The 60,948-nt window shown below is 47.1% G+C and overlaps 1 protein-coding gene across 1 annotated transcript; it reads left to right on the top strand.

Annotated features, from left to right (window-relative positions):
* Nucleotides 1-265: 265 nt before the first annotated feature.
* On the top strand, nucleotides 266-37,732 carry CNGA3 (cyclic nucleotide gated channel subunit alpha 3). Its single transcript, XM_061156330.1, has 9 exons — nucleotides 266-369; nucleotides 15,189-15,325; nucleotides 23,143-23,256; nucleotides 25,514-25,693; nucleotides 28,886-28,939; nucleotides 31,832-31,897; nucleotides 33,179-33,286; nucleotides 34,452-34,558; nucleotides 36,146-37,732. Exons 2-9 carry the CDS (start codon nucleotides 15,225-15,227, stop codon nucleotides 37,534-37,536), a joined length of 2,121 nt encoding a protein of 706 aa, XP_061012313.1. The 5' UTR covers nucleotides 266-369; nucleotides 15,189-15,224; the 3' UTR covers nucleotides 37,537-37,732.
* The last annotated feature ends 23,216 nt before the right edge of the window (nucleotides 37,733-60,948 follow it).

Raw genomic sequence — 60,948 nt, 5'->3', positions numbered from 1 at the left:
CTACCAGTTTTAAAACAAAAAACAAAATCCCAGGAAAGAGTCCAAGAAGGCTATTCGCGGTTAGGAGCGAGTCCAGATTTGACAGACGGACCTTGCTGCTTGCTTGCTCCTGGCTCGCCCCTCTTGCCTCAGAGGGCACCGCGATACGATCGAGCGGCTTCGGCCTCTTCCGGAACCGCCTTTGAGGCTGCAGAGCCTCACCTGACTTTCGCAGAGAGAGGGAGGCAACCGGCTCCTTCCGCTGCCAGCAGAGGAGGGTCCTGGGGCTGGAGCGTGTGGGAGCGAGCAAGGCGGGAGCTGCTGTCCAGAGCGAAGAAGAGACGCTCCGCCAGGCACAGGCGCGCCGCGGCGAGCTCAAACTTTGGTGGGGTAAGGAATTTAGGGGCTCTTGAGCTGGTGATTCTTGGGGCGCTGGGAGGTGCGCGGGGGACGCAGACTCCAGTATGAAAGTGGATTAAAGATATGCGCTCAAGGGACTAGGGTAGCGGGGCCCTCGGGTGGGCGCGGCGCTGTCCGCAGCCCCCGGTGCTGAAACAGGGGAGAAAGGGGCAGAAGCAAGGGCCAGCTCTGCTCCCACCCCGGGACACACATCCTTCCAGCAGCAATCAAAGGACTAGAAGCCGTCCCTGCTTCCCAAATCTATCGCACCCCCTTCTACTCACGTCCCGCAGCCGCCGCGCTGGGCCAAGTCAGGCTGAGCCGTCGAGGCTGGAGGCAGAAGAACCTGGGCTCCTTCAGCAAAAGGATGTCCACCTGACATCACCCCCAAGACACCTCCCCAAGATCCCGGGTACCCGGACGCCCCGCCTTCACGGCCGTCCGTCCTAGAAGAGGCTCGTGGCCGCCTCTTTCCCCGGGCTCCAGATCCGGGTCCCGCGCAGAGTCTCCCCTAGCGTGCGCGGCTCCTGAGGAAGTTGTGACCACGACTTGGAGGGAGCAGGAGCCAAGGGGAACGCGGACGGGGGTCGGGGGACTGCCTCCGCTGGACCCTACTCAGCCTTGAGGATCCGGAGACAGGTGGGCTGAGGAAGAGGCAAAGAATTAAAATTCTCTGGGGGAGTGAGCAGTCACTTTTGGTTTTTTTTAATGATAAAATCATAATCCGAGATCTTGGCTGCTCCGGCCTTAGGGGCTTAGCGTTTAGGAGCAAGAAGGGGCGGGGTCGGGGGGGGGGGGGTCTTCTGATCCTTAGCAATCCCCTAAGCGGATAATCACACGGGCTCTCTGTCCTCATCCTCAGGCTTTTCTCCCCAGCTCAGCCGCCGCCCCCACTCCCAATCCTCGAGGGGCGCGGCCAGCAACCCATTGCGCTCCAGCCTTCCCGGGCAAGGGCTGGACGACCGGAGGAAGGGCCGATTCATTCTCCTCTCCGTGTAATCCCCCAATTCACAGCTGCCTTATCTTATGCTGTTGCTGAGACTTTAAACGTTGTCATTCTGAAGTGGGTATCCCTAGTTAGACGCGGGATGTGGCCGAGGATGACGAGGGCAGCAGCAAAGAAAACCCCAAGCCCGGGTCTGTGGTCTCCGCGGCGGTGGAGGGCTGCCTGCGAGGAGTTCCGCCGGCACAACTCCTGATCAGGAAACCCGACAGCGTGATAGTGGGCGCGCCTCCCTAAACCTTCCAGAGGGGCGAAGCTGCAGTCGGCACCTTCCCTGCTACCTCCAACACTGGGGCAGTAGCTCCGGACCTGGATTCAGGCTCTCTCCGGGAGAGTTCAGTCTCTCTGGACCTGCCCTCCAGCCTACCAACCTACACACCCACGCACGCACACACACTTTCATTCATAAAAATTCACAACTGATATCGTTGTCTAGGCATGGGGTGACATACTTGAGTGAGAAATCACTGGATGGGGCGCTGGAAAGTCAGGCTGGGAGAAGGGAGGAGACCGCAGTCACAGCCACTAGCTCTAAGCTTGTACGCCCAAGTTTCGGATTCTTGGAAATTCTGCTGGGTCAGGGAAGCGCGTTAGGATTTCACTGAACTAGTGGGAGAATTAGAGGATGTGGCGCCTCTGTTCCATCATAAATGGGGCCCTCGATGGGTGCTGGATGCCAGGAGAGGGTCACTAGATGCTCTTTGGGTGACTAGTTCTGCAAGATCTCAGTCACTTTAGCAGGGACTTTGGCCAGGGCTGCTTGTGCCTCTTGCCTTTGATGCTCCTGTGCTTAATGCGTTTCCTGTCCTCATTCACTGTCTGCCCGCTGTTGCAGCGTCTTGTCAATAATGGGGTTGCCATGACGACCAATTTCCCATCGCCCTGGTACCCAGGAGGTAAACAGTCGGAAGCTGCAGAGGTTCTTGAGTAGTAGCTCCCCCAGATCCTGCACAGGCTGAGGGTTTCCTGCAGTTGTGAAAGAGGGATGGCAATGATCAGGTGCTGCCGGCGCTCACCTCCCCCCCCCCCCCCCCCGCCCCCACACCGCCTAGCTGTCTGTTCACCTGAAACCCTAATCCCTGTGGCCTCCAGGCTGGGATGGGTCCAGCTTTCATTCTCATCCTCCAATTGTTACAATGAGGCTGGGGGGAAATGGTTTTCGCTCTGACCTAACTCCTGTCTGCTGCTCACTGACTACTCCTGAGTACAAATCACGACTAAGCCCTGTGGGAGAGAGAATTAACTAAACAAACACAGCCCCGGTCTCCGCACATGACGGTGCAGAGATGGCCTCCTCTCTGGACTGAAATAGAGGTGATCCGGCCCGCATCGTACAGACGTGGGGATGACAGACCACCGCCACCCCTTTACCCCAGGAGAGGCCATACTGGAGTAGAAACTAAGGAATTTCAACTGAGGAGCAAGAGGGGAAAGGTCTCTCTAGGCAGAGAGACTAGCGGGCGCAAAGACATGAATTGAATCTGCACGGGCTAGCCCTGCGGTAGCAGGGAGACGTATTAATAAGATGGGTGGGGCAGCGCGCAGCCGTTAGCTCACGATAATTCTCGCGAGATCTTGAGCGTGAGGCCCAGAGCCTGTCCGTTAGAGGTCCTGCTGGCTTCCCAACGGTCGCCCTCACAGTGGGCGTCATGGCAGAGGGTGCTGTGGGAAGTGGATGGCAGCCTTCTCCCCACAACCCTCCAGGTCCTCTAGCCTGGGGGCCCTTGGGTGAGCTGGGTGTCCCAGGACAGGCTGAGGGCTGTGTCCTCTGTAGCTCCAGAGCCCCCGGCCCCGCTGCCCTGGGAACCTCTCCCCCATCTCTGCCTCCACGATCTAATGGCAGAGGTGGCCTTCTAATGGCGGAGGTAATCTTCAAAGGTCCGAGTCTGTGGAAGCCTCAGCAACTGGAGTATGTGGACACTGCCATTCAGGTACCAGCTTCAGCCAGCTTCAGTCTCTCCCTTCAGGTTTCAAAACTCGGTCCAGCATAGATCAGCTGTCCATCCCTAGTAAGTGGCCGGAGGTGAGGGTTAAGTTTCAAGAACCTTGCACATGGTTACTTCAGGTCCACCTCTGTGGGTGGGGCTCTTTTCAACCAAGGGCGGTCGTTAGGATCCGGGAACTGACCTGAAGAGTATTTTCTGCAATGGGTATTCCTGTTGATCCGATACAAATGGTTCTCTCCAGGTTAAATGACAAGCCTGGGGGCTGGCTGGGTTCGGGTCACCCAGTGATGATGGCCGAGCAGGGTCTGGGGACCTGGCCCTGAGGGTGCTGGCAGGAGGAACCAAGACTGGGTGCTGGAGGAACACTCCTGGGCAGGGTGAAGGGCACCAGCAGAGACACCCCCCCCCAACACACACACACCCCCTACCCTCCTGCCCCCCTGCCTCCCCACCCCGCCTTAGCCAGGGCCAAGGCATCAGAGGGAGTTGAGTCTTGGGACCTTGCCCTTCCTTTTCAGAACAGAGAATAACATTTGTTGTTCAGTCGCTAAGTCGTGTCCTACTCTTTGTGACTCCGTGGACTGCAGCACGCCAGGCTTCTCTGTGCTTTACTACATTTGTTTGGTGGATTTGGTGGAGGTTTACAGGAGCCTCATGACCTGACCTCTAGAACAAAGGATGTGACTCCATGAAGTGTGCGACAACTCACCACACCCCTCCATCACGTTTCCTAGAAAAAGGCTTTACTGAAAGCTTTCAGGGAGTTTGGGGTTTTTAAGGCAAGAGCCACCTGTCTTCTTGCATGGCCCTGCAATAAACCTTTCTCTGCTCCAAACTGCAACATTTTGGTTTTGATATTACTTGGTCTCACTGTGTTTCTGGCACATAAACTTGCATTCAGTAATAGATTCAGAACATCTCAGCAGCTTAGTGTATTGCCTATGCAATGTCTGAGGTTCCAAGGCTTGGTGGGGCAGGGGGACTTCATCAACAGGGGATTCTGCTGGCCAGAGCCTGCCACTCAGTCCTCAGCTGCTCTGGAAGGGGGACTGAGAAATAAAAGCCAGTGCAGAGTGGGCTTTGGTGAACATTCTATGCTAGTAAGTAGGATGAGAAAACTCTTGCCACCCTTAAGGAAAGGGTGAATGATTTGGTTTAAATGGAGCATCACTTTTAAGGTAATATGATCCAGGTTACAAAAAAATCTTTGTCAGGCTAAGGCTACACGCTGGAGAAAATAGGCCACCTCTAAAAGTTTCTGAATGACGTGATTAGAACTACTGTGTGGGAATTCCCTAGTGGTCCTGTGGTTAGGACTCTGCACTTCCACAGCAAGAGGCATGGGTGGATTTGTTTTGACAATCCTGGAGAGTGGGACAAGAGCCTGGACAAAGGTGGGAGCAGAACTCAAGAGGCCAGGAGCTGCTTCTGGATTGTTCACTGTCACACCCCTACTGCCTGGTACAGTCCTGGCACATGGTTAGGGCTCAACCCATTTCTGAATTAGTGAATGGAAGAATGGAAGGCAACAGAGGGGACAGATAACCTAGAGGACTTGGTGACGGTAGATATAGGAAAGTGAGGGAGAGGGAGGTCTGGAAGCTTATGGCGAGTCTTAGCTGGGTGATTAGTAGGCTCCAATGGGAGGGTGCCATTCAGGACAGTTTGGTATCAACTCTTCCCTGGATATGCTGCATCTTCTCTCACATGGCCCACACCCTGGACCTCATCTCATCCCCAAAGCACTTCTTTTGTCCTGTTTTATTTATTTATTTTTGGCTTCAGCATGCAGATCCTAGTTCCCCTACCAGGGATTTGGAAGCCTGAAGTCTCAACCTCTGGACCACCAGAAGAGTCCCTCTTTTGTTGTTCTATGAGGAATTTCACACATTCCATCTTGTATTAGAATAATCTAGTGTAGGGGTTAAACCCAAACAGACTTTTGTTCCCCAGTGCTGCCGCTGGGTGACTTTAAATAACCATTGTTAACAATAACTGGTGTTAGCCATTCTGAGCCCAAGGTTCTTCCTGTGCAAATTGGTAGCAGGAGTTATACTATCTGCCTCATTGGGTTGTTAGGAGAAGAAATGAAGCAATTGGAGTGAATTTCTCAGCACAGTGCCTGGTATGGCAAGTGCTCAAAGTTGGATACGACCATTTTATAATTTACTATAATGACAGTGTACTATTATAATCATATCCCAAAAGTTAATTAAGGGGAAATAACATACTTTATTTCCTGTGCCTGCCGCTAGTCTTGGAAATGGGTCCTTGGGGAAAGAAGGGAGGTCCTTTGCCTGGCCTTGATGACTGTGAGTAAGTGTATGTGTGTGTGTGGGTTGGGAGGAACAGACATAATTCTGCAGCGAGCATCTATAAGGCTGGCTACAGAGATCTGGGTTCACTGGCTCTAGCAACATCTAGAAAGTAGTTTCATCTTCTTGGAATCTCAGCCTGAGCAGCTGAATCTTATTGCAAAGTAGTCATTTAGAAACTGAGTACACTTAAAGCTGAAACTCCAGTACTTTGGTCACCTCATGCAAAGAGTTGACTCATTGGAAAAGATCCTGATGCTGGGAGGGATTGGGGGCAGGAGGAGAAGGGGACGACAGAGGATGAGATGGCTGGATGGCATCACCGACTCGATGGACATGGGTGTGAGTAAACTCCGGGAGTTGGTGATAGACAGGGAGGCCTGGCGTGCTGGGATTCATGGGGTTGCAAAGAGTCGGACACAACTGAGCGACTGAACGGAGCTGAACTGAAAGCTCAGGAAACCAGAGTCCCATGAATTTTGAATCATCTCTGCAAAAGACCAAGACACTTTCCAGGCATGTGGCAAGCCTCTGTTTGGTGGTTAATAACAGAATTGATAACATTGTTACAATTTCAGTGCATTCTCTTTCACCCTAAATCTCTTCCTGTTTGGGGAACAATGTTAGCTTTTTTTCTCAGTCAGGAATTGAAAATCTACAGCTGGTATGTGCAAGCTGCCCTTTGTTTGGGTTATAGAAATGCATAGAGTTCAGAAGTGGGAGAACTCCACCCTCTGCAGGTTGCAGTTTAACAATTTTCAACACTCCAAAAGGAAATCCTGCACCCATTATCAGACATTTTCTTTTCTCACTCCCCTCCCATCCTTGTCCCTGGCAGCCACTAATCTATTTTCTGTCTCTGTGGGTTTGCCTATTCTGGACATTTCATAGGAATTGAATTATACAATATGTGGCATTTTGTGTCTAGCTTGCTTACTTCTACCCCGTGTAGATGTTAACACACCTTAGTATATAATGTTTTCAAGGTTCATCCATGTTGTAGCAGGTATCAGTATTGTATCCTTTTTAACTGCCAAATGAAATCCCACCTGAATAACACTATGTAGATACACCATATTTTGTTTATCTATCAGTTGATGGACATTTAGTTTGTTTCCACTGGGGGACTATTATGAATAATGCTGCTATGAACACTGAAATACAAGTTGTGTGGACATATATTTTCATTAGGTATCTGCCTATGAGTGGAATTCCTGGGTCTTATGGTGACTATTTTTAGCATTTTGAGGAACTGCCCAGTTGTTTTCCAAAGTGGCTATACCATTTACATTCCTACCAGCAGTGTGTGAAGATTCCAGCTTCTCCACATCCTTACCAACACTTGTTATTCTCTTTTTATTTCTTAATTATGGCCCTTTTAGGCGGTGTGAAATGATATCATGATTCTGACTTACATTTCTCCATAACTAAATATATTAAGCATTTCTTCATGTGCTTGTTGAACATTTGTGTATCTCTTTAGAGAAATATGTATTCAAGTCCTTCGCCCATTATTTAATTGAGTTACTTGTCTTTTTATTATTGAGTTGTAATAGTTCTTTACATATTTTGGGTACAAGGCCCTTACCAATATATGATTTTAAATTATTTTTTCCATTCTGTGGGTTGCCTTTTTATTTCTTGATGGTGTCATTTGATGCACAAAGGTTTTATTTATTTTTTTATGAAGCCCAATCTTTTTTTTTAGTCCATTGTACTTTTGATGTCATATCTAGGGAACCGCTGTCTAACCTAAGGTCCTGAAGATTTACTCCTATGTCTTCCTCTAGAAACTTTATAGTTTTAACCCTTATATTTAAGTCTATGACCTATTTTGAATTAATTTTTATGAATGGTATGTATTGTTTTACATACCAGCAACATTTGATGAAAATACCCTTTATTCTTTCCCTCATTGAGTTATCTTGGCACCATTGTTGAAAATGAGTTGATTGTAGATGCCCTTAATCAGGTTGAGGACATTTCCTTCTAGTTTATTGATAGTTTTATCATGAAGATATGTTGGATTTATCAAATGCTTTTCTTGTGCCCATTGAGATGAACATGTTTTTACCCTAACCTATTCATACAGTGTACTGTGCTATGTTGTGCCTAGTTGCAGTCAACTCTGTGTGACCCCATGGACTGTAGCCCACCAGGCTCCTCTGTCCATGGGGATTCTCTAGGCAAGAATACTGGAGTGGGTAGCCTATCCCTTCTCCAGGGGAACTTCCTGACCCAGGAATTGAACCCAGGTCTCCTGCATTGCAGGTGGATTCTTTACCAGCTGCGCTACGCTGGAAGCCCAATATGGTATACTAGGCTGATTAATTTTGGATGATAAGCCAACTTTGCATGCCTGGAATAAGTATCACTTGATCATGGTATAAGATACTTTTTATGTATTACTAGATTTGGTTTGCTAGTATTTTGTTATTAAAATCTTTGCCTATTAATATAATTTTCACCTTCTCACATTAAGTTCTGATATTTAAGTTGTTTATACTTATGCCATGTCCAGAGAATATTGACATTATATATAGTTGCTTCCCCTTCCTGTTTTTGAATCCCCTCCATATAGGATCACATTCATAGCAAATAGGAGAAAACTATCAGGTACAGTATTTGCACTGTAGGGTTTTGTCCCATCATGGAAATTCTGAAACAGGAGGCCCTTTAATAATCTACAGGGTCTTGGTTTGTAACTCTGTTCCACAGAGTTCCCAAAGGTATTCTACCTGCATTTTAAGGGTTTTTAAAATGTATATTTAAATATTTTAAAACCCCAAATGAATAGAGATAGTATTGGTTGATATGTGTTCCTTACCTAACTTTACTATTTGGATATTATGGTCAAAATTAACTTATATCCCACTGATTGTCTTTATAAAAATTATCAAACATTTAAATAAAACACTACAAGTGAATGTTTTTTGAATTGGGTTTCTGTGGAAGATTTCATCTATGTGCCATAGTCTATGTCCCATTATTAGATGAAGAAACTAAAGTGCTAGGTCACATGCCCGAATTGAAGGCTGAGCTAAAGAGAGACTCCAGCTCTCCTTTCTCTTAGTACAGTACACATGACCACCTATATTGTCTTTCCAATGTCATTTGTCTCAAACAAAAGATATTTTACTCAGGGAACTGCTTGAAAACACAACACCCTTATCATTGAGTTCATGTACTAATATCTGCTCTGGTCACTGTGTTTGTTCTGTGGCCGGCTCACGTCTGAGTGATTCAGTGGTTCAGCATTAGAGATTTTCCCTTCTACCCTGAAGTACTCAGATGAAGCATGAAAGAAGGAAAAGGCAATTACAAGTATGCTTTAGATAAAAGTTCCAAGGTGTGCAAACTTTGTGGGAGTTACTAACTTATCTTTGAAGTTTAATTTGACAAAATGAGCCTGCCCAACCTCACACTTACTAATTGGCTGAGTGCTTTGCCCAGGGTGATGCTAGGTAAGTTGAGTTGTGGAGGCTTGAAATGGCTGAAGCCGAGACAGGTTACTTCTGAGAAGATCAAAGACCCCAAGTGGTAACAATGGTCCATCCCAGCTTGAGAAAACGGAAGCTGGGCCAAGTGTGCCCGTCCAGCACGCCTGCAGGGCTCTCCCCTGATTGGGATTCCCATTTGCTTGGCGTGGCCTTGTGTCCAGACTTACTGCCTCACTGATCGGACCTGCCAGACCCTGATTGAACAGAAGTCAGTACCCAGGACAATGATCATTCACAGAGGCCTCACACCTCTCTATTGGTGCGCTACATCCTGGTTTTGGAAAATGACAATGTGTCAGTTGACACACATGGAACCAGGACTGGTTTTCATGTTTAAGCCAGAATAAAAAAGAGGACAGGACATGGACAATATTTTTTTAGTATGAGAAGTTAGTCATCACAAGTGGGGACCAAGATTTTTTTTCAGAAGCACATTTCAATTTAAAGAATAGGGCTTTGCATGTTTTGACTTCCTTTGTGGCTTACATGCTGTCTCCCTCATAAATTCTCCTCCATTCTTAAATGGGATGTAAATGCTCAGCATGACTCATTCACAGAAGTGTTAGGAGGATCAAATGAGTTTAACACACCTTAAGTTATCGAGAACAGTACCAGGCAAAGAGTAAAGGCTAATAAATATACTGTTGTAATTATCATTGTCATCATTGCAGTTACTCACCTGGATCTTCCTCCATTTATGCCACCTACTTTTTATTACCTACCATGAGTATATGATGGGTGTTTTGGAGATAAAATATTTTAAGTAAAGTTTATTAACTCCTTTAAGTCTTCTGGAGTTAATAAAGGAACGAGAAAAACACAAGAATAGCTGGGCAAGTTGTGTTAGATTTCTGCCTACTTAGCTGTCCAAGCCAAGAACAGTGGAGAGAGTTAGAGCTATGCACAAAAGACAATCAAATCCTTAAAGGTGCACAGCACAGTGGTTCACACGGGGTAGATGTTGAATAATGTTAAATAATCACAGTGATTGCTCTTCACATAAGGAGTCTCCTCAGACCTCAGTGGACCCTAAGACAGAATTAGTCCCCCGCCATCTGCACCACTTCTCATCATGCCTCTGTCTCCATTTCAGCACCTCTCTTTCCTCCCACTGCTGTTTACATGCCTGTTTCCTCATGCAGATTTGTGTCTTCAAAGACAGGGACCTGTTTTCTTCATCTTCATGCTCCTCAGGGCCAGTTGCAATGTTGAGCACACTGGAAGAATCAGTAAGTGTGTCAGTGGGAAGAAAGCACGTTGGATTTAGTGATGCTGTTAAAAAAAGAAAAAATTGTCTGAAACAGTGTGTCCTAAGTTCCCCAGTCAAGCCCTGGAAAACACACATGGATTTGGGAGATGATCACAAACTACTCACACCTGGGGTCTGCTTCAGGGTCACCCTAGTAGTTAGTAGGATGTATCTTCTTCCCATGCTTGAAAATTAAAATTATATTTGTGCACTTCTAATCTCCTGCAGTGCATGTGATACTACAAAACAAACCACAACATGGACTTCACGGGCAGAGAGACCCTGACCTGCATTTCCTCACCTCCACAATCAGCTTCACTATTACCTCTTAAGGTTCCTGAGGATGTACAAATGATGGATATGCAGGTGTCCCACACTCAGGGAACCCTGGCGGGATGGTGGTTTCCATTCTCAACAGAGCCTCAGTATTACTGGTTTTAATTTCATGATCTCATCTGTGAGTTCTAGAGTTTATGGGGCCAAGAGATGTGAAAGCACTTGGGCAGTTGGGGAATCATTTGGGTTATCATGGCTTAAAAGCTGGTATTAATGGAAAAGAATTAAATGTTTATCCTGCCTTTCCTGAGCTTCCCATGTGGCTTCAGTGGTAAAGAAACTGCCTGCCTATGCAGGAGACATAAGAGATGCGGGTTTGATCCCCGGGTCAGGAAGATCCCCTGGAGGAGGGCACGACAACCCATGATGGTGTTCTTGCCTGCAGAATCCCATGGACAGAGGAGCATGGCAGGCTATACAATCCATTGGGTCTCAGAGTCGGACACAACTGAAGTGACTTAGCATGCATGTATCTGCCTTTCCTGTATGAGTCATACTACTGAGCAGCCAAATAGTGTCAAATTTTCTTTTTTGTTTTTAAGAATATTTCAGCTAACTTAGGAAGATGGAATGGTAGAATATCACCAATATGCAACTCCTAATGAATCAATGATCACCAATGGCTGCTAAAATCACCCAAAGGAATATTCTTGCAAAAAAATATGGAACCCAAATTTAACCACATCCTGAGTACAGCTACCAATTTACAGGAAACATTGTAAAATTGGAATTGGCAAAAATCCATACTGTGGGAAATTCAGTAGTACAAGCAGTTTTGTTTTTTTCCATAAAAAGAAAGAAGAGAAATGCATAGAAGCTTTAGATTTAAAAATACCAAAGAGATACATCAAGCAATCAGACTATATAGACCTTGTTTTGACCCTTATTCTTTTAAGTAATTTTAAAAAGACAACCATTATGACATTTATGAAACAACTAGGGGGAAAAGATCTTATGATTTATCTTAAACTAACATTTTCCTTTAATTATATGTACATTTTGCCCTGTCCTACCCAACCTCATTCTCCTGGATAAAGAACACAGAATTAAAAAAGAAAATTAGATTACTTCTAACCCTTGAGAGGTCTGGGTCAAGGGCCACTTACCATATCTAAATAACTAAAAAACATTCTGAGTTGAGGTAATTCACTCCTCTCACCATAAAAACCCACAGAATCTTGGGTAAGGGCATACTTTCCCCAAGTGGTTCCAAGGAAGAGAAGTAAGAGTCTTGGAAGAGAAAACAAGGAAAAAAGGGGAAAACACCCCAAGTGTAGATTATCAAGCTAATCACCACTATGGGCAACTGGTTGGACCCTTCAAGGGCTTCTCCAAAGAGCCCTGTAGAATATAGGTCTGAATTGTCTTCCTGAGGGGACAAAAGAGGGGAATATCTATCCTTGGTTCTGGGTTCTATCAGCCAAGGGTTGCCCAAGGAGGGTTCGCAATCTAGCACTTCTGGGTTTGCACACGTGTCACAGTGGCCTCAGAACAGGGCAGCATGGGGAGATTTGGTCTCTGGTCTCCATCCATGGTTTGCCCCCTTCTTTTCCCTTTGGGTTTATCCCAAGTCACGGGGCGGGGGGACTTTCACACATGCATGTGGGCATTCTGCCCACACCTCCAAGCTCCATTTAACCCTCCCTCACAAACAGCTCCTCCTGAGCCACCTGGAAGTCCAAGGGCATGCACACTGACACACTTCTCAGGAAGACAGACCTGGGAAGAGGCCCCAGCAGGCTCTAGAGCCAGTCCACAGCCTGCTGGGTGGAGAATTTGGGGGTCCAGGGCATCCAGAGCGTCGCCTAGGGCAGGGGGCAGGGTTCTGGGTAGGCATGTCCCCTTGGTCATGGGCTGTGGTTGGAAAGTGGTCAGAGTGGGTCCTTTAAAGAATGGGACCCCCAGGCAGGGGCCCTACTGCTTAGGCCAAAAAACAATGCCAGTTCTTTTCTACCCACAGACTTTACACGATCAGGCGCTGGGATCAGATTTTTGTTAATCTTGGCTCAGGTCGCAAGCAACAACATTAGGGAAGCTGCTCACCTCTTCAGTTTCTTCACTGGAAAAGGGAAGGAAGAGGGAGGCAGCTGGGCGGGTTAAAGGTGCTTTTTTACACAAGCACCTACCCTGTGCCTGGCATGTAGGAGCTCTCGACAGTGGGCAGGTCTGTGAGGGTCCAGAAGTGCTGCCTCCATTCACTGGCATCCGGGTCAGGGTTTGAGCCCAGAGTGGAAAGGGCGGTTCAGGAAAGGGCCAGACTGGGGGCATCGAGATTTTTCTTCGTCTGGTACAATTTTCCTGGAAATGTACAAAGAGCAATTTTGATAGGTTTTCAACAGAGTCCCAGAGTTCTTTAAGAGGCTCTCTAGATCCCACTGTAAGCTCCCTGAGGACAAAGCTGCATATTGTTTTCTAACAAAACCCTAGCTCTTAGCGTGTTGCCTGGCACATAACTGCGTACAGTCAGGGCTCAGCTCAAAACTCACGGGATGGAGGATTTCACATTATAGATGTATTTCTTTAATGGGGGATTCTTGTTTCAGATGTTGGCGTCACAGTTGCTGCAGATATCTCAAACGGGAACGTTCTCTTCCTCTGCCCCCCTCCTTGCCCAGTCCCCGCCTCAGTGGGCAGCACCACCAACCCCATACCCTCGCAGTCGTGGCAGCACGGCTCCCTCATTTATCCTCGATCAACTACCACGGCCCCGTGCTCCTATCCACTCAGTTTTTAAATTTATTATATTTGATTCACTACCACAAACCTAGTTCAGGCAACTATGGTCTCTCTCCCCTGAGATACTGCAGCACTTAGCTGCTCGTGTTCCCTGAATATACCCTCCCCACTGCAGCCAGAATAACCTTTACACATCTGACCACATCCCTGCTGGGCTTAGAGTAGAATCCAAGCTCTTGATACAACCAGCAGGACTCTTTGGTATCTGTCATCTGCCCCACTTTTGAGATCCTTGAGAACTGTCTTTGTCTTATATTTCTTTGTATCTCCTGTGGTCAGCCAGAAACTAAGTTACATAAATGAACATAGTTTTCAAAAATCAAAACCATTTTTTATCTATTGAGAAAATGATAATATTTTAATTAAATCATGGACTTAAGCTATCAAACCTCAGAGATGAACCAGGACTATCTAAGCCAGTATCTTCCCCTCCCTGAGTAACTTGTGATGAGCACGGACCACATCTCTGTTGAGTACTTTGGTACAGTGCTCTGGGCTCCCTGCACCGACCTTCCTTTGGATATGAAATTAATTTAGTTCTGGAGTGAGCCACTGGGCTATTTCTGGAAATCACCATTTTTCTCTGGAGTGGTCTCAACTGACTTCTGACACACTTAAGCCATGCGGCTGCTCAAGAAAGCCTGTGCTCATCTGCCTCAGAGAAACTATCCTCAGGAATTTATTTTCCTCCTGCAGAATTTTGATCAGAAATCATGCAACTGGTCTGTCTGTTTCCCTCATGCTAGCTGTGCACTGACATCAGTTTTCTTTTCTCATCGATCAGAGGAGCACCTTCCACTGTTTGCTGAAGGGAGAGTATTAATGGTCATATTTCTAGCACTGGGATCTCAATTTAGTCATCTTTAAATAAAAACAGAAATTGTATGTGTCTGATGAGGTTATTTTGAGGATTAAACGAGATGAAGTGTGTATCCAGTTGAATATCTTGTTGTAAAGGTTTTTATAAATGTCAAGTATTTAGGCTTTTTATGCTTTGTTTTAAAACAAGATTTGAGGGAGCTATAAAATGTGCAAAAATTAATAAGATAAACATAGGCAAATGACAAAGCCAGACTTTTTTTTTTTTTTACTTTTTAAAAAGTTGTTTATTTATTTTTGTCTCTGCTGGGTCTTCACTGCTGTGAGGCAACGAAGTTTCTCATTGCAGTGGCTGCTCCTGTTACAGAGCACAGGCTTTAGGGTGCGGGCTTCAGTATTTGCAGCATGTGGGTCCTGTTGCAGCTCCTGGGCTCTAGAGTACAGGCTCAGCAGTTGTGGTACCCGGGCTCAGTTGCCCCACAGTATGTGGGAATCTCCCTGCATCAGGGATTGAACCCATGTCTCCTGCGTTGGCAGGTGGATTCTTTACCACCGAGCCACCACAAAGTCAGAGTTAAGAGGGACATTGCATCATTGACGAGAATCATGAGGGTTTAGCTTTCTTACATCGGATACCAAGTTCATTCATTTGTTTGATCAGCATTTAATTTTGAGCAGTTCTTGGCATGCAGCTTATACAAAGGAGTAAAAGACCTTTTTTGTGCTTCTGAATGGGAACAAGAACCCAGAGAGAGCCAACTAAAACACAGTGTGGCAGGAGTTGTGAGAGAGATGGAGGAGGACATATGTGCCAAGGCTTGTCTGGGGAGCAGCCCTCCCAAACGAGCTGGGTGTTCGGTTACTTCCTCGTCCTGACGACGTATCTGGTTCATGTTCATGTTTCAGCAGCCACCTTGGGGCGGAATGTGACACAGCAAGAAGATGGCCAAGATTAGCACCCAATACTCCCACCCCACCAGAACACACCCCTCGGTCAGGACCACGGACAGAGATCTGGATTGCATTGAAACCGGTCTCAGCAGGTAGGATGGGCTTTAACTTCACGCCTGGAACAAGTTGTTCCCATAGCTGCTCTTGACTGGGGAGAAAGAATGCCTTAGCCTGTGGGCAGGACAGGTTGGAGGGGGGAGGCTGTTCACAGCACTCCTTCTAACTGCATGACTCCTCCCAACCCACACTGAAGTAGTTTTTATTCTCATTTTAGAGATGTGGAAAAATGCTCCAAAAATTATGTAACTTTTGGAAGGCATGAAAATGAAGATTAAAACACAGCAGATTCAACATTCCTGTAAAAACATCCCCACAATGCCACACCATCCCTTGTGGACATCAAACATCTATCAGGCTCTGTCTGCACCAGTCACTGTCCTGGGCGCTGGGGTGGAGCACCAATCCAGTGCCTTGTCCCTCATTTCCCGGGGAGGGTCAGGACTCAGTCACGCTCATGGACTTGGGGGAAGGGGCCAGGCCTGCCAGCAAAGCCATCAGCACCATCGATGATGTCCAACAGGCAGTCATTTCCAGGCAGTCACCTGGAAATCTGAGGCCTCTACTTCAAGCCCTGTTTCTAACTTACTGGGAGACCTGGGAAAATGCACTAAACCCTCTATGCCTCAGATTCTTCAACTGTGAAATGGAGCAGCATTGGGAAATGGGAGTATCTATTTGGTACAGATGGACTTACACTTTTTCGATGCTTCTTAAATTGTCAATGAGTTGATTGAGTTAAACCAGAAGAAACTTTATTTTCAATATTAATGTTATTTTTGTCCCATGGATATAGCAGTGAAAACTTCTCCCGCCCATGAAAATTGCACATTATCTAAGGCCCAAAAATGCAACGACAGTCCCTCAGTCCTTGCATCCCTGGCCCTGGCCCTCCTCTATCATTTCTCCTCACTCACCTGTATATGTCTCTTCCTCTCTCAGATGCACATTTCATTTTTTTGTGTCCAGGTTCTTTGTCCCAGGTCCTTAGCAAACTCTGCTTATGAGTGATGGACAATAGTTTCCCTATCACTGCAAATTCATGCAGTCTTTGGATCCCCACTTTCTGGGATTCAGGCAAAGGAAGGAAAATCTCAAAGGATGACAACAGATGTTTACTCCCTCCTACACTTGCAAGTTGGTGCTAAGACCCAGGAAATTTTCTATGACTCAGGGGCATCAGAAATTCTCACCCTACTCACATCTCTCCCTGCTAACTGGCTGACAGTCAATATCTGTGTTCCATAACTGAGGGCTCCTTCCTTTAGCTTAAGGCATTGCCCTTATTTAAAAGGAAACAGAACACTGTTAGGACAGTTATCTGCTATTAAAACTTTGGTATGTATTAATAGTTTCTTTCCCACATCAGAGCTAATAAAACCCCCTGAAAGAAGGGGCTGAAGAGGGGCTTCAAAGAGGGTTGCTTCAAAGAGGATTGCTTCAAAGAGGGTTGCAATAAAGGGGTAAAAAGATCCAATGGGGACTTCCCTAGTGGTCCAGTGGCTCCCAATGCAGGGGGCCTGAGTTCCATCCCTGGTCAGGGAAGTAGATCCCACATGCTGCAACTAAACAAACAAACAAACAAACAAACAGGTCCAAGCATGGCACACAGCAAGAAAGTTAGGCTCCCTACAGACATGAGGCTCCTAGGATCTTGGGCCCCAGGAGAAGGACAGAGGCTGTCAGGATCAGGAGCATGTGAAGCAGCGTGGAACTTCTCCCCATTGCTCCCTTTTGCCTCAGGCAGGACATAGCCAGGGCATCTCTGGGATCCAGGCTCCCTGGGGTCTCTCTGGCTTCTCCCAGTGGGAGAGTCAAGAGAAGGCAGGCCCAGCAGGTGGGCTGGGGCTCCTGCCCAGAATGCCTGCTCGGCCCACACCACCACCACACGGGCCAGCTCTGCCCGACTCATCCCGGCTCTGCCTCAACTGGCAAGCCCCGCCTGGTTTGAAGGCTGTTGAAGAGCCTGTGGTTTCCCAGAGCCTCTCTGTGAGCTCAGGTTGGGCCCACTCACACTCAGAGAATGGGTCCGCCACACAGCAGGGGCTCTGAAATGCTGCCCTTGGTCAGTCCTCTCTGCCTTCTCCCCCGGGTGATGCCATGCCCTCCCCTCCCCTGCTCTGCATCCCCAGGCCAGTGTGGTGACCAACAGCACAGGCTCAAGGTCACACTGCCAGGTTTGAAAACTGGCTCCGAAAAGCTGACCAACAGCTCCAAGCCTCAGTTTCCTCATCTGCAGAATATGCTAGTTCTGACCTCAGAGAGCAGTAGTGAGGTTAAAACAGAGGAAAGCTCATGGCACAGCCCCTGCCGTGCAGTAAGCACTTATCACTGCTCCCTGCTGGTCTTGGAGATGCTCACCTCCATGGGCCTTCTCTGTGTCCCAGGCTGAAGCCTTCTCTGACCCCTCTGACCTCCGGTAGCCCCAGCCGCCCTGACACCTGGACGGGCGGTTTCCTGCCTGTGTCCACATAAGGCTGTCTCAGCCTGACCACCAGCCGAGTCTCACTGACCCCCCCTGGGGGCCATGCATGCCCAGCAGCACACGTGATAAGAGCTTGTTGACAGATTAGTATAGAATCCCATGGAAACACTAGCGAGATCTCAAACAGAGAGAGGAAAAAAGCTTCCTTCATGAGAAGCATTATCTCGCAGAAGCAGGAGTGGGTTAACAGAAGTTTCCAGAATGGCTCCTTAGCATCACTGAGGATTGAGAATAGGAGTTCGCACTGGGGATGGTACAGCCTTGGGCCAGAAAGCTGCGTCCAGGCCCCTCCCCTGCTTCTCAGGGCAGCCTAACATCTGTCTATGGACAGACCAGTTTTCCCTGTAAGATATATTTGAGCAAAGGACTTTAATACAGTCACAAAATTTTTTTAAAGTTTTGAATCACTATTTTGAGGGAGGAAATGGAATCTGAACGAATCATAGATCTTTGCCTTGAAATTCCAATCCTTTTAGAAAGCCTTTGGAGAAATAATTACAACTGTGTGTCCTTGAATATGAGTCATTCTTCATCCTCAGTGATGTCACTCAGCTGTGCTGGGAACCTGTGTGTTGCTTGGCCCTTTGCTGAGGGCCCCCCAAAGAGGGAGGATATCATCTTCCTGTCCCATGAGACATCTCTCTTCCCAGCTCTTTCACCGAATTAGAGACCAGTTTCCATTTCTCTTTTAAATCACTGGGATCATTTTGCTAGTGAAGAGCCATAAGGAAGGATCAACATGTTTCCTTTGAACAACAACAACAAAAAAATTAAATTTATACCTTGAAAAGACCAGAAATAAAAATACCTTGCATTTTGCTCTTTCTATTTAGATCTGTTTCATTGACTCAATTATTTAAGAGCTCTCTGGCATGTTTTTGCAGATAATGCAATAAAGACTTCAGAACCTGCCGCAGAGAATCACAGCTAGCACAAGGACACCTCAACCCCCAGAGCAATCTCCTGGTGTCGCTATTTTAGATGAGCTGTTGGGCAGAGGGGGTCGTGTCCTACAGAAGAGGAGACTTCTTCTTGCTGCCTCTTGAGCAGAGCCCAAAGCAATTATCACAAAAGAAAACCATTTGCCACCTGCTTCCCCAGGACTGAAGGCAAAAATGCAGTGACCTCAGTTCCCTGGTCACATGCGGCTGGGGCAGCACCTGCCCGTCACTTTAGTTCCTCAGGGCTTGGGAGGAGAAGAAAAATAATGTGTCCTACTCTCCACCCTTGTTCTAAAGGTCACTTCTGTTCACTCGCATGTCCCCCAAGTCACTAGAGGAAGACACCAGATCCACAGAGCACAAAGTTAATTACCAGTTTCCATTCTGATGAGAACCTCTGCTTCCTCCAGTGACAAAAGAGCCTCACCTCATGGACATGAATTCCTCTGTATAAATAAACACAGAAGATGAGCTTTACACATTGAAAATGGCCTTGTCTTTCAAAACAGTCAGTTTCTTGTGTTTCACCAGTTGTCCTTGTTCTTGCTAATTACCAACTTCAGAGGGCTTCTTCCTGTGGAGGTAGCATCACCACCGAGAACTAGTCAGGTTGTCCTGGCCTGATCTGCTCGTTCTATAGAGCCTGAGGCCTGTCAAGTCCTCATCTAGCTCCTGGCAGGGCGGGGCCTGGCTCCCAGTCTCCACCCTCTGTATTTCCTTTCGAGGTTCTGAATCTCTGATCTAGCAGTGATTGCCAGAAGGGTCTCCCTTTCAGCAGTAGCTGTGTGTCCTTGGGTACTCAACATGTCGCCTCAGACATTTGTTTTCTCTCCTCCTACCCCATCTCCCCTTCTGTCTACCTTGTGAAATCAGTTTCTCTGAGGAGTAACTCATTGGATTTGCTATTATTTAGATATCTCCCAAGCGTTTAAAAAGGGTAGAGATTCTGGAGCTAGAAGAAAGATATCAGGGTAGAACTTTGGGCATCAAGAAACAATTAGGGAGATGCATCCAGAAAAAAAGGCCCCTTGGGTCCCTTGAATTTACATCATATAAGACCCTTCCTGTTCCTCACAACTAAATGTGCCTTTTGGGATTTGGGTGTTTGAACAAGTCATTATGGAATCAATTTTTCCTTTGTTTCCTTTTTGAAGACCAAGAAAATTAAACTCAGGAGGGTAAGCGACAAGCCCCCAGTACCCCTAGCTAATAGTGGCACACGGGCTTAGTTGCTCTGCAGCATGTGGAATCTTCCTGGACCACGGACTGAACCCATGTGCCCTGTATTGGCAGATGGATTCTTATCCACTGTCAGGGGAAGTCCTGACAGGGTCTTTTATATGTTTAAGGTTGAGGTGTGAGTAGTCTCTTATGAGTTTAGAGAGAGAATTCTAATAGGTGTTGGGGTAGGGACTCAAACCCAGGCCTCCGGGTCCCACATTCTGCTGCGGCCCCTTCCAGGGGATGTCATGGGTCCAGGCCACATGTAGTGGCTCTCACTGCTGCCAGCTGCAGGCCTGCTTTGAAATCTGGGGTGAGTTCTGCCCCTCTCACTCACCCACAAGCTCTGATGTCATGGGCATGGAGTCCTTTGCTGCGGATGCAAGTAAATCTGCTCTCAGGATGTGCTCCTGCACAGTTAGCAGAAACCAGACTAGGCAGAAATGCTGGGCTGACTGCCTGGTGCCTGGAACTCCCTGAGGAGCTGGTGGGGACAGAACACCTTATTCCTGGGGACCACCTCCAGACCTCCAGGCACACAGGCTGTGCAGAGCTCCAACCCAGCTGCCTGTTGCTGCCCCCACCTCCAGCTCCCCACCCCCAGACGTGCCAGCTGCTCGGAACCAGGGATTGGAGAGATGGATTCACTTGTCTCCCTGCCTCCTCCTCCTGCAACTGACCCGGTGCCTTGGAACATGCATTCCCAGCTTTGTGGTACACAATATTAGAAGGGCAAAGGAATTGTAGCTTCCTAATTGTAGCAGGGCCTCTGATAGGGCCTCTCTCTTTAAATTAATTAATATTTTATTTTTGGTTGCACTGGATCTTCATTTTGGCATGCAGGCTTTCTCTAGTTGCAGCAAGTGGGGCTACTCTTTGTTGCGGTGCCCAGGCTTCTCATTGCCGTTGCTCTAGGTGCACGGGCTTAACTAGTTGCAGCATGCAGGCTCAGCAGCTGTGGCACACGGGCTTAGTTGCTCTGCAGCATGTGGAATCTTCCTGGACCACGGACTGAACCCATGTGCCCTGTATTGGCAGATGGATTCTTATCCACTGTCAGGGGAAGTCCTGACAGGGTCTCTTATATGTTTAAGGTTGAGGTGTGAGTAGTCTCTTATGAGTTTAGAGAGAGAATTCGATTAGGTGCTTTGGTAATAACAAAAACATGCCCACATAGTGCAGCTAGGGGAGTCAGAGTCACGTCTCTAGTGGCATGCTACAGAACTCCGTCCTCAGTCCAGCTCAGTCCTCAGTCGTGTCCAACTCTTTGCAACCCCATGGACTGCAACACGCCAGGCCTCCCTGTCCATCGCCAACTCCTGGAGCTTGCTTAAACTCATGTGCATCAAGTCGGTGATGCCATTCAACCATCTCATCCTCTGTCGTCCCCTTCTCCTGACTTCAATCTTTCCCAGCGTCACGGTCTTTTCCAATGAGTCAATTTTTCACATCAAGTCGTGAAAGTATTGGAGTTTCAGCTTCAGCATCAGTCCTTCCAATGAATATTCAGGACTGATTTCCTTTAGGATGGACTGGTTTGATCTCCTTGCAGTCTAAGGGACTCTGAAGAGTCTTCTCCAACACCACATTTCAAAAGCATCAGCTCTTCGGTGCTCAGCTTTCTTTATAGTCCAACTCTCACATCCATACATGACTACTGGAAAAACCCTAGCTTTGACTAGATGGACCTTTGTTGGCAAAGGTCTCTGCTTTTTAATATGCTGTCTAGGTTGGTCATAGCTTTTCCTCCAAGGAGCAAGCGTCTTTTAATTTCATAGCTGCAGTCACCATCTGCCTCAGCCATGTCCTATTCAACTTTTGCTTTAATTAGAAAATACAGAAGGCAGATTCATGAGAGGGTGACAGCAGGCTTTGAAATGGGATGGAATGGCATTCAAATCTCAGTTTTGCCATTTGGCTATGTGACCTTGGGAAAGTTATTTAATCTCCCTGAACCTCAGTTTCGTCTCTTATAATGTTGTTATATGATTTAAGTGATAAAATGCATGTGGCTGACGTACAGTAAGCAGTCAATAAATGGCAGATACTTTATGTATCACTCTGTGTGTTTTCAGCAAAAAAAAAAAAATGCATCCTTGATATGGGGAAGCTGAGGGAGAGAAGAACCTGCTGGCTGTCAGGGCTGAGCAGAGACTGCCTGGAGGAGCCACGGTGTGGTAGTGAGCTCCCCCTGTGCTGGAGACAGCAGGGCTGCTGCAGAAAGGAAGAGGCAGCAGCTTGGCAGCTGGGCTGTGGGATTCTGACTTCTGATCACTCACTGGGGAGACCCAGAGCCTGTACCCTGACAGTAATTCTTGCTTACTTCTTCAACCGTGCTGCCACCTTGTTAAGAAGGCTGATTAGGTTGGAATAGGTCATGTGATCGAATTAATTTGTCTTTCCTGGGCTCTTTAAGACTCGAAGGATGAAGTGCAAATCCTTAGAGGCCACTGCCTGGATGGCTTTTAATCAGGCTGATCAGACTTCAGCCCCAGGAAGTTTTAAAGGGAAAGAAAGGAAAACAGGCCCCAACAGAGAGATCTTATTCCAGGAAATTCGACAAACACCAGACTCTGCTGATGCTCAGACTTTTTGCCCTGAATTGCACAAGGGAAGGTCCTCCGCCCCTACCTTGGCAAAAGGGCACAGCAGAAGTGGACTTTCATTGAAAGCACTATACAAATATGAAGCCAATTCATTACAATATTTCAGGACCCTCCTCTTAACCAGTGGTTTCCTGCAGCACATACACACAGGGACAGAGGGCAAGGGAAGACCTCTTGAAGGAGGCGGCCCTTGATCTGGCTTTAGAAGATAGGGTTTCAGCATGCAGAGATGTATGTGAATGAAAATCCTTGTCCTGGAATCCTCATGTGGAAACAACTGCTCTGGCTCCAGAGGCAGGCATGGTACCTCCCCCACCCCAAAGCCCTGCCCTCGGTGCTCTAATAAGGACCATTTACTGCTGGCTTGCCCCTTTCACCTAAGCTATGGGCAGTGGCCTCCTTGCCATAAAGGAAAGGTCACATTATCCTAAAAGTCAGAATTTGCTGGAGTGTAAACTGAAGTGTAGAGCCCTGGGGTGAGCATCTCTGACAGCAGCGTTCCTCTTTAAGCAGAGCATCTGGCCATCTCAGTCCTCATCATGTCCAAGAGGTGGATGAGCTGGAAATCAGTTTCGCTTGCTGCATATTTGATTTCCTAGGACCCACTTGCCATGCGAGGAGACATCATCAGAACTGCAGGAAGGCATTGCCATGGAGACTAGAGGACTGGCTGAATCCAGGCAAAGCTCCTTCACCAGCCAGGGTCCCACCAGGTAACTGACCAGTCTCGGCCCTCAGCTTGGGAAAGGGGAGACAGAGGCAGAAAGAAAATAAGTCTTAGGAGGAAATGGTGGATGAGGGTGGGGTTGCAGATTTGGAGAAGAAAGGGGCAGGAGAGGCAGAGTCAGAAATCTATCAGGGAGTAATTTCCTCTTGGGTCAGGTGTTCTGAGCTCAGAAAAATCTAAGAAAAACTGCCTTTATCTGAAATTGCTCTCATAAAAAGTGATATCAAGGTACTTGTTCAATTCTGAAAGAATTCAGAAAAAAAAAAAAAAAAGACACCAACCAGAGACGTTTCAGAAAAGAATTCAGAAAAGAGACCAGCCAGCTAGGGGAGGCTATAGGGTGGACCACAGTGGCAGGCAGACGGCAATGGCGGCTCTGTCTGAAATAGCCCCTGGCAGGTCCTCAGTCCTAAGTGTCTAGACTTCATAGCTCACATCCTTGCAAAAGCATTTGAAAGATTAACTCGGCTCTGAGCTCTGTCTCCATTCTGATGACATCTGTTCTCCAGCTTCAGTAGCTGTACCACCTGGAGGACGTCATTTCACCTTTCAAATCTTGTCTGAAGATGCATCTAGTAACATGAGGGCTGCAGCAGAGCCCACACTGGACAGTCAGCAAATGTTGGGCTCATGATTTCCTTCCACTGAGTTTTTTTTTTTTCATCCAAAGCCAGAGTTTCATACAGTAGTGTGTTCTACAGTTTCTGCTTAAAAGTATTTCAAAAAAATTAATTTATCTAGTTATTCTTCATGTTTTTCATGGTGGAGGATTATTTATTTCACTAGCTCCTTGTAGCTGGGCACTTAAGTGATTTGCAGTGGTTTTTTTTCATCTTATTAATAAAATGCTCTCTTGAGGCCTGTTGATTATAAGGAAGGGAACACCTTCAACCAGCTCAAATGGAAAGGGGAAGGCTAGAGCAACGCTGGTATAACCTAAGACCTAGGCCACCTCGTGGAAATGGAGACCGTGGGGTTGATGAGGGGCCCTGGGGAGGCAGCCGCCTTCCCTGTCTCGTTTCTCTAGCAGCATTTCATGATCCGTGTGCTGCCTGCCTCTTCCACTTCTGGCTTTCTCTGCCCTCACCTCAATGGGTACAGGCTGAAAACGCCATACGATCCTGAGTTGTAACACCCAACCCCATCTTGAAGTGGTTTTTAGTTCAGAGGCTTGAGTGACTGAGTCTCTGTGGGTCAGTCATCCATTGCCCATCCCTGAGCCTGTTGGCCAAGGCTGGAGCTCCAGGGAGCATGGCCTCTGTTCCACCCCTCAGCAGAGGGAAGACCTGAGTGGGCGGAGTGTCAGAGCAGAGAGGTTGGGCCAGGCAGGCACCTTGACATTCATCTGCAGCAGCAGCTATAAGCCTCTCTGTTCTGTTTGTGGGATATTCCTTTGCTGCATCTATTTTTAGGCCATGGTCACAAGTGTGTGATGGGGATCAAGATATGTGACAATTCATGACTCCATACCAGGTTGCTCAGAACAGATTTGGGGTACCGTGGGTGCCAAGTCAGGGAAGCCAGACACCAAGAGACAGAGTTGAGTCTCTCGGCCCAAACTCCCCCCACCCCCCACACCTCCTCCATATGCCCCCCGCCACTGCTGAGACTCAGGAGGTGGGGCTGAGGGAAGGTTTTACAGGAAAGCTGGAGCTGAGATGAGCTCTAGGCACGTGGGCGGCCTGGGTTCAGGTGCTTGAGGCCTGGACCGGGTCTGCTCCAAGACAGAGGTCAGTGCACATTGCAAAGGGACTTCTCCACAGGCCAGGAGAGAAAATAAGAGTTTGTATGAAAAGCAATTCATAGGACAAGGGTTGGGGAAAGAACTTAGGTTGTATCTGGGTGCTTGCTCCATTAAACTTGTTCTGAATTTTATTCCTATTTGGAAATTGTATTTTTTACTGTTCCTCTACTTACCAGTCATAACAAAGAGCTCTACATGGGGCAAAAGGAAAAATGAGCCAAAAAACTTGCTAAGGCCCCACTGGAAGGATCATGCCTTTGATGGAGTCTAGGCGTTAAAGTGACAAAGCCAAAATGAAAATAGTGTCCCTTCCGGAGGAAGCTCCATCCCAGGTGGCAGAGGAGGGAGAAAGAAGCAGTTCTGGGGAATGGGGGCGGGGGCGGGGGCGGGGTCAAACCTGAGCCTGCCGCCTGCCGGGATCACTTCCCCTGCCCTCACCCTCTGGGAGGGGGCTTCCGCGTCCTTCCACTCCGCCCTGGTTGCCCATCTGTCCTTCCAGGTTGTCACGCCTCATCATCTTGCTCCGTGCCTGGACCCCCAGGCACTTACACCAGGAGGACCAGAGGCCCAACTCCTTCCTGGAGCGTTTCCGCGGAGCCGAGCTCAAAGAGGTGTTCAGCCGAGAAAGCCATGTCCAGTTCAACGTGGGCAGCCAGGAGCCTCCAGACAGAGGGAGAAGGTAAGGGAGACGGGGCCACCTGTACCAGATGGGACTGGAAGCACTTGCTGCTCGTTTGGTCCAGTGTGGATTCACCCAGCATATGGCCTGGAACATCGGTACCCAGGTATTCCCCAAGAAAGGGTCTGTTCTGGGGTACACTGCATGCTCTAAACGTCTCCGTCAGACTTCAAGAAGCCCTGCAGGAGATGAAACCCTTTAACCTGAGGCCCCAGCCTCAACTGAGCTCTGACCCTGCCCTCCGCAGAGCCCCCCAGCACCCCCCGGTGATGGTGCTTTCAGAATCATACCTCCAGGACGTTGGCCTCACCAATCTCTCCATCAAAGGACCCTCATCCTACACTGCAGTGTGACCTGTCTTGCTAGAAAACTGAGGCTTTTGTACCACGAGCCTCGGGGAGTACCTATGTGGTACCCACAATTTTATGGATGGGTATAGGTGCATTCTTCTGGGAAGAAAGATCTGAAGGTTGGTTAGAACTTTCAAGGGGAACCTTCCAACCCCAGGTTAGGTTGAGAACAATGAGGGGACAATAGGTGGGTCTGGGGGGGATGGGGAGAGTGTTTGCTTTTCATTAGGAGAAGGGTCTGCAGAACAAGGGCTCTGTGCACCTTGCCTGGCCCCCTACCCAGCGGGGAGCTGTGGCTGGTGCTGTGGGGTGCAGGCATGCAGAGAAATTTGCAGGGGCTAGACTGATATGCCCTGCTGCCCCTCCCCACACAGAGCTGCTGTCTCCCCTCCCCCTCCCCTCTAGTGCTCTTGAGAAGCACCCAGCTTCTGGTCAGTGGGAGACCACTGAGCCACCACGGGTTGAATCAGTTGTCGCTCAACAGCAGAAGGTCTCTTTAGGACCCCATGGCAGCAGGAGAGGTGAGCCCTCGGGGGAAGCAGACCTCCTCTCAGCCTCACAAACAGGAGGACACTTGCTCAAAACCCGCTTTAAGGGGAAGGGGGGCTTGAACAAGATCTTTATTCTGAATTCTCTAGGTCATGCCAAGAGTTAAAAGACATAAAAAGAAGGGTGAAAAAGAAGCATGGTTGTTGCAGAACCGACAGTCCCTATGTAATTCGATTGAGAAAATGCTGTTTTTGCGTCAAAGGAACAGAAGGGCTCAGATGTGGCACCTCAAACAGGCAGAGAAAGCCCCTGGGGAGTGAAGGCTCTGAAGCTTTAGGGAAAACAAGATGGATCTTCTCGGAGCTTCAGTTTTATTTCCAGATTTGAGGGGGGAGGGATATTTTTATTATAGGTTATGCATTACATTGTGAAGTGTGCAAGATGTACAAGCTTGCTTAAGATAAAATATGAGAGTTCAAAGAAATGTCTTTCTAGTGACATTAGGAGGCCTGTGTTAGTCTTCCCTGCTGAGGAAAGGCATGAGAGTTGCTGGCTGAGAGGCAGAGGTCCAGTGGAGCAGCATTTTTGGGCTGCTGTTTCACACGAGTTTGGACAACAAACCCTTGGTCTCCTGGGCTGTGAGAAGGGTGCTGTGGAGGGTCTGAGCACTGGACATGTGCAGGGCCATTCCAGGTTCCCAGAGCTGAGCATCCCTGTGAGGGAGCTCTAGGACCACAAGGCGCACGTGCTGGTCACTGCTGGGCCAGAGGGACAGGAGGGATGGAGGCTCAGGAAGAAGGGAACGCGGGAAAGCGGGGTAGGGCGGGGGTGGGGTGTGGCGGGGGTGGGGTGCAGGAAGCAGAGAAGGGCTAGGGAGGGAAGGAGGTCTGTTAGCAAGTCCACAAACTGCTTCAGTTCCTTTTGGGCAAGCAAAGACTTCCTTGGCTTAACTGATCAAGCTGTCTTCTCTGCAACTTGAGATTCATGGAGACGAACTCTAGACTGTCCATTTCCCTGTGTGACCAGATAAGTGGAGGGTTGACCTAGGACCCCATCGGGGCCAGGCCCCAACTTGCCACCAATGCATGGTTAACTCACTGGAAGGTTCAGGGTGAGTGGGTGAATGCGATGGTGCAGGATGGGAGCAGAGTAATCAGGGAGGCTTCCTGGTGGAAGAAGACCTTGAATTTTCAAGGCCAAATCCCATTAGCAAACCAAAATGTATGCAGAAATGGGTCTTAGTTCTCCTATGGGTTTGGCCCAGTGAGATTATGGGCACAGGGGTGTGGCAATCACATACCACTGCACCCCAGAAACCGAAACTTTCCTTTGTAATAGCACAGTTTTGATTCCTCAGGGGATTTTCAGATGATCTAAATTAATCCTGAAAAAAGCGATTAGAGCCACATTCTGAATGGAAGGAGGGAGGCATGGGCAGGGCATGCAGAAGTACCAAAAAGGTATTTGACTAGATGTTCGACATCAGAGGAGAGGTGCTTTGAGAGTCAGTCTGGAGTGTCTCAGCCACTGGCTTTGGCCCCCAGACCTCCTGTCCTGCGACTGGTCTGCAGTGACCACAGACAGGCAAGCCTCCCCCCCAGCCCTGTGATTCAGGCTGGCTTTCTTAAACCAGCTGTCACACATGTGAACTGGCAGTTGAGCTCATGAGAATCACGCCTTTTCCTAAAGAACATCATCAAGCACTGCCCAGTCCAGCTTCAAATAAACATCGCTGGGTGCAAACCACCTTCTACAAGATTCTCACATAGATCCGGGTAGTGGGCCCTGAAGTTTTAGGGCGAATGCTGGGGACCAGGCTGGGGAGGATGGGCTGAGCCCCGGGGTAGCTCTGCCCTGTCTATTCTTTGCCCTAAGAATGGGAAGCAACGCCTGTGATGGGGCGTCTGAGGGCGGGGCCCTGTGAGAACCTCGTCCCTGCCGCTAACTCTGTCCACCTTGGTCCACGGCACTCAGCCTGTTCACCCAGAAGCATCCTAGGCGGGCACCATGCTGGGCCATCTCTGTGCCCTCCATAGCGTCTGGTGTACTGCCTGGCGCGTCTGAAACGTCAGAGGAATTGAGGCCAGGGTGCTGGATGGGACTCAAAGAGGTACCCCCCATTTATTCAGAATCCTCACATTACCCTTGTGTTCATCCTCTGCTCTACTCCAAGGCGTTCACCAGCACAAACTGGTCACACCCACAAAGTTTGTCCCCAACAGTAACAACTCCCTGTGTTCAAACTGCGCGGAAAGGCCCAGGAGACAGGGGATGGGAGTCCCAGAATAACTGACTGAGGGCAAGGGGTCCCCGGCAAGTGGGCCAAGTTCAGATTCTCTTTGCCTCCCCGCAGTGACTGGCCCCTGGCCAGGAACAACACCAACACCTGCAACAACTCAGAGAAGGAGTGAGTACCTCTGCCGCTTCCCCTCCCCACCTCCTGCAGACACCCAGCCTCCTGCAGACACCCAGCCGTGTCTCCCTCCTTAGTCCCGCTACTTCTGCCACACCCGCCAGACCGTGCTAGAACCCTGCTCCTGGCACTGGAAGCCCATCCCTGTGGACACACGTGGGGAGGGACCTATTCTGTGTGACTTCCTTGGGCAGGTCCTCTTTTCTCTGTGTGTCTTGCATTGTTCTATTTATAAAGCGAAGGAGCTGGATGGGTAAACATTTTCAGCGCCAGCACCCTCTGTTGCTATGTATCTGAAGGTGCAAAGCTGGGGTCCATTTACTGAGCAGTGGATCTTCTCCTTCATGATAAGAATGTGCTTTTCATTCTACGTCCTCAAGCTCCTGTGTGCCAGGGGAATGCTCTTGTCTTAAGGCTAATTTGGGCCTCTTTGGAGGACATGATCAGGATTTAATCAGTGGAAAAAGGAAATTTAAATATTTCCAGAGAACAACCTCTTGAAACACTGGCCCACTGCGATTGCTTCCTATCACCTGATGCTGAGCTGGCAGAGAAGTTTGATGAGTGATTCTGGCAATGCCATCCAAAAACCTTTGGGCTTTTGGGAGCGTGTATGTGTGTGTGACTGTTTACATGTGTGAACACATGTGCATGTGTGCCCCGTTCTCCAACCCTCCTTTATGGAACACCACGGGGATAGGTAGGGAAAGGGGGGGTGCGTTTCAGTTGGAGCCTAGGAGGACCATATCAGCAAGAAATGCCACTTTCTTGACCTCCAGTTGACAGAGAGCTATGCCAAGGCTTTTTCTTGTTATTTCCCTTTGTTCTGATAGAATTTTTGTTTCTGTTTCCCTCTGTGAACATTAGTTGCACTGGGGGTTTTTTTTTTTGTTGTTGTTGTCTTTTAAATTTATTTTTTTAATTGAAATAAGTTTACAATGTTGTTTTAATTCTGGTATACAGCAAAGTGATTCAGTTTTATATATTTATATATTCTTTTTCAGACTCCTTTCCATTGTGGTTTATCACAGAATATTGAGTATAGGTTCCTGTTCTATGCAGTAGAACCTTGTTCTTTATCCATGCTATATATATTATAGTTTGCATCTGTTAATCCCAAACTCTTAATCCATTTCTTCCCTGAAGTGAAAAAGAGAAGGGCTTCCCAGGTGGCTCAGACAGTAGTAATGCCTACAGTGCAAGAAATCCAGGTTCAGTCCCTGGGTCGGGAAGATCCCCTGGAGAAGGGAATGGTAACCCACTTCAGCATCCTTGCCTGGAGAATTCCATGGATGGAGGAGCCTGGTGGGCTGCAGTCTATGGGGTCACAAAGAGTTGACCTAATCTCAAACTCCTAATCCATTCCTCACCCTCAGTTGCGTTTTGTTTACATAAAGTGGGACATCAAATCCAGAGACCCAAATGTCAGAAAAGTGAAATGATTTAATCTGCAAAATGATAGCTGTTTCGAAATGTGCTTGATGTCAAGGCAAACCTGACATCAAACACCCTTGAAAGTCCTGCAGTTGAGTAAAGACTCAGGACACCCGACTGGGCGGAGGTCCTGTGGGTGGGTCTCCAGGCTTCTCTGACCTGGGGCTAGGATGTGGGCAAGGATGGGGACGGATGCTGTTGGCTGCAGCAGGCACTGATAAATCTTTTCAGATGGGCTCACACCATGGGTCCAAGGACCAAAGGACAAAACTGAGAACTGTTCCCAAATGGGGCCACCTGGGCACAAAGATGCAGAAGCAATTCTTATGGGCACCTTCCCCGACTCTTCCACCACATTTATGGCATTTTCGCTTAGTCCATGTGTTCTGAAAATTTCTTTCTCCTGATCAAATTGTTCTCAAAGCCACCATCTATTCATAGCTCTGTGCAGGTCCCCTGGGTCAGTGCTGGGTGCATTCCGGGACACAGCTGGATGGCACCGGGTCTTCCCTAGACCTCAGCAGGTTGGCAGCCAGAGGAAAGGCCAAAGCTTGTAACCCAGGCCGCGAATCCTGAACAAGGGTGGCAGAGCCTGGTGTAATTAAACTCCCAGCAGGGCTGTGTGCCCCATGAGCTTGTGGGCAGCTCCCTCTGCTGGTGTCTTGGCATTAAGCCTTCAGCTGCTGAAAGACCAGTGGATTCAAGAGACCAGAGGATGGGGTGACTGTCCTTGCGCTTCTCATTTACCAATTATAACTTTTTGCTTCTACTCAACTTATTAATATGCTCATTGTCAAAAACTTGGGAAACAGAAAAGCACCCACGAGCACACACCCACAAAAGTATACTCTACGTTAATAATCGAACCCCATTATCAGAGAAACCCCTCTTCACATATCAGCAAATATACCTCCAAGTTTTCTCCAGGTCTATGTATTGAGAATATAGATGGGTAGATAAATAGATACATACATACGTACATACATACAGACATGCTAAGTCGCTTCAGTCATGTCTGACTCTTTGTGACCCCATGGACTGGCTCTCTGATTCCCCAGGCAAGAATATTGGCGTGAATTGCCTTTTCCTTCCCCAGGAGATCTTCCTGAACCAGGGATCAAACCCACGTCTTTTATAAATCCTGCATTGGCAGGCAGTTTCTTTACCGCTAGCACCACATACATGCAATATGTTTAAGATATGTACTGGTTAAGAGCATTTGTATCCCAGCTCAGCTACCTGAGAGCTTTGTGACCTTGGGCAAGTTACCTGAGCTCTCTGTGCACCAGCTTCCTGACATTATTATTATTATTATTGAAATGAGCAACCTCGCTTCACCCCAGTGTGCTGGAAAGATGAGTTTCCTGCACCACACCCCCTCCTTTGGTCACTGTGGCCTGCCCGCTCCCCGTGGTATACGAAAATTGCTAAGTGTCACCCTGTGTCATCCAGTGAGAAGGCAAACAAGGAGGAGAAAGAGAAAAAGGAAGAGAAAAAGGAAAATCCCAAGAAAGAGGAGTAAGTACTAAGAGAAACTGCCCCCAAAGAGGGGAAGTTCTGGGGTCACAGCACGCCTGGTCCCTCTCCGGGGAAGAGGGAAAGGCTGACCCGTGGGGCCTTGGGGTCAGCCCTGGAGAGGGGGCTGCTTAGGGCTATGGAAAAGGACTTGGTCTCAGGCAGGGATCAGGCCTGCTGAGCTCATGTGAGGGTCTCATTCTGCAGGGAAAGTCGGGGACCTCAGAGTGGGGCTTGTAGGTAGGCGGGGTGGTCTGCAGCCCCAGGTGAGCAGTTGGGGGCTTCCCTGGGAGCCTGCCCTCTCCCGGGGTGTTCTGTTTGCCCACCAGGCGTCATCTTCATGCTTGGGGTGTGTGGAGCCCCTCTCCCGGGCACTAGAAAATACCATGTCCACAAACTGTAGTTCGAACCCAGTGATGATGAGTGTTGGTGGTTGGGAACGCCCACAGCCCTGTCAGTGAGAAACTGATCTTGCATTTGCTCAGTTGAGGTGAAAGCAGAAAGGCAACCCAGGGTGTCCTCTGGGGCGCAGGGGCAGCTCCGCGGGCCCAGTGGGCATGGTGGGGAGTTGGCGTCGGGGAGGAGGCAGGTGGACCCAAAGGAAAGGTCTCCAGTACCACCTGTAAATTCTAACCCTCCTAAAATCCCGAAAATGAAAGCAGAAAGCACCCTAAGCTATTTCTTCCTCTCAGTCTTGGGCTGACGTAACTGCAGTGATTCCCAGGCTGGTGGTTTTCGGTGGGAGGCAGGACCCCAGTGCTCAGAAGTGAGGCTTTAGAACATCTGCACAAATGCAGTTAGTGAGGTGGACAGAGCACCTTCCTAAAGGGGAGCCCCAGGATCCCAAGGTCAGTCCAGAGAGGAGCTGCCTCAGAACTGCCTGGGGCGATGGTCAAATGCACATTTCCAGACCCCAGCCCTGGAGGGGTCTGGGCGGGCCTGGGAAGCTCCATTTTCCCAAAGCTTCCCTGAGGTGGTTCCAACATCACGGTGCTCCACCTTGCTCCCTGGCACCCTGGAGGGCCTGGATGATACCACAGGGCACGTGGGAATGTCATCACCATGGTTTTAGAGTTACCGTGGCTTCCTGGGGCTGGCAGAGAAGGCCCTCTACAGGGACACCCACATGACCCCCGCTGAGATTGACAGCACCCTATCTGGGACGTCATCTCTTCTGCTGCAGCCCACAGCTGCCCTGGGGTCTGTAAGCTAGACCAGGTCTCTAAACCCCGCCAGAGCTTCCAGACTTCAAACACGCTGTGCTGTTTGTGTGGGCGTTTCCAGGAAGAAGAAGGACCGCGTTGTGGTGGATCCCTCCAGCAACATGTACTACCACTGGCTGACCGCCATCGCCGCGCCTGTCTTCTACAACTGGTGTCTGCTCGTGTGCAGGTAGCGGGGCCGGGCAGCTCGGGACAGAGCTCTGCGGCCCCGGGCGCTACCCTCCAGCTGCATGTGCCTCAGCTTCTCTGCCCACAGTCGCTCAGTGTCCAACTCCCTGCGACCCCCACGGACTATGGTCCACCAGACTCATCTGTCCGTGGAATTCTCCACGCAAGATTACTGGAGTGGGTGGCCATGCCCTCCTCCAGGGCTCTGTCCATAAGGAAGGGCTAACAGAGCGAGCACCCATGGGGACCTGTGTTTGAGATCAAAGCAAAGGTCCTGGCACCCTGGAGCCTTCCTAATTGAGTGGCAGGAGGAAGCTGCAAGAGCGAGATATTGCTCTCCTGAGGGGAAGTGGGAGGGCTGGGTCACTCCTGCGCTGACCTGCAGGGCAGGGGTGTAGGTAACAGGCGGTGTTCTCTGCTGGCTATGGGCTTTGGGCTCTCTTTTTTGTTTTCGATTAATTCTTATTGGCATATAGTATATTTACAATGTTGTATTAGTTTCAGGTATTCAGCAAAGTGAGCCTGTTATATACATACATATATCTACTGATTTTTAGTTTCTTTTCCTATGTAAGTCATACAGAGAGTTGCCTGAGCTATACTATAGGTCCTTATTAGTTGTCTTATTAGTTATTTTATATATAATAGTGTGTATATGTCAATCCCAGTCTGGACCAACCTCCCCCACCGGGGGGCAGACACCAGAGCGGGGCTTTGAGCTTTCTGAGCTGTTTGGGGTGCATGGTGAGCTCCTGTTTTGTAGGGGGCAGATGTGACTTGTTCCATTGTTAATCTCCAGAAGTGGTAGTATCTTTGTTGGCATTTGGCCCCAGAAAGGGCAAGCTCTCAGCCCCTTCATCTGACTCTACCACTGAGGCCTGGAAAAACTGCCCTCCCTCCAGTGTGGGGAAGGGGCCATCATATCACTTACTGTCAAGAGGCAACAGGGCCCACTCTTTGGGGTCAGTCTCAGCTCTTCTTAGGAGCTCTGTGACCTCGAGGCAGAAAAGCTTCTAAGAGCCCGGGTCCCTCATCGAGGCCGGGGTGAGGTGCTGGGGTACAGCCCAGCAGGCCGGGCTGTTGGGATGAACTGAGCCCCAGTTTGTAGCGCAGTGCTGCTGACCACCCCGGCCCTCCCCCACACTGCCCTTCTTGCACTTTTTTAGGGCCTGTTTCGATGAGCTTCAGTCCGAGCACCTGATGCTTTGGCTGGTCCTGGACTACTCGGCAGACATCCTCTATGGCCTGGATGTGCTGGTCCGAGCCCGGACAGGTGAGTGGGCCAGGGCCCAGGGTCGTAGATCCCACAGCATGCAGCAGTGGGGGGGCCTGGGGCCTGTGGGCAGGTTCAGGGAGATCCAGAACAGTAGCCCTTGGGGTTCCTCTTCTTGGAGAGTCTGAAGAGCCAGGGCATGTTACCCATGGCTTTTAGAGTAGGTGTAATGTACAGAAAACCAAAATCTGAAACAGGGCCTAGGAGGGTGTGACTTCCTTCAGATTAAGACAGCCTGTGACCTGGGACCCTCTGCCAGAGTGCTTGTGCAGCAACAGAATACAAAGTATCTATAAGGAATGAAAAATAACTATCCCCATATGCAGACCACCTAAGCCACACCTCCAGCCCAACCCACAGATCCACCCCCACCCCCACCCCACTTAAGAAAGCAGCCCACCTGCAGGGAGCGAGCAAGGACACCTGTTACTCGTTTCACGGCCTAGGGCTGCTGCTGCGCGTCCCAGTAAAGCCTGGCTCAGATTCCTGGTCTGGTCTCTCACCAGTTTCTGTTGGTTAAAGAGCCCAAGGACCCCAGTCAGTAACAAGACCACCTCTAGCCGTGAGCCAGGCCTAAAGCCGCACCCATGCCTCAGTCTCCAAGCTGTGCATCCTTGAGGATCCTCTTTCTGATTTGCACAAAGACATCAGATAAGCTGGCAGAGGCCCTGCTCGTCACTTCCAAGGTTTTGAAACTAAAAACTGTGCCGTGGTTGTGGATACAAACACCACCAGATCACAGCACAACCTTGGGCAGCTTTATAATACACAAAGCATTCCAAGCACGTCTTGTTTTCTTGTGAGAACTGCTGCAGGAGACCAGAAGCGCGGGCGGGATTGTCTCCATCTCACTGCTTGAGAAACCAGGGCCCAGAAGCGCTGAGTGACCGGCCTGTGGGGTCCTAACTCCCCAACCAGGGGTGGAACCCACATCGCCTGCGTTGGAAGGTGAAGTCTTAACCACCAGGGAAGTCCCATGGGCAAGGTTTTAAAAAGACAGGTCATGCCCCATTAGTAACTGGCAAAGTCATTTTACGAGGCCATGACCAGTGTTTTTAAAGTTTTTATTGTTATTATTTTCAAACATATACAAAACTGAGAGAGCACTATTATGAATCCCCATGTACCCTCATCCAGCTCCAACTATTATCAACACTTTGCTAATTTTGGTTCATTTATCCTCCCACACTCTGTTCTTGGACGGAGGTTTTTTAAAGTGAATCTCAGACAGTAACCATGTTAGCATGTAGCTTTAACAAGGACCCATTTTTAAAAATATAACTTCCATTTATCTCTTAAAATTTAATAATCTTTCTTCACTACTATCAAATACCCAATCCACATTCAAATTTACCTAACTGATCTGTATTTTTAATTGAATAAGAGATTAGATGATCTGATAGAAAATACCAGAGCATGTTTCCTGTAATAATAGTGAATATGGTTTTTGGAAATTTTTTTCTATTATATATATATATATATATAATACCACATCTTGTGCAGTCACAAGGTAAAATATCTTTCTGTGGGCCATGATCATACACAGGCAGCCTCTTTGATGCCCATGTGATCGGTCTTCTTCCTCAGGCTTCCTGGAGCAAGGCCTGATGGTCACGGACACCAACCGGCTGTGGAAGCACTACACGAAGACCTTGCACTTCAAGCTGGACATGTTGTCCCTGGTCCCCACAGACCTGGCTTATTTCAAGCTGGGCATGAACTACCCAGAACTGAGGTTCAACCGCCTACTGAAGTTGCCCCGGCTGTTTGAATTCTTTGACCGCACAGAGACGAGGACCAACTACCCCAACGTGTTCAGGATTGGGAACCTGGTCTTGTACATCCTCATCATCATCCACTGGAACGCCTGCGTCTACTTTGCCATTTCCAAGCTCATTGGTTTCGGGACCGACTCCTGGGTCTACCCGAACATCTCAAACCCAGAGTACGGGCGCCTCTCCAGAAAATACATTTACAGTCTCTACTGGTCCACCTTGACCCTGACCACCATTGGGGAGACCCCACCCCCCGTAAAAGATGAGGAGTATCTCTTTGTGGTCATCGACTTCCTGGTGGGAGTCCTGATTTTTGCCACCATCGTGGGCAACGTGGGCTCCATGATCTCAAACATGAACGCTTCACGGGCTGAGTTCCAGGCCAAGATCGACTCCATCAAGCAGTACATGCAGTTCCGCAAGGTGACCAAGGACTTGGAGACACGGGTCATCCGCTGGTTTGACTACCTGTGGGCCAATAAGAAGACAGTGGATGAGAAGGAGGTGCTCAAGAGCCTCCCCGACAAGCTGAAGGCCGAGATCGCCATCAATGTGCACCTGGACACCCTGAGGAAGGTCCGAATCTTCCAAGACTGCGAGGCAGGGCTGCTGGTGGAGCTGGTGCTGAAGCTGCGTCCGGCGGTGTTCAGCCCTGGGGACTACATCTGTAAGAAGGGGGACATTGGGAGGGAGATGTACATCATCAAGGAGGGCAAGCTGGCCGTGGTGGCTGAGGACGGCATCACCCAGTTCGTGGTCCTCAGCGACGGGAGCTACTTCGGGGAGATCAGCATCCTGAACATCAAGGGGAGCAAGTCAGGGAACCGCCGGACGGCCAACATCAGGAGCATCGGCTACTCGGACCTGTTCTGCCTCTCCAAGGACGACCTGATGGAGGCACTCACCGAGTACCCCGAGGCCAAGAAGGCACTGGAGGAGAAGGGGCGGCAGATCCTCATGAAGGACAACCTGATTGACGAGGAGCTGGCCAAGGCCGGGGCAGACCCCAAGGACATCGAGGAGAAGGTGGTGCACCTCGAGGCCTCCCTGGACGCCCTGCAGACCAGGTTCGCGCGGCTCCTGGCCGAGTACAACGCCACCCAGATGAAGGTGAAACAGCGGCTCAGCCAGTTGGAAAGCCAGGTGAAGATGGGCCTCCCGACTGACGGGGATGCTCTGCAAACGGAGGCCAGTCAGCAGTGAAGACACAGGTGTCCGTCTCCTGCCTCCCCGGGTTACGGTCGGTGCGAGGCTGCATGGCACAGGGCCTGGCCAGGATTGAATTCCAGCTTTCCCCACCCTCTGTGAGCTGCGTGGCCTTGGGAGAGAGCCCTGATTTTCCTCGTCTAGATAATGGGACTCTTTTTGTCTGTCCCAGTTAACTGACAGGTTGCTGTGAGCTCCACAAGAAATGCTTCATGAGGCAGGATTTTGTGAAGTGTGAGATGTCTCCAGGCCAAGAATATAAAAATGTGAGCACAGAAGTTTTTTTTTTTTTTTTTTTAAATCCATGGAGAATATTTAGACTCCTGAACTTCATTTTTTTGTAAATGGGAGATTATTTCCTTACCCGCCCCTCCTTCCCCTCACTCCACCACTTCTGGATGAGGGAGAGCTAACAGAAGCTGAGAGTACACGTGGTAACTCACATTGGATACACGAGACAGCTTGGGCATATTTCTGACTTGGGTATCTCCTCGTGTGCTCTTTGATGCCGTGACAGGCACAAAGAATGAAGCCAGGTCATCCCAGCTGAGGCCATTTCAAGTCTGAGAAGCAAATCCAGGTGCTCTGCCATCAATTCCTGGGAAACCAGAATCTGTTTCACGGCAAAGAGCATCTCCATTAGGGAAAGGGACATCTCCTAACTCCCCAACAGGCTTCAAAGACAGCCTCTGTCCCAGTCCCTGAGTTAGGGCCCTGGGGCAGCCTGTTCTGGCCTGGAGGGGAGAGTCGTGTTGAGGGGAAAGTTTCCCAGGTTGGAGGTCTGAATGGGGTCCTAAGGCAAACAAGCTGACCACTAGGACTTTCAAGAGGCAAGACCCTTAGGCCATGTCTTTGCAAACTGTCCCTGCACCCTGGAACAGGAAGCCTCACTCTCCCTTGGAATTATATCCTGAGGCAAAGCTCTTAGACAAAAATGTGCAGAGTGTCGACCTGGCTCTTTTTGTTTAATCCGGTATATAATATTACATTAAGATTTTAGAAGGTATGTATAGATTTGGGTTCTATGACTGTGAATGATTACCTTAATGGTCCATCCTCTGCTTCATACACATTGTAAATTACCCAAAGACAAGTCAGTCTCCTGATGCAGAGAAGCCATATATGCAGGTTTTCCTGCTCCTCTCTCCGAACTCGTCTCCCCTTCTTCCTTCCTTCCTTCCTTCCTTCTCTTCCTCCTCTTCCTCTTTCTTCCTGTCCTCTTTTCTTCTCAGACAAGATGCCCCGTGTCCTTGGGAAACCTTGAAGTCTCTGCGGTCTAATTTATAATCCACATGCTACATAACTGGCCCTAAGGTAGTTCATACAGAAGCTGCTGCCTTTTCAAGTATGCATTTTGGATTTAGATGGGTCTGTTCTGGTTTCTACTATGGATCATTTGACCATTTTAACTTTTTAAAAGAAATTTCAAAGAACTATCAGAGAAAGATGTGATCCAAGCTCTTATCCTCAGCACAATGTAACTAGCAACGTGTTACCAAAATGCACGTATTTTAAAAGCCTTAACTATTAATTTTGCCTACATTCATATTTACACAGGAAAAATAGAGACCTGGATTTTAAAAAACACTGAATGACTCCTGCTTCATGTTTCGTCATAAGGGAAAACTCACATGGTCACATACCCCGGGCTATGTTTCTAGGGCAATGAGCCTGGCTTCCCCAAAGGAAGAGGCACTGGTGAGCAGGTTTCAGACAGGCACCATGTGAGGGGATGTGTACAAAAAGCAGGTGAGGAAAGGCAAACAAAGCTGCGACATTTGTCAGAGTAACTCAAAGCGTTCAGTTATATAAAATGAACATCCCAGGCAGGACGCTAAGCCTAGTGGCATCATTTGTCCCGGGTCGCCATGGGGGAGGTGGTCGGGCAGTCTGGGAAGGCATGGATGTTCAGGAAGCCAGGTGAGCATTTCCCCAGATTTGTCCAATGCTTATGCCCAAGAAGTATGGGTAATAAGTTAGAATATGGGCTTCGGTGTGAGGGGGTTGGGACTGCTCTTGTTCAAGTCATGACTCTGTCCCTCAGGCAGGTTATTTGACCTCACTATATCTGGCTTTCCTCACCCGAGAAATGGGAACTACGTTGCCCACCTGGCAGAGCTGCTGGGAATAAACTTTAAAATTGCACAGTGTAATGAGGATGGCCCTTCAACCTCTTGGGTGCAGAAAATGTCACGTTATTGTCCCAGAGGAATAAATGAATACAGTTTCATCTAGTTAGCTCTTGGCTGCCTAGGTTGCTGGGAAGTTGAGTCTCGGGTTGTTTTCAGGACTTCCATTCACTGTCTTGGAACCTGGGAAAGGGCTTCTGGGCTCCCAGCCCAGCCCGTGTGCTGCCCCTGAAGGCAGTCCCTCTCTCTGCACTGGGTCCAGCATGGGGGTCCACGCCAGGAGACAGCTTCTCTTCGTGCCTTCTGCGGGAATCTAAACTCATGGAGGTGTGTTTGTGTGTGTATATCTGTCGGTCTCAGGAAAAACAGTCTCTGAGACAAGAAAGGAAGAAAATGCTGGTGAGCACCCCTCGACGTACAGACTGATTCCAGGCTCCCTGGCAGAACCCTGGGGAGGGGGGAGCGGGCCAGACCTTGGATGAGTGGGCTGGAGCTTCGGGTCTGAGGAACCCAGCCTGGTAAATGTTCCGATACCGCAAACTTGGAAAGTCTCAAAGCTTCTAGGCCTCAAGGAACCACTCTGATCTGGGCACAGGATATCTTGGCAGTAACCAGCATAAAGACCATCTGAAATTATAGGTAACTCAACTGGTTCAATATGAGAGAAGCCTGCTCCATCCCCCTGAAGCACTAGCCCTCAAATATCTGCTGCTACCAACGCCCTAGGTTAGGCAGGGCCAGAGACCTACTGTAACTTTGTTAAGCAAACTCTGGTCTCTCTGGTCTTTCTGCCAGAGTTCTGTTAAATGGAAGCCAAGGCAGCCTCCTTTTCTGGGTCTGGGGGCCCAGAAAATACCCCAAGGAAGGAAAGGCAAAATGAAAACCGTGAGGAATAAAGCGGAGGAGAAAAATGCTTCTCTGAAGTTCAGGGAGTGATTTTGCCTAGTAAAGTTGACAACTCATACCTGTGATGTTGCAACCCTACTTCTGGCTCCATATTACAGGAAAGCTTCCATATGTGTATACCCAGAGACATACACAAATGCTTACTGCAGCATTATTTTAATTAAAAAAAAGAAAATAACTGAAATACCAGAATCTAAGAACACCCTTGTAGCCCACAGTTATTACATGAGGGGGGGTGGGGCGCCTCTCTCCTTTTAATTTAAAACTGGAAACATCCTGCAATCTCAGCCCTTAACTATGCCTTGGAACTGTATCATGGATCCGGACCTCAGGTATGGACCGAGACCTGACCTTGGTCGTGGACGATGCATCTGCACCTCGCATCTTAACAGAGATGTTGGACATGGATCTTGGACCTAGATGTGTCTACTTTTTTTTGACATGATGGTGGAAATGACAGTCAGGGTCAGGAAAAGGTTGAAGTGAGGGTGATGGCAGTTATAACACTGAGAGTGAGACTGAGGGTATCAGGGTGAATACACAGAAGCTGATGAGGCCAGGAGAGAGTGACGGTGAGGCTGAGGTGTGGAGCAGGAGCGAGCGTCAGACTGAGGGTCAGACTGAGGGGAAGAGTAAGACTGGGCCTGGACGTGAAACTGGCCTTGAGTTTGAGGATGAGGACCGGGGTGAGAGTGAAGATGAAGAACATGATGACTGAGTCCTGGACCTGGACATGGACCTTCAGCCTACACTTGGACATTGGACCTTCATCTTTGACCTGGATTTGCCCAAGTTCTTACAGTTCACTAGACCAGCCAGTGGCCAAGACAGAAGAAAGCTAACTGATTATTCATTGTTTTAATTATGTTTTCTTCATCCAACCCAATGAGAATTATGGCTTCAATGTTAAAAATAATCAGTATTTTAACTGTCAGTCCATTTTGAGGTCCTGGGTCCTGAGTATTGATTCCTCCCCACACCCCCAACATTTTCAAACATGTAGCAAAATAGAAATAATTATGTGGTTAAACAACAATATACCCACCACCTAGATTCTACCATTTATAATTTGCTGTACTTATTTTATTACTATCCATCTATCCCTTCTTCTATCCATCCATTAATGTGCCTAATTTTAAAATACATTTCAAAGTAAATTGCAGCTGCCATTATTCCTCCCAAATACTTCAACATGTGTATCATCAGAGTTTTGTGCTTATAGGTTTTTTTTTTCCTATTGAGGCAAAATGCACATGTGAACTATGAAGTACACAATAAGTCCATGTCCTCTGAGTTTTGATAATTGTATACCCTGCAACAGATGTAGAACATTACCAACACTCCAGAAAGTTCCACACTCTCCTTCTCAGGCAATCTCCATTCCACTCTCAGAGGCAACCACCATTCTGAGTTGTTTCTCTCATAGGCTGATGGTTTTTGAAAATAACAGAGATTTCCCTGGTGGTCCACTGGCTGAGACTTCTTCCAATGAGGGGGTGTGGGTTCAATCCTTGGTTGAGGCGCTAAGATCTCACATGCCACTTGGTCAGTAAACCAAAATGTGAAACAGAAACAATACCGTAATAAATTCAATAGTGACTTTAAAAATGGTGTACATCCAAAAAATCTTAAAAATAATAAAAATATCTAACAAAAGTTTTGTACTAGCCTGTTATAATATATCAGTGGTCATGGCTCTGAGTGGCTCTTTGTGAATGGTGATGGCAAGTGAGACACAGGATGGACCAGGCCCTGATGGCTCAGCAAGAGGATCTTGCGTTGCTGATGTTGCTCTTCAGTCCCTCAGTCGTGTCCAACTCTGCAAACCCAGGGACTGCAGCACGCCAGGCTTTCCTGTCCTTCACTATTTCCTGGGGCTTGCTCAAACTCATGTCCATTGAGTCAGTGATGCCATCCAACCATCTCATCCTCTGTCGTCCCCTTTTCCTCTTGCTTTCAATCTTTCCCAGCATCAAGGCCTTTTCCAAAGAGTTGACTGTTTGTATCAGGTGGCGAAAGTATTGGAGTTTCAGCTTCAGCATCAGTCCTTCCATCGAATATTCAGGACTGATTTCCTTTAGGATGGATTGGTTTAATCTCCTTGCAGTCCAAGGGACTCTCAAGAGTCTTCTTCAGCACCACAATTCAAAAGCATCAATTCTAAGGTGCTCAGCCTTTTTTATATTCCAGCTCTCACATCCATACATGACTACTGGAGAAACCATAGCTTTGACTAGACAGACCTTTGTCAGCTAAGTAATGTCTCTGCTTTTTAATATGCTGTTTAAATTTGTCATAGCTTTTCTTCCAAGGAGCAAGCATCTTTTTAATTTCATGGTTTCAGTCACCATTCGCAGCGACTTTGGAGCCCAAGAAAATGAAGTCTTCCATTGTTTCCCCATCTATTTGCCATTAAATGATGGAAACAGATGCCGTGATGTTAGTTTTTTGAATGTTGAATGTTAAGCCAGCTTTTTCACTCTCCTCTTTCACCTTCATCAAGAGGCTCTTCAGTGCCTCTTTCCTTTCTGCCATTAGGGAGATGTCATCTGCATATCTGAGTTTATTGATATATCTCCCAGAATCTTGATTCCAGCTTGTGTTTCATCCAGCCTGGCATTTCTCATGATGTATTCTGCATATAAGTTAAATAAGCAGGGTGATAATATACAGCCTTGACGTACTCCTTTCCCAATTTGGAATCAGTCTGCTGTTCCATGTCTGATTCTAACTGTTGCTTCTTGACCTGCATACAGATTTCTCAGGAGGCAGGTAAGGGGGTCTGATATTCCCGTCTCCTTAAGAATTTTCCAGTTTGTTGTGATCCGTAGAGTCAAAGGCTTTAGTGTAGTCAATGAAGCAGAAGTAGATATTTTTCTGAAATTCTCTTGCTTTTTCTAGGATCCAATGGCTTTGCTGATGAGTGACCCAGAATCCAGGAATGGGAGCTGGCTTAGGACCAGAAAGTACCAATTTGCCTTGGGCAGGCATAGAACTGGTATTTCACAGACCCAGGCTCTAATCAGCTAAGCTAATAGGAAGAGACTTGGAGACATGTGTAGTAATATTCCCTGACATGTGGAAGGCACCTGCTTGGTGTCTGGTACAATATCAGATGCTCTGCATTTTTTTTTCTGTTCAACACTTGGAGGCAAGTACTAGAATCCTCATCCTGCAAATTTGGAAACTAAGACTCAGAAAATTTAAATGTCACACCTGGTGTCAAATCAATTGAGATAGAGAAAAAAGCACCAGGTGTTGGCACTGTATTCACTAATATAAATTACCTGCCATCAGAGAATAAACATTTTTTAGTATACGTTTTGTGGTCAATTTTGGATTCATGGATTTTTTTTTTTCTTAGCAGGATAGCATGCCTGCTAACAAAAATGAAGTCAAATGTAGCCCAAAAAAAAACCAGAACTAAGGAGAGCCTCTCAGTCTCTTAATGATTCACTAGAATAATCATAGCACAGAAGAAAGACATTACCCAGATTTAAAATTTTTCCTTGACCCAGTCATTGGAGGAGTCTGCAGCTTGGTGGTTCTCACCCTCATCCTCACTGAGACTTCAGTATGTATTTTATAAGAACAAGGAAAAGAACATTTTCTTACATACCCACAGTGCAATTATCAAAAGCAGGAAGTTTAACACTGATTTAAAGATTTTATCTAATCTGTGATCTGTCTTCACATTTCACTGAGTCCCAAGAAGCTCTACTTTTTCCTGGCCCAGGATCTAATCCAGACTCACAAACTGTGTTTACCATCACATCTCTGTGGCATCCTTTCACCTGGAGCATCTGGCTCCTTACTCTTCTTTGGTCTTTCGCTCTTTTTTGAAGAAGCCGGATTTCCCTCCATTTGGGTTTCTCAGGTGTCCCACATATTTAGATTTAGGTTGTACAATCTGTGTCCTAAGATTTAAATGGTTAAAGGTTGAAGATCAAATAGGGCTCTGAGCACCCAAAGAAAATAGAAAGGAAAACACTAAGTCACATGACTTGTTATCGGAAACCAAGAAAATATGCCATTCTTACTCAAGAGTCCCACATACCTAGCATTTTCATACATTCTGCCTGAGTGCCCTCAGAACAGCTCTCTCAGTGTGTGCCCACCTCCTGCCTGAAAGAGCAAATTTTCCCAGCCTTCCCAGTGGTGAGTGAGGTCAGTCTTTAATCACCCATGTTTCCACTATTCATTTCTTATTTGGTGAATGATTTTTTATTCTCTTTGTTCCTTTTTCTATTGAGGTTTCATCTCATTACCTCCTACACTAAATTCCATTCTGATAGATATCTGGTCTTCTTTTTTTTTTCTTACCAGTGTATACCCAGCAAAGGACCAAGCATAATAATAGGTGTTCTATAAATATGTGCTGAGTGGTTAAGGGATTAATCTCCTTAGGGTAAATTCCTGGAGGTAGAATCAGTGAGTCAAAGTGTAGGAATTCTCAAAAAGACTTTTGATGCACATTAAGTTGCTCTCCCAAAAGTTTATATCTTTTTACAGTGTTTAAGAGTAGCTGTGTATTATCATTATTTTTGTTCTCTATCAGACTAATAGTTGGGAAATTGCCTTATTTTAACGTGATTTAGTTCACTGTAAATATAACTGGAGCATTTATGTAATAATTGGTTATTTATGATTCTTTTAAAACCCCTGTTTATAATTCTTCCTATATATCTGCTTTTCATCTCTTTCATATTCATTTGAGAAGATATTAGGAAAACAGATTGGTGTTCCTTTGTCAATATGTGATACAATTTACCTCTAGTTAGTTTTTGTTCACAAAGATTTCTATATTTTTATGTTGTTGAAGTTATCGATGTCTTATCCGTTTTGGCCTTTATGTCATTGTTAAGTCTTTTCATTCAGAATATAGAAATATTCACCCATGTACACCTTTAGGATTTTTGTGGCTTCATTTCTTATATCTGATTGTTTTATCCATTTAGAAAGAATTCATTTTAGAAGGAGTTAAATGGGGTTGAGACCTGGAAGTTCCAGACAAGTGTTTTGTTGTGGATAAGACAGGCATGGGAAGTATCTTAAATGTAGAGCTTGATACACAGTTACATGTGGACGCGAGCTCATACATAGAACAGCTCCAGCATCATGGAAGGCCCCTGTGTGCCCCTTCCCCGTCAGCAGAACCCCCTGAAAGATAACCATTTGACTTCTGTCACTAGAGATTAGTTTTGTGTGTTTTCAGACTTCATATAAATGGAATCACATTGTATTTGCTCTTTGTAGCTGACTTCCCTTGTTCAAAACAAAGTTATCAAAACTCATCCATGGTGTATGGGTAGCTGTAGTCCACATTCTCCTTGCTGTCTACTATTTCACTGAGTGAACACAGCATGGTTTACTTATCCATTCTTGTATTCGTAGGGATTGGGGCCGTTTCTCTTCTTGTCCACAATGAGGAACAATTGCTATGAATGTTCTTGGGGTGGCTGTACACACTCACCTCTGTTTGGCATATATACCTATGGGCCATACGTTTTTTTATCCCTGAAACTGCCGTCTGCATGCAGGCTAGGATTGTGTTAGGTCCCGCATGCCAGTATCTCAGCTTACTCTGGCTGAGAATCAGAGGAAAGAGTTGGCTTACTTTAAGTGATTATGTTCAGGGCTCTGCCACATATAGTTGCTCTGGTTGTGAAAGTGAAAGTTGCTCAGTAATGTTCACTCTTTGCAACCCCATGGACTATACAGTCCAGGATTCTCCAGGCCAGAATACTGGAGTGGGTAGCTGTTGCCTTCTCCAGGGGATCTTCCCAACCCAGGGATCAAACCCAGGTCTCCCGCGTTGCGTACGGATTCTTTACCATCTGAGCCACCAGGGCGGCCCAAGAATACTGAAGTGGGTAGCCTATCCCTTCTCCAGCGAATCTTCCCGACACAGGAATCGAACCGCAGTCTCTTCCACTGCAGGCGGATTCTTTACCAGCTGAGCTATCAGAGAAGCCCCACTGCCCACAAGTGTCCCTCCTAAAGAGGCATCTTGCCTTGTTAGTTATCACAGATTTTTGTATTTATTATGATGGATTTCCTGCAGATGGCAGTAGAGGGTCTTGTTCTAATACAGTAAGTATAGTATGACAATTCCCCAGCAGGGGGAGCTAAAGAGTCTTCACTGGACTGGGCAGCTCTGTCTTTCCCTTCCTAGTAACAGAGATGTGAGCTCCTAAGTCATTTTTGAGTCCCACAAGAGTGTTGCAGCATACTTGCAGCAATGATTTACCCGATTCATTTCTGAGTTCTTTTGTATATATTTATATACAAAATCTTAGCCAATGTTACTTTTCAGTAGAAAGCTTTTCTTTAAGGTTTACAATGCCACAAGAAAACTGACAAAAGAAGTGATCATTTTTATAGAAAAGAGATAAAGGACATACAAGCATTAAAACTGACAAGGCATTTTATTTCCATGAAAGCAATATGTGTATCTGTTTCAAAATTAATTTATCTGAGTGATTTTTAATTCCCAACTCATTAACAATTCAACTTTTCTTTGATAACTTCACATAATTTTTATTTAAAAAAAGATTTCACTGGGACTCTGTGGTGTTCCTGTGGTTGAAAATTCACTGGTCAATACAGGGGACACGGGTTCAATCTCTGGTCCAGGAAGATCCCACACGCCACGGAGCAACTAAGCCCGTGGGCCACAACTACTGAGCCTGCACATCTGGAGCCCGTGCTCCCAACAAAAGAAGCCACCGCGTTGAGAAGCCCACGCACCGCAGCAAGAGAGTGCCCCACTGCTCTACGCAGCTAGAGACAGCCCTCGGGCAGCGACAAAGATGCAATGCCATCCAACGTAAATAATTGTAAAAAATAAAAATTACATTTTTTTTACCTGAAGTATAGTTGGTTACAATGTTGTGGCTCTGGTGTACAGCAAAGTGATTCAAATATATATGGACAGGGATAAACATCTTCTTTTCGACTCTTTTCCATCTAGGTTATTGTAAGCTACTTCCCTGTGCCACACAGTAGGACCTTATTATTTTTCTATTTTATACATTATACTGCGTATCTGTTAACCCCAAGCTTCTAGTTTATTTTTCCCCTTACCTTTCCCCTTTGGTAACCTTGTATTCGATTTCTATGTGTGGGAGTCTGTTTCTGTTTCGTAAATAAGTTCATTTGTGTCATATTTTAGACTCCTCATATAAGGGATACCAAATGTTACTTGTCTTTCTCTGTCTGACTTACTCCACTTAGTCTGATAATCTCTAGGATGGTTGCAGCAACCACCCACTGTTGCTGCAAATGGCATTATTGCATTCTTTGGTTACTGCTGTAGTCCATCGTGTACACATGCCACATCTTCTCTATCCATTCGCCTGTCAGTGGACACTTAGATTGCTTCCATGTCTTGGCTGTTGTAAATAGTGCTGTTAAGAACATTGGGGTACATGGACCTTTTCGAATTAGAGATTTTAGAATTAAACGTACGCCTAGGAGTAGGATTGCTAAATGATATGATAACTTCATTTTTAGTTTTTTAAGGAACATTCATGGTGTTCCACACAGCAGCTGCACCATTTTACATCCCCACCCACAGTGTAGGAGGGTTCCCTTTCCTCTACACCCTCTCCTGCATCTGGTATTTGTGCCATTCTGACCAATGAGAGGTGTTACCTCTTTGTAGTTTTGATTTTCCTTTCTCTAATAAATAGTGGTATAGAGCATCTTTTCATGTGCCTGTTGACCATCTGTATGTCTTTTTTAGAGAAATGTCTGTTTAGGTTTTCTGCACATTTGGGGAGGCTTGTGGGTTTTTGTTGTCATTATTGAGTTGTTTGAGCTGTTTGTATATTTTGGAAATTAAGCCCACATCATTTGCAAATATTTTCTCCCAGTCTATAGGTTGTCTTTTTGTTTTGTTAATGATTTCCTGTGCTGTGCAAAAGCTTATGTTTTATTAGGTTCCATTTGTTTATTTTTGCTTATATTTCTTTTGCCTTAGGAGACCGACCTAAGAAAACATTGCTACGATTTATGTCAGAATATTTTGCCTATGTTCTTTTCTATGAGTGTTATGGTGTCATATTTAAGTCTTTAAGCCATTTTGAGCTTATTTTTGTGTGTGGTGTGGGGGAGTGTTTTCTAACTTCACTGATTTACAAGCAGCTATCCAGTTTTCCCAACACCACTTGCTGAAGAGACTGTCTCTTCTCCATTGTATATTCTTGCCCCTTTTGTTGAAGATTAATTGACTGTAGATGTGTGGATTTATCTCTGGGCTTTCTATTCTGTCCCATTAATCCCTATGTCTGCTTTTGTGCTAATACCATGCTGCTTCGATTACTGTGGCTTTGCAGTATTGTCTGATGTCTGGGAGGGTTATGCCTCCTGCTTTGTTCTTTTTCCTCAGGAATGCTTTGGCAATTCTGGATTTTTTTGTGGTTCCATATAAATTTTATGGTTATTTGTTCCAGTTCTGTGGAAAATGTCATGGGTAATTTAATAGTGTGTGCATGTGTGCATGCTCAGTTCTGTCTGATTCTTTGCAACCCCATGGACTGTAGCCTGCCAGGCTCCTTTGTCCATGGAATGTTCTAGGAAAGAATACTGGAGTGGTTTGCCATTTTCTTCTTGCATTAAATCTGTAGATTGCTTTGGGTAATATGGTCATTTTAAGGATATTAATTCTTCCAATCCAAGAGCATGGTGTATCTTTCCATTTCTTTGAGTCATCTTCAATTTCCTTAATTAATGTTTTATCGTTCTCAGCATGTAAATCTTTCATCTCTTTGGTCAGGCGTATAGTTTTCAATAATGGCCTTACATTTGTTATAATTGTTGAGACTGAGAAACAAAAAATATATTAACTGAAAAAAGTGTTTGCCTTGTCCTGGCACATCGGCCATCTATGTGCTGAGCTGCTCACACTCTGAGATGCTCTTGGGATCCCTGCTCACTTCAGCAGCAGAGGTCCAGGCAGAATTTCCCACACAATTCAGAGTGCTCCCCTCCTCCCCTCTCTCCTCTTTAGCCCCAAACTCAGCTGGATTTGCAGAAGTTTAATGAGCAAATGCTACAGCTCCATGTTTCTGGATGTTTTGTTGAGAAAGGCTACTGTGTTCAGGGTCCAGGTGCCACAGTGGTCAGGTGATGCTGCTGCCGACAGTGTGACATCACAGCTATTGCATCTCTCTGCCCTGGGCTTCCTCGGTGGCTTGGCAGTAAAGAATCCGCTACAGGAGATGCAAGTGTGATTTCTGGGTCAGGAAGATCTCCTGGAGGAGGGCATGGCAACCCACTCCAGTATTCCTCCCTGGAGAATCCCATGGACAGAGGAGCCGGGTGGGCAAATAGACATGACTGAAACACCTTAGCACACACTGGGGCAGAGCCAGGGGGTGGGATCAGCCAGTTTCCAAGGCCCCTCCACCTCTGCCCTTCTCTGATCCTGCCAGTAGGAAAAAGGGAGACTGTGGCCCTCTTGTTTTGTAGGTGGCCTGGATCCTTTGATTACTCTTGCCATGACAATTAAAATGGACCTTATGTTTCCAGAAAACAATGAAAACATAGTCATCACAGGTAGAAACAGGAACTGTAAATGATTGACTCTAAGTTATCACTGTCATCTGGGGCAGGACAGCTCCTTCTTGTGCATCCCGCCGAGGACATCTGGCCCTCCCCCACCGCACAGTGAATGCCCTTGGCACCTGCAGTCGCCGTGACAAGCCAATACCCTTTCCAGACACCTCCCAACCCCCACCCTGGGGTGGGGGCGCTGGTCAAGAACTATGGAAATTTTTAACAATTCTTTCTGGTGGAAAGTTGTATTTGCTAACTATCGTTTAAGTTAGATTCATGTTGTCTCATACAGAGTTCAGTCCTTGTACAAATTGACTTTTGTTTTCTACAAGCTATTCAGTAATTCAGGTCAAACACACAAGTAATACCATTTTCATTGAAAAGCTCCCTGTTTAGAAAATTTTCTCACCTTAAGATCATGGCCCACTAGTTTTGGGGAAAAGGCAAATCTAAAGGATTCCGGGTGCATGAGAAGAAAGGAGGAGAGGTTGCAAAGGGAGCCCACATCTCTTGTTCGGCCTCCCTTCCCCACCGCTGACCCCTCCTTGGCCACATTTAGTTTCACATCCTCCTAACTGCCCTCACCCACAACACCCCTGCCACCACCAGTGGGGCAAGGCTGGGGTTGCATGTCTTCCCAAGGCAGACAACAGGTGATGGGTGGAGAGTAGAGAGCAGAGATCCTAATTGCCACAGAGGAGAGAAAGATTCTTGTCATCCTGATGGAATTCTGGTTTTATTTTCTAATAGAAACACTGTTTTAATATTAGTGAAATAGAAATATATAGACTCCCTGGAAACTTTATCTCCATTCGTAACACTGATTCTCTAGCGAAAGAAACCTAATCCTAACTCTAAATAACGTTCCAAACTTTTCTTTTCGGCAACTCTTTATAGGTTTTATTTATATGCGGGGCAGTGAAAAAGAAGCTGCCTGCAGTGAATGACTCTCATTTTCTTCCCCTTAGACAGAGAAATTTGTACAGGAATGAATTTTTCAGTGTACCCAGAAGCAGCTCACACAGTCTTCAATGAATGGGATGGTTCTACTTTTAGGACCTGGGAGTTCACATGCACACATTCAGTTCCTTAGGTGAGTCTCCAGCTTTTTCAGTTTGTTCTTTGGGCTCAGAAGCATGTAGCAACAAACCGCCAACAAATGTGGAGGGGAAAGCCATCGACCTGTGCCCCTCTGCCCGCTTTACCGTCTCCTCCACGCTGGATGAGAAGCCAGCACCACTCCACACCAGGACTCAGCGCTGCCCTCCAGTGCACTTTCTGGACCAGTCTGTAGCTCAGTGCCGCAAACTGAAGTGGCTGCCTGCATTTCCCTGGAGCTTGGCCTCTGGACCCTCCCCTCCTCTCTGGATAGAGATGCTGGAACTACTGAAATAAGGGTGAAAACTCTATGTCACCCTTGTTTCAGGCCACCAGCCTCACTTATTCATTCATTCCACATCCTATAATGATAGAACATAAAAGTTTAGAGTGGCTTGAGATGAAGTCGGATAGACAGACAAGGGCTTTCTCACCTTATTTCTCAGACGTCTCCCTTCTCCCACCTGTTAAAGCTGGTGATGCTCCTTGTGGGATAAGAAGTCATCCCCCTCTGCCAGTGTTATCTCCTGAAGATTCATATGCTAAGGAGTTCTGGACTTAACCTGCGACAATAAAGAGACACTGGAGGGTTGCGCTGCCTCCTAAACAAACCCCTGTGATGTGGGAGTTGGATTTGGAGGCCCAGAGAGGGCAGTTGTCCAGGCTGGGGAGGGGTCTAGGCTGGGGAAGGGGATGGCAAGCTGAACACTGGAGAAGCAGAGACAGAACCAAGAAACATTTAAGAGGTCAAGTAGTCCGCGGTATTTTAAAGCCTGGAAGGCATAACCATTTTTGAAGAAGAAAGAAGACTTGCCTGTGAAACCTTCAGGGAACTGAGGCAAGCAAGTAAGTAGCCAGGATGTGGTAAAAGTCAGAGATGGAGATTCAAGGAGGAGGGTGTGGTTGATGATGTCACATTCTGAAGAATGGTGACGTGTGCATTGAATTTGGTAACAAGAAGGACATTGGTGATCTTGGCAAGTTCTCTTCTGCTAGTTCATTCTGTCTTTCATTCTAGAAGAGGTAATAGCTACGATAGCCAAAGGTGGAAAGATATACGCGTAAATCCTTAACGCCACTGTCTCCTGGTAGAATTGGAAAGATCCTTTTGTTATTTGCTTATCTGTACCATCCATTTTTTTCCAACCCACAAGCATGTATTACTTTTGTTATTATTTATGGAAAAAACAAAAGAGACATGAAAGAGGCAGATCCCCAGGCCAGGTAAGCAGCTTTCATATTTCAATCCCTCTCTTGGCCGGAGAGGACCCTACACATCTCATATTCTTTAATCCTCCAAGTCTTCTGTTTTAACACTCTGCTCTAAGGTTGTATTTGCTAAACCACATCAGGAATACAGAGACTAAATAAGTAGGTAAACATGAATGAAACCATTAAAATGATGGACTATTTTTTTCTATATGCAAGAATTTCATGATGAATGGATTTCACAGAAGCACAACAAAGCAAAATTTTTGGAGAAAAAAATACACATCCATGGCATTATACTTCAAAAGTTACCTGTCCCCAAGACAAAGCAGTTATACAGAAACCAGACTTTGAATCTAACAATTGCTATAATGTGGCAATTGCAATCCAGAAGAATCCAATGTCAGTGATCTTGAATATAACCATATGATTGGCTCCCCAACCTGGGAAATGATGTTTCAGATACTGAAGAGCATGTCTTGAAAGAGTAGGTTACAAAAACTTCAAAGTTCTTTTGACAATTCCTTCAAAACAATCTGAGTTCTGTTTCACTAAGGCAAGGATCTTAAAATGGGAATTTCAAGATGGTCTTTGGAAATTTTTGAAATTGCAGATATACTTTCAAATATTAAGATTAAACTTTGGTCAATACATTAATAGGCATATCACCAGTGAAATTGCCTAAGATTAGACAGTTACAAATGATACTTTATAAATCATTTGGGTGGTATTTCCCCCATGGGACTGGTAAAGCTACTGAAGCGAGCCGATCATGGCTGCTGGCAGCAGAGGCTAACCCTAGACCCGGATGAAGAGTCGGCTTTGACAGAATTACTTCGTTCTTCCACTTATTTAAGGTGGGTGTGCGAGGTGCATGCTGTTAACAGACGTAAGAGTTCACAGACTTGGCAATGTCTTCCATGGTTTAAGTACAGCCTGTATTTTTCCTAAGTGCATTAGAGGAGAAGTCGTGTGTGTGTGATTATAGAGTTTAGGTTAATAATCAGGGAAGCGAGGGATCCAGAGGACACGGCTGTCAGTACTTGGAGTGGTTTTCCAGGGAAAGGTTAGGCTGAACTGTGTGCAAACCTGTACCCAGGAGATCCACCCATGCCTCAGAGACAGAACATGTCAGAGTAAGGGACAGGGCTTCCCTGTGGCTCAGTGGTAGGAGAATCTGCCCGCAGTGCAGGAGTGGCAGGGAACAGCTCTTTTCTGTGCAAACGTCAGCCTTCAGCGCTGGCAGCAAGGTATGGCTTGGCCTTTTCAGCACACTGCAGTAATCAAGATGCCAGAGCAAGAATGTGGTTGGGACCATTTGCAGAATTTAAGACGCAATGACTGATCATAAATAAACTCCTAGGTGTTTGGCCCTCTGGGTGGGTGACTTTTGATGACGGTCACCGTCTCTCCTTCCTCGTCTCTATGGTGATATCTCGGTGAGGGTGCCCTGACAGACACCAAGGCCTCACTCTGCCTCCCTTGCAGTCAGGCTGACAAGGGAACCAGATGTGGCCAGAGACGTGTGAACAAAAGGAGCGTGTCTGCTGCCCCACGCTTTCCTCCTCCTCCTGCCCGTGACCTGCAGGCCTCATGATGCAGAGCCTGCACCTCCAAGCCCACAAGACTGTGGTACAAGTGAGAAATAGGCCTTCACTGTGTGAAGCCAGTGACATTTGGGTTTATGTGTAATATTTTGTAACGTCTGCCTTTGAATCAGGAAGGAAGCCCTGCATTTCCTGTGCCAGCAAGTCAGGGTTCTTTTTATATAAAACTCATTTCCAAACCTACCTCCTGGCCCACGATGCTCCTGAGGGTGCTGTCTTCATCCCCGGATTCCTGCAGTGCCATTCTGCTGGTGGTAACAGAGGCAGCCGTGGGTCCAGAGGCACATCTGTTATCTTGCCATCTTTGGGATGACTAAGAGTGAACTCAGTTTTAGAAGAGATTTAGGGAGAGGGAAGTGGCTGTCACCATTCCCATTGTCAGATGGGGAACCAAGGCTGAGCAAGATGAAATCACTTGTTTAGAGCACACAGCTTGGAAACCAGGCAGGCTTCCGGAAGCCCATATTTTAACCACTTGTGCTAAACTACACCCTAGGAGTTGGGTCAGCTTGACCAGTTCAGAGAATGTCTAATGCTTTCACTGCAAATTTGCTGTGATTCTGTGAAAAGCATTTATTTATTTTTTCAAATTGTGGACTGCAATCCATGATCAGGTCATGAAACCAATCTAATAACAAATTTGGGGGGATATAATAAAAATAATAGACTGCATTGGCACCATACACAGGAGTATGGCTCCATGGAAACTGTGTTTGCTATACTCACAAGTCATATGTTTGATTGGGACATAAAATTCAATCTTTTGCTACAGAATGTAGTCAGCAGTCTGACAGCACCACAAAAATTAGGTGTCAATCGTTTGTGAGTTTCATGGGTAAAAATGTTATATTGGGAATAACCTGTGACTCCTAACCTGCCAGCCCTCAAAAATGCCCCACTAAACTTTTTTAATGTAGCATTCCTTCTCTGGGCCGTGCTGGGTCTTCACTGTTGCACACGGCTTTCTGCAGTTGCGGGGAGCAGGGCTGCTGTCTAGGCGTGATGCGTGGGCTTCTCACTGCAGTGGCCTCTCCTGTCGCAGAGCACAGGCTCTAAGGTGAGAGGGTTTCGGTAGTTGTGGTGCATGGGCTTAGCTGCCCCACCGCACGTGGAATCTTCCCAAACCAGGGATGGAACCCGTGCCCCCTTCCACCAGGGAAGCCTGGCCCACAATACTTTTATCACAAATTGACGTGTAGTTGATTTACAGTATTGTGTTAGTTTCAAGTACAGAGCAAAGTGATATACGTATGCATACATACATATATCTATTCTTTCTCAGATTCTTTTCCACATGGGTTATTCAGTTCAGTTCAGTTCAGTCGCTCAGTCGTGTCCGATTCTTTGCGACCCCATGAATCTCGGCATGCCAGGCCTCCCTGTCCATCACCAACCCCCCAGAGTTTACTCAAACCCATGTCCATTGTGTTGGTGGTGCCATCCAGCCATCTCATCCTCTGTCGTCCCCTTCTCCTCCTCCCCCCAACCCCTCCCAGCATCAGGGTCTTTTCCAATGAGTCAGCTCTTCGCATGAGGTGGCCAAAGTATTGGAGTTTCAGCTTCAGCATCAGTCCTTCCAATGAACACCCAGGACTGATCTCCTTTAGGATGGACTGGTTGGATCTGCTTGCAGTCCAAGGGACTCTCAAGAATCTTCTCCAACACCACAGTTCAAAAGCATCAATTTTTTGGCGCTCAGCTTTCTTCACAGTCCAACTCTCACATCCATACGTGACTACTGGAAAAACCATAGCCTTGACCAGATGGACCTTTGTTGATAAAGTAATATCTCTGCTTTTTAATATGCTATCTAGGTTGGTCATAACTTTCCTTCCAAGGAGTAAGCGTCTTTTAATTTCATGGCTGCAATCACCATCTGCAGTGATTTTGGAGCCCAAAAAATAAAGTCTGACACGGTTTCCACTGTCTCCCCATCTATTTGCCATGAAGTGATGGGACCAGATGCCATGATCTTAGTTTTCTGAATGCTGAGCTTTAAGCCAACCTTTTCACGCTCCTCTTTCACTCTCATCAAGAGGCTTTTTAGTTCCTCTTCACTTTCTGCCATAAGGGTAGTGTCATCTGCATATCTGAGATTATTGATATTTCTCCCTGCAATCTTGATTCTAGCTTGTGCTTCCTCCAGCCCAGCATTTCTCATGATGTACTCTGCATAGAAGTTAAATAAGCAGGGTGACAATATACAGCCTTGACATCCTCCTTTTCCTATTTGGAACCAGTCTGTTGTTCCATGTCCAGGTCTAACTGTTGCTTCCTGACCTGCATATAGGTTTCTCAAGAGGCAGGTCAGGTGGTCTGGTATTCCCATCTCTTTCAGAATTTTCCATAGTTTATTGTGATCCACACAGTCAAAGGCTTTGGCATAGTCAATAAAGCAGAAATAGATGTTTTTCTGTAACTCTCTTGCTTTTTCGATGATCCAGCAGATGTTGGCAATTTGATCTCTGGTTCCTCTGCCTTTTCTAAAACCAGCTTGAACATCTGGAAGTTCATGGTTCACGTATTGCTGGAGCCTGGCTAGATATTAAATACAGTTCCCTCTGCTACACAATAGGTCCTTGTTGTTAATCTATTTTATGTGCAGTAGTGTGTATCTGTTAGTCCCAAATTCCCAGTTTCTCTCTCCCCTGCATTCCCTTTTGATAAGCATATGTTTGTTTTCTGTGTCTGTGAGCCCCACTACACCTTGATCCCCAAAGCACAAGATGAGCAAGGCTGCTTTATTTATCCTATCAAGAGAGGCACCAATTGCAGTGTGCTCCCAGGCAACCAGGTCTTCTCCAGGCCTCCAGCACACCCAGATCATTCCCACTGAACTGGCGACATCAGACAGAAGTCATCCCTTCCAACGGGGGCCTCTGATACACTGATCTTCAGTGTTCCAAGAAATGCTTCCCTCTCTCTCTCCAAAGGCCAGCCTCACCTTCCCTCTTCCCTCCACACTCAGGGAATCCACCAGCTCATCCCTCCCCTGCCTAGTCCCAGCCTGCTTTGGATGAGATGTTCCATTTTAGCTGGAGAATAGAACAGACTGTGTGATATTCCTTTGCGTGCATGCATGCTAAGTTGCTTCAGTTGTGACCGACTGTGACCCTATGGACCGTAGCCCACCAGGCTCCTCTGTCTGTGGGATTCTCAAGGAAAACTACTGGAGTGGGTTGCCATTCCCTCCTCCAGGGGATCTTCCTGATCCAGGGATCGAACCCACGTCTCCTGCATTGCAGGTGGATTCTTTGCCACTGAGCAGCCTGGGAAACCCTACGATACTCCTTTACAAGAAAGCAAAGCAGAGTGACTAAAAAGTGAAATAAAATTTACAGTGAGCAAGCATTTTAACATTGTGTGATGCTGACAGCACTGTTTCTCAGAAGTCAATATGCACGCAAACCACCCTGAGAATCTTGTGAAATGCATCTGGGATGGAGCCTGAGACTCTGCATTGCTAACATGTTCCCTGACGATGCTAGAGCTGCTGGTCCATAAAACACACTTTGTGTAGCAAGAGTCAGTCTCCACGACGGCTGGCACAGAATGGGTGCTCAAAAATATCTGCCAAATTGAATCAAATCTCAGGAGAAGCTGGTTTTATGGCAGGACTCAGTGGCAAGAGCAAGTGTGATAAGGTGAACCAATCAATTAAACCAGTGGTGTGCAACCCTGACTGCACATTAAAACCACCTAGGGAGGCCTTTAAAAATCCTGACGCTTGGGCCCCATCCTTGGCAATTCTGATTTAACTGGTTTGGGGGTAGAGGCTGGACAGCTACAATTTTTTCAAACTCTCCAGATGATCCTAACATGCAGCCAAGTTAAAGAAATTCTAGAATGAAAATTGTTGAACACACACCAGGTGTTGGGCCCCACTGAGTGAGGCCTTGACAGAGAGCTGAGTGAGACGGGATCCCTGCCCTCTGTGAACCTGTGGACAAACACGGGAAACAGATCAGTGTGTGACGATAATGTAAAAAAGTGCCGTAGTACATTTAGGTGTACTTGTTTTGGGGATACTGATGAGAGATGAACTGATTCATTCTTGAGGAGGTTGGAGGGAAGAAGACTCCCAGAGGTAATGATATTTGAACCTTAAAGGAGGGGACTGATGCCAAAGTTGAAACTCCAGTACTTTGGCCACTTGATGCGAAGAGTCAACTCACTGGAAAAGACCCTGATGCTGGGGAAGATTGAGGGCAGGAGGAGTAGCGGGTGACAGAGGATGACATGGTTGGATGGCATCACCGACTCGATGGACATGGGTTTGACTAAACTGTAAACTCCAGGAGATGGTGAAGGACAGGGAGGCCTGGCATGCTGCCATTCGTGGGGACATGACTTAGCTCCTGAACAACAATAACAAAGGATGAGAAGGGAATTGTCAGACAGACGAGGGAAGGAAGCTTTGTGCTTACTCATTATTAGCCACAGTGAGATGACGTTTGACCAGGACCCAGGATCCCCATACTGCTGCTTATGAGCTTTGTGAGAAAGATCTCTACACAGGGAAAAAGGTCGGTCAATGAGTTCTCTTTCTTTTCAACAGTTAGGGATATTTGGAAGAAAGACAACATGTAAGCTGTCAGCAAGGAACAGTCAGGAAAACAGCCTACAGCAGATACCCAATGGAGAGAATCTGGTAGAGGAACTAGTTACATGATTGAATTGCTGGAACTCCAAACATAAGACAACCCAGAGGTTTGCAGAGAGCCCAAAAGCTGAAGGTGGTGGAATTACCAGAACCCAGAGGCCAGAGTTGCCTAATGAGAGCTGGAAGCACAGCAAGGATTGCTCAAAGGGGGCTGGGCTGACCAAGGAGATGCAGTCAAGGAGGCACACACAGTGGGAGGGGATGCCTAGATTCCCTCTTCCTCCTGTTCCCCAGGCTCCCCAGAGCATGACATTTGGGAAACCCAGCTAGGAGTCAGTTGGCAGAGGAGCTTAGCAGGTGTAGTCTTCAGGGGTCAGCCTCTACAGGTGGGAAATTAATCTGATTCCTTACAGGCTGCAAAGGTCCATATAGTCAAAGCTATGGTTTTTACAGTCGTCATGTATGGATGTGACTGCTGGACCATAAATAAGGCTGAGTGTCAAAGAATGGATGCTTTTGAATTGTGGTGCTGGAGAAGACTCTTGAGAGTCCCTTGGACAGCAGGGAGATCAAACCACTCAATCCTAAAGGAAATCAGTCCTGAATATTCATTGGAAGGACTGATGCTGGAGCTGAAGCTCCAATACTTTGGCCACCTGATTCAAAAGCTGACTCACTGGAAAAGATCCTGATGCTGGGAAAGATTGAGGGCAAGAAAAGGGGGCAACAGAGGTTGAGACGGTTGGATGGCATCACTGACTTGATGGACATGAGTTTGAGTGAACTGCAGGAGATGGTGAAGGACAGGGAAGCCTGGAGTGCTGCAGTGTGTGGGGTCTCAAAGAGTTGGACATGACTTAGCAACTGAACAACAACAAAACAGGCTTAACTGATACATTCTGGATTTCTTGCCTGAGGCCTGTACCAAAATCAGACTGAGAAGACTCTGTCCCTTTTTCCTACAACTAACACTTTATCTTGGCCTAGGGCAGAGATGCTCAACTGATGTGCTGGAGATACTTTCCTGATGGGGTCTGGGGAGGCCAGAATCCTTAAGGCATTCACCTCCACTTGTAAGAGGCTTTCTTTTATTCATCCCAGGATCCGGGATAAATGAGTGCCCTGAAGTAAAAATATCTGAGATGCAATGCCACGGGAAGAAACAAAGGATGGAAGGTACGGGAGGAAGCCTACACTTAGGAAGAGAAGGAGCTTCTAGAGCAGAGGCCTGCCCTGAGGGTCTCCAGGGTGAGACAGCTCCAGGCCCTTCCAGCTGTATCAGCCAGGAGAGAGGCCATCAAAGGAGGGAGCCAACACCAAAAAGGAGAAGTACGATCAAAATCCACCCCACATTCACAGAATCCTGAAAATGGAAGACAAAATGAAACCAAAAGTTCTCCCACCCTCAGGTTTCAAAAGAAGTAACAAGACACTGGAATGTCCTACCTCTTACGTAGCTGTTCCTCTCAGTTCCTATATGCAAAGAAGCAGGAAAGTGTGACCCATACATAGGAAGACAGAAGCAAACAAAAAAGCAGGCAAGAGAAACTGCCTGGGAGAGGGCCTAGCTTGTACTTAGTGAAAGAAGACATCAAAGTCATTATAAACATATTCAAAGAATGGAAAAAACATGCTTCAAAGAAGTGAAAAAAAGATTATGACAATGTTTCATGAAACAAAGAGCATCAATAAAGAGACAGAAGTTTTTTAAATTTTTTATTTATTTGACCGTGCTGGGTCTTCGCTGCCTTGCAGGGGCTTTCTCTAGTTGTGGCGAGCAGGGGATACTCCTCATTATAGCGTGAGCCTTCTCATGGCGGTGATTTCTCTTGTTGTGGAGCATGGGCTCTAGAGCGAGGGCTTCAGTAGCTGCGGTGCGAAGGCTTCTCATTGTGGGGCCTCGCCTGCTGCAGAGCGTGGGCCCGAGGGTGTGCGGGCTCAGGAGTTGTCGTCCCAGGCCCTAGAGCAAAGGCTCAGTAGTTGTGGCATTTAGGTTTAGTTGCTCTGGAGCATGTGGGATCTTCCCGGATCTGGGATCGAACCCATGTCCCCTACATTGGCAGGTGGATTCTTATCCACTGCGCCACTGGGGAAGTCCAAGAGACAGAAATTATTAAAAAGTTAAATAAAAATTAATCTGGTTCCTTACAGGCTTAACTGATACATCCTTTCACTGCAATAAACTATAACCTTGAGCAAAACAACTTATGGGTCCTGCGGGTCCTTCTAGCAAATTATTGAATTTCAGGATGATTTTAGATATTATTAACACAATAATACGGAGAAGGCAATGGCA

This window comes from Dama dama, chromosome 11 (genome assembly GCF_033118175.1).
Source record: "Dama dama isolate Ldn47 chromosome 11, ASM3311817v1, whole genome shotgun sequence".
In the NCBI taxonomy this organism is placed as follows: Eukaryota; Metazoa; Chordata; class Mammalia; order Artiodactyla; family Cervidae; genus Dama; species Dama dama.
The sequence above is the reverse complement of the archived record's forward strand: the minus strand, read 5'-3'. Positions and strand labels throughout refer to the sequence as shown.

Excerpts from the sequence above, each read along its gene's own strand:
- CNGA3 (XM_061156330.1), top strand. The coding sequence starts at position 15,225 with ATGGCCAAGATTAGCACCCAATACTCCCACCCCACCAGAACACACCCC. Across the intron at positions 28,940-31,831 it reads TGCAACAACTCAGAGAAGGA|TGAGAAGGCAAACAAGGAGG; the intron begins GTGAGTACCTCT and ends TGTGTCATCCAG. Across the intron at positions 33,287-34,451 it reads TGGTGTCTGCTCGTGTGCAG|GGCCTGTTTCGATGAGCTTC; the intron begins GTAGCGGGGCCG and ends GCACTTTTTTAG.